Consider the following 70,702-nt stretch of genomic DNA (forward strand, 5'->3'; position numbering starts at 1 on the left):
GCTACCCCTCCAGGACCACTGGATGTGGTGACCGGGAGCCCATCTCAGGTTCCTCTGTGTCATTCTCCTGCTCCTAGCATGCCCAGGAATCACAAGCGGGTCTTCCCAAACTGCTCACCAAGACAAGGGCTGCTCTGCAGAAGGGCCTGCCTAGCTGGGATGCTCTAGATGGACGCTGGCTTTGCAATGGACAGAGTTGAAAGGCTGGGGTACAAGGGGACATGCGCTGAGCTAGAGTCAAAAGGCCCAATTCTGTTTTCCTCTTATTGATAATGGGGGTGGAGCACAGCGGGTCCTGGCAGCACTGATGGTTCTATTAGTCACACGGAACAGCAGCTGTACAAAGACAACACCCCAGTGGGTGATGCGAGCTTGTAAAGGCTGGAGATAGCTCTCAGTCTCATTCTGAGATTCCTGGATCACCATTTCAGACTGAGGTAGAGGTAAGAGCCAGTAGCTGGCTCTTTTGCTTTTCTGACCTTCAGGTTAAACCCCAATTTCTGTCTCTGGATTTTTATTAACCATGCTACAGCAGATCTTAAACACTTTTCTCTAAGCACATACATTCTCAATCCCAAACTGGGGATCATGGCACATGCTGTAAATCCATCACTAGGGCGTGGTGGCAGGAGGACAAAAGGTTCACGATCTTCTTTACTACGTGGCCAGTTCAAGGCCAGTCCGGCCCCTGTGAGCCTGTTATCAAATGATAATATAGTCAGTTAATCAATTTAGAATCCCAAAGGGTGATTTACAGAATTTAAAGCTTAAGATAAGAAAAAAATAAGTTCATTAATTCAGTAAATAAATCATTGTGGGCTGGAGAGATGATGCTCAGGAGTTAAGACTATTCTTCCAGAGGTCCTGAGTTCAATTCCCAGCAAACACATGGTGGCTCACAACCATCTATAGTGGGATTTATGCCCTCTTCAAATGCAGACATACATGCAGACAGAATACTGTATGCATAATAAATAAATAAATCTTTAAAAAATAAATAAATCATTGTATGCTAACATAAGCAAACTTCATGAAGATAATCATGTTTCTTCAAATGAGAGGAAAAACCCACAATGCCCTGGGAAGAGAGGCACCATTTTAGAGTTTGTAAATCCCTTAATGTACAGGCTAATAGAGGCCAGCTGGACTCTTCTGTCTGCTTCTGCATCCAATTTGTTGCCACATGTGTTTTGACTGAACTATATGATGAAAATTTGGCCTCACACAGAAATGTAGTTGGAAAAGGAAGCGGTATTTTAATGGCCTTTGCAGATAATTATGGATATCTTCTTTGATAGCACCCCAAAAATGACATATGGGCTATATGTTCATTATAATAATATGTAATCTGAAAGCTGTTAATAAACGTTTTATTCCATTGCCCTAAAATCTATTGCTTTATCTTGTACCATAAATTGACTTTTAAATTATGTACAATTTTGACTTTGTACACCCTTTGAAAAGGTTTGCAATTTTGAGATCTGTTGAAATAAACCATAAAAATGTAGAAAACTGTAGGAGTTTATTAAAAATATAACTAGAAGCATCTTGGGTGCAGGAGTTATCTACACGGGATTTTGCTCTTTTGAACAAGTGGTCCCCTCTACCAGCTGAAGAGCATGAACCTGGACAGGCTGCATACATCCCAGAATGGACAGGTGCCAAGTGTGCCAGGTGTTGGATCCAGCTGCCTAGGCCCTGGGCTCAATTCATCAAGGAGAAGTGCCACATCAGAAGGCAGCCTCGATTGCCCAGCCACAGCCAGGGGAAGGGCTGCCCACAGAAAGAGGCTGCCTTGAGCAGTCCAGGGCACTCCGGCTCCATCCCTTGAAAAGGTCTCCCCGCTTGCTCTCATCACACACCCATGGCAGGGAGCCTCGGGCCTCCCCACATCAGAGCCCCCAGGTAAAGTAGGCACATGCCCCTCTTCAAGGAGGCTCCCAACCCAGCTTCACTGCCCAGTGGAACCTGAGCTGCCAGGCCCAGACAGGCTTGCTTTCTGGCCATGGGTTGGCCTTACATAACCAGCCAGAGGAACAATGCCCACCTCTGTCCAGGTCATCCATAACAGCGCCAAAAACAGCCCAGCCAAACCAGGAGGTTCAGGAGCCAACACCTTACACACCACCTGGGAGGCCCAAGGCCGCTGTAAGTGTCCACAACCACACCTACCCTACAGCATACAAGACGACCACAAGATGGCCAGGCCAGAGATGAGGCAGAGAGTGGATCACAGAGGGAGCCGTGCTGTTCTCAGAGCTCACATCAAGTCCTGTCCAAGGCATCTCAGAGGATGCTCAGAACAAGTCAAAGGCTCGTTTCTGGGGGTATCTGACATTCCCAGTTGCTCTGTGCTTGTGGGCGCTGCACGCGGCCATCCGTTCACCGTCCTTGCCCATCACAATAACTCCAGTGGAGGTTTATCTACCTTATGAAGGAGCTGAAGGTCAGAATCCCTCTTATTTGCCCCAGGCCACACAGGTAGATGGGGAGGAGGGCCAGAATTCCAAGCTGGCTTTCTAATGCAGGCACATTACTGCCCTCCACGGCTTGGCTCCATGGTGCCCAGTCCTTCACCCTCCAAATGGTCGTCTACAGGGCCTCTCGGTGCTGCACATTCAAGGAGGAAGGGAAGGGAAGCTCCCAACTGGCTCAACTGCCTCAACCAGCACATCAGAGGCATCGTGTCCCACCGTGGGCTCGACTCCATCATTTCTCACTCCTCTGCTCTGCCTACTGTCTTGTTCTCGCAGCTGCATCAGCTACATCCAGGACAGAGTCCTTTGCACCTGATATCAGGCACATAGCGGGAGCTCTCTGTGTTGGGGGTACTAAGGCCTGGCCCCCACCTCTCTCCACGACCACTCCGTGGGCAGACGGATTGGAAGCCAGGAGCCCTGGAAATATTGAGGAGCAGCGAGAAAAGGTGAGGAGAATTGAGGAGAAGCACTCCTTCCGGTAGAATCAGGCCCCCTTCTCCCAATTCTGCTTCTCCCCACCCCGCTCCACCCCATCCCACTCCCGCTATCCAAGCCCTCTTAAGAGGCTCCTCCCCAGAGGGGAGGCCAGAGAGCAAGGGGGGACCCACAAAGTCTGCTCCCACAAGCCACCTCTCCAGTTCTTCTCACAGGAAAGTCGCAGAAGACAGGACCCAGACTGACAAAAGAAAGACACCAAGTGTGGGGTTCTGGATGTCACCCTTCTGATGTCTGCTTGTTTTTCTCCACCCGTAGTGTTTCCTACCCCAGGTTGGCCTCTATCTTCACAAATAACAGTGAAGTCCTCCCTCTTCTTTGGAGTCTAACACTTGAATTCAAAGGCTGCCTTCTTCGGCACATGAGCTGGTGTCCCTGGGACAATTATCTCCACTGCTCTGAACCCTCAGAATCCAGGCCTCTTGCTTGTTTCTGTGCTCTGACTCTGAAACCAGACTACCCAGATCCAATGGCCAGTTCTAATTCCTTGTCTGCCCTCAGCTTCAGTGTCTTTATCTGTAAAGTGGTGGTGATAATGGTACCTGCCCTCCTAACAGCGTTACCGTGGGAATTAAATGAGCTAGTTTATGAAATGTGCCTACAGCAGTCTCCAGGCACAGTTAGCACCCACTGGATGCGAACTTTCATTAGAAAGAGGCCTTGGTAAGGTTCTGCAGTGTGCCGCGGTGTCCATGGCACTTAGTAGGAGCCCATTAAATAGAAGCCAAAATTCCCGTCACCCCACCCCCTTGACTGCCATAACTGGGTCTGCTATCCCACTAGGCTGCAAGGTGCCTGGCTCTGGGCAGAAACTCAATGGATACTTGAAGACCTCAGGATAAAGCTCTGCCCGACTGGCCAGGAGGGTGTGGATGGTCAAGAGACTCCAATATCAGAGAAGAGCAATGGAGGTGTTGGAGAAGCGAAACCAGAGCCGAGCAGGGAAAGGCCCAGGCAGAGAGATAAGCGGGTGAAGTGAGTGAGAAAAGGAGCAGGAGAGACTGTGGCGGAGAGAGATAAGAAGGATGGAGAAGAGGCCAAGGGTGAGGAAAATGCCGAGCCCCAGGAAGAGGTACAAGGAAAGGGTCTGGGCTGCGGCAGGGGAATAGTTGACCGGCCAGGGTCGCACAGTGGGGCGGGGCGGGAACCGGACAGGAACACGGAGGGAAGGATTCCAGAGTTCCTTCCAGGTCCGCCAACCCGGGGCGAGAGTGGGGTGGGGGGGACCAACGACTGCAGATTGGCTAGGGCACAGCGAGGTCTGGGCTGGAGCCCCGAGGTGGGAGGTGCCTGGATCACTCCGGCAGCAGAGCGGAGCAGAGGCTGCCACCTACTTGGACGACCCGAACAGCGGGGACGGCTGCAGGGACCATCCCGGCCGGGGAGCACACGGGGCAACCGGGTGACGAGCACCGAGCCGTCGGGGCGGGCGGCGACATCCAGCCATGAGGGTGGTGGGGGGCGCGCGGACGGCCGCCCTGGCGCTGCTGCTCGGGGCACTGCATGGGGCTCCGGCGCGGGGCCAGGAGTACGACTACTATGGCTGGCAGGCGGAGCCGCTGCACGGCCGTTCCTACTCCAAGCCACCGCAATGCCTCGACATTCCGGCCGATCTGCCACTCTGCCACACGGTGGGTTACAAGCGCATGCGGCTGCCCAACCTGCTGGAGCACGAGAGCCTAGCCGAGGTAAAGCAGCAGGCGAGCAGCTGGCTGCCACTGCTGGCCAAGCGCTGCCACTCAGACACCCAGGTCTTCCTCTGCTCGCTCTTCGCGCCCGTCTGCCTAGACCGGCCCATCTACCCGTGCCGCTCGCTATGCGAGGCCGTGCGCGCCGGCTGCGCACCGCTCATGGAGGCCTACGGCTTCCCCTGGCCCGAGATGCTGCACTGCCACAAGTTCCCCCTGGACAACGACCTCTGCATCGCGGTACAATTCGGACACCTGCCTGCCACCGCGCCTCCAGGTATAGCGCCGCCACCGCCGCCCCGCGCACCCCGATGGTCCGGCGGGCAGCAACCTGGGAACCGACAGATGCCGCTCCCCAAACCCTTATTTGCACGCCCGGATAGGTGCCAAGCCCTTACACACACAGCACGCGCACGCACACACCACATATGTCCCGTGCTCAGTGATTGTCTCAATTCTCCTTCCCACCTGAATGAACTTGAGACTCTGGATATATCCTGGCTCGTTATCTCCCCACTCTGACCAGTGCCTAGTGCAGCTCACAGCACGCCCGCTTCCCCAAGCTGCTGAATCCCTGGGTGTCTTGGGGGCGACCCCATAAATGCTTTATTGCCTTCCTCGTCTATACAATGCTTGTGGTCGCTCGCTAGACGGTGTCTTTGACCTGAATTGCAGGCGCGCCCAGACAAGCACTTCTCCCCGACGATGTGGGAACTGGGAAGAGGCCGGTGTGGTTAGGGAAGAGCTGAGGACCCTTCGTTTCTATGCCTGGAACCCCAACTTCTCCAGTTCCTAGTCTGGGTATCTTTGGGGTACTTAACTTTTCTGAGCCTCTTCTCCCTGACAGTAAAGCCCCAGCCCCTTGAGCTCCGAAGTCCTGCTTCCCGCCGGCACCTTGATGCCATTGCTGCCATCGTGACTGATTTCTGCTTGATCTCAGCTGCGCTTTTACTGTGCTGTTCTCAAAACTGCCCCAAGGTTGGAGGCCACACCTCCTCCTCCTCCTCCTTTCTCCGAGAATGCAGGTCCCCTTCCAAACTGGCCTAGGCCCCTAACACTCTACCCTGGGTGACACCCAGCAGGCAATCTTTGCCTGGGCAGCTAGCATGGCAGAGCAAGAGCTCCCATGAGACCCCATGGCTGGAACAAGCAAAGCTCCATTCCCCTTTTCCTTCTCTCTCCACTCCCCAAAAAGCAGCTGGGCCCCTCCTCACACCCCTGCACCCCATCTCTCAAAACTTATGTTCACTGCTTAGTCTTAAAATGCTCTCTCTCCTCCTTCTCCCTCTCCATGGAGTTCTGGGAGGGGAAAGTCCCTGTGTTGGAGGCTGAAAGTCACAGGCAAGCAGGAATAAAGCCAGTCAAGCAAGAAATCCACAGTCCCCAGAAGTCCCCACAGGTTCCTTTTACGGTTTCTTTGGAGCCCAAACAAGAACAGCACGAGAAATCAGGAATCTTAGGCTCAGAACCCGTCCTGGCCCTGCCTTGCTACACCATGACCCTCTCTCCCTGAGAGGCTTGCTCACCTGGAGGAAGGCACAAAAGGGAACACAAACAGAGGTCAGATGGGGGCAAGGCTGGACAATAGACAGACTGTAGAAAGGTGTATGTGTGACCAACAGGTGACATTCAGATGCTTCACATAAAAATGAGTCGAGTGGGCTTTCTTTGAGAAATTCTAAATTAATGCTGTTTTGCTCTGCTGACCGCCCACGTGCCTGACCTCCGCAACACATCTGCCCTGGCCATAGAGCAGGACCACAGCCATGAGCCCTAAGCTTTGCTACCTTCATTACTCATATTACACCTTGTTCCTTCGCTGTGAGTAAGGCAGCATCCACTTCACAAGCGAAGTATTAGATGGGATAAAATTTAGAACATAGTGCATGGTCTGGCAGCCGCTGCCGTGGGGAAACAATACCCGCCTCGCCATAGTGTCCCTACACTCTACGATCTCTAGAATTGTCGCAGCCACTCAGTCATTGCCACCACCCCATGTCTGGGTAGGAATCACAGAGCAGCTTTTGTGAGGAGGGAGGTTGTTGGAGGAGACTGTGCCGTTACGGCTGTTTGGGATTCCACCCACTCTGCGCTCTCTCTTCAGTGATCAAGATCTGTGCCCAGTGTGAGATGGAGGACAGTGCTGACGGCCTCATGGAACAGATGTGCTCCAGCGACTTTGGTGAGTATGGGCTCTCAGGACCACCGCCCCGACACTGCCCCAGCAGCCTGGTTCAGAGCCAACCCCATGTTGAGAGAGCTGGGCTGGCCTTTTTAAGAGATGCAAGCTTAGCCAGAGATGGATGGGACCCTCACAGGACACAGGACCCCAGGATAGGAGAGTCCCCTGTCTGCTGGAATCTCTTCTGAGTACCCAGTGTTCCTCTGGCCAAGATGGGTTGTGACCGACTTTCCCCATTGCTTCATCTTGGACCCTTCCTATCCTGGGACAACTGAACTAAGCCAGTTGGGACCAAGCTCACTGTGGGGCACAGATTTCTACATGTGATCTTTGCGAAGTTCATTCTGTTTTGTGTCCTAGCCTCCTCATCTATAAAAATAGGAGAAAGAGCAATGATGAAATCCTGACTTAGAGGAGTCTTTATGTTGGTAGCCTCTTTGGAAAGAAAATGCTATTATAACTGCAGAGGGTAGGGAAGGAGGGGAAAAGGAGAAGAGGTTTTAGGCCAATTCCCTTTCTGAGTGGGCAGAGTTATTCTCTGGCTTCTTGAGAGATGGAGACTAGCTGCAGGAGCGTGAAGCTGGCTAGAGGGCCTCAGCCAGGACTCCTGACCTTAGCTGTATTGGGTCACTTGTGAGTGACCTGGATGATGACTCAAGCCACAGGCCTGGACTTTACCTCCCTACCCTAAACATTCACTCACACTCCTACACATACCACAACATACTTCCACACAGACACACAACATACATTCTGTGCCCACACTCCTCTCTCTCTCTCTCTCTCTCTCTCTCTCTCTCTCTCTCTCTCTCACACACACACACACACACACACAGAAATCCTATCAGAACACCCCCAAGGGATAGCAGAAACCAGTAACCCTGTATCACAAAGACGTCCTCCAGATGGGCAGCTGCCACCGAGTGGGGATCCCATCTCTGAAGACTCACCCCCCCCCCCCGCATGAGTGTTATGAGCACTCTGGTTCTGAAGCTGGGTGGTCTTAATGGGATTTGGGCTCCAGAACTCAGGCAGGACACACCCTTCTCATCCCTATGTCGCCCTACTGTCCTTTGAAGTGAAAAACCTGGCCACAATGTCCATAGAAGGCCAGCCCACAGGAGCTTCAAACACATGGATGTAACCTCATGAGTCCTGCCATCCAAGCCCCACACCTCAACAGGCTCCCCAAGAGTGTCCTGGTATCAACTTAGGGCTCCTGCTGTTCCCAGCAAAGGCGACACTTTCCAGACCACCCCTTGCCCTCCTTTCCACAGTGGTCAAGATGCGCATTAAGGAGATCAAGATAGACAATGGGGACCGGAAGTTGATTGGAGCCCAGAAGAAGAAGAAACTGCTCAAGGCAGGCCCCTTAAAGCGCAAGGACACCAAGAAGCTGGTCCTGCACATGAAGAACGGCGCGGGCTGCCCCTGCCCACAGCTGGACAGCCTCACAGGCAGCTTCCTGGTCATGGGCCGCAAAGTAGAGGGGCAGCTGCTGCTGGTGGCCGTCTACCGCTGGGACAAGAAGAACAAGGAAATGAAGTTTGCGGTCAAGTTCATGTTCTCCTACCCCTGTTCGCTCTACTACCCTTTTTTCTATGGGGCAGCTGAACCCCACTGAAGGACCGTCCTCCTTGCCCTAGCCAGCCAGCTGTGCCTTGCCCTCTGTCCCTGCCCACCTGGCCCCACCCCAACTCCCAGGCTAACCCAGCCCCTGGCAAAGGTAGCTTCGTGCAGCTACTACTTGCTCAGGCTCCCTCTTTGACTTGAGGGTCCTGGAATCCTGGGGTCTATTGGGGGCTCCCACTCTCAAGGGAGGGACTTTCTCTTCTGGGGGAAGCCCAGAAAGCAGGCAGAGGAGAATAACGTGAAGGAAGGATGCAGGGCCTCCCGCAGCCTGGGGAGGGAGTTTCCAGGAAGAACAGCGGGACCTGAGGGGACAGCTTCCCCCCCACAGGCCTCCATGTCCTCCAGCCACACCCACTCCTCCTCTAGAGCCCTGCTGGACAGGAGTGCGGCTCAGCAGCTTCAGGCGTTGCCCCATGAGCTTGCCTCCGGTTCTTGCCTCAGCGCCCCACACCCTCTGTCCCAAACCTGACAATAAATTATTGCTACTGCTGTGAGACCACTGGTTTTAGACTACAGGTTTGGTTCTTAATATTTTTTTTAAGTTTTTAATTAAATAAAAGAAACTTGTTGCTTTGTATCAGGTAATTTCTTTATCCAGTAGCTCTGAAGAGGCCGGGGCTAGGGAGGTTCAGATGACATTGAGTGAGTGACCTCCTTGGAAAGTCTAAGAAAGGCAATGTTCCCCAAGGACACAAGGGCAGGGTCACCCTCACCTCCCAACCACTAAGTAAGGAACAGAGATGACCACCCTTTTGTCCCTAAGGAGGGACAGAAGTGGCAAGCTTCCCAACCTGATCCCACAGTCAGAAGACAGTCCTACTCGGCAGTTCCTGATCAGAAGGGTCTAAGAAGGCCACAGGTAACAATATCGCTTCTCCCCTGGGGTGCCCAGATACTCCTGGACACTGGTCCTGACACACAGGTGACAGATACTTTAGATTGACACTACTCTAAATATGCCCGGGGCCAGCAACACCTGTTACCCAGGAACTAGCTAAAAACACAGAATCTCAGAGGGCTGAGGAATGCCTGCCACTCAGAAAGAGTACTTGCCTGGGAATTTTGACACTTGGGCTCCACTCAAACTTGCTGTAATGGAAACTGCTTTGTTATTTTTAGAATACTACTGGGGATCAAACCCAAGAATCTGCATTTTGACACATAAACCTTAGCCCATCTACAGAGCATTTAACAAATACTGGGCCCCATTCCCATGCAATGTAAACAGGACCTCTGCCAAGCACCAAAAAAAAAAAAAAAAAAACAGGGTTTTGCCACCTAGTGGCATGCAGGATCTGGGAGCTATTGCCAGGACAAAGAAACCTAAGCGGGGAGAGGGAGGCCTGGGGTCCACACAGCAACTTTAAGGTCCAGGAGCAAGAATGCGAGAACGCTTAGAGGTGAGAGGTCACTGTCATGCAAACGACCAGCATCTGGAAGGAGCCCACTGTGGGGACCAGGTGGGGTCCCTCAGCAGATGTGAAAAGACCAGACAGATGTCCACAGAGCAGGGAGCAGGCACCCTGAGAGCCTTTCCCACCAGAAGTAGTCGAGGCCTGCTGCTCCTCTTGATGCAGTGGCTACCCGGGGAAGGAGGACTCTGCCAGCTCTGGAAGTGTACTCCCTAGGGAAGATGTCACCTGGGAAAACAGAGGTGGTAGCATGGCCAGAAAGGCCACTGGCAGGAACTAAGGTGGGCCAGATGAAATGCCCTCCACAGGGGCATCACTAGCAGGTGGCCTGACCGCTTGTCCATAAATCACCTCTGGGCAGTCAGGTGGCCTGTGCCCAGGCAGCAGAGGCCTAATTGTGCCTCCTCAGTGAGAGAAGACTGCTGCCACCCACCCTGCCCAAACCCTGCCCAGCATGCCCAGATCCCTGAATCTGCCCCTTGTCTCCCAGCCTCCTGCTCTAACCAAATATTTACAGGCACTTCTTTCGTCCACCAGGCGAGATTATTTTTCCACCAAGCACACAGGACTCTGGCCACCTCTGGCTGAAGTACAATGCTGAGCTCTGTGGTCGGAGAGGGCTCCCTCAGCCCATTCCAGTGAGCCCAGGAAGGCTCTCCCCACCACTCCAAAAAAGGGACCTGGCCCTGTGCCCCACCTATTCTGTTCTTTCCCTGCCTAGACTCTCTTCTGGAATGGAGAGAAATTCTCCCCAAGACCAGGGAGCTTCTGCAAGGCCTGGGCCAGTTTTCTTTACCCAGTCCTGCTGGTTGCAATGATTTTCCTCCCAGTGGGCAGGATCCCACACCTGGACTCAAGGACCAGCGAAGACAAGCCTCTGATGCATGGCTAGAACTGAATCCCCCGGCACATGGGACCTCTCCACACAAAAGGTCTAGAGGTATAGTATGGATGTCACTAGTTAGTTCCCGGCCACTTAGCCCCGAAATAATCACACAGAAACTGTATTATTTAAATCACTGCTTGGCCCATTAGCTCTAGCTTCTTATTAGCTAACCTTACATATTAATTTAACCCAACTCCATTAATCTGTGAATTACCACGTGGCTGTGGCTTACCAGGAAAAGTTCCAGCGTCTGTTTCCAGCGAGGCTACGGCTTCTCTCTGACTCCACCCTTCTTTCTGCCAGCATTCAGCTTAGTTTTCCCCGCCTAACTCTGTTCCCCTATAGCTCTGCTATAGGCCCAAAGCAGTTTCTTTATTTATCAATGGTAATCACAGCATACAGAAGGAAATCCCACATCATAGAGGCAGACAGGTGTACGTTGGGGCTGTCTAAGGCTCCAGGCATCTACGTTTATACCATCACAACACAGTTCTCTTCCCGATCCCCATCCTCTTTCAGACAGCAAGACATAGCGCTAAGTCAGGAGCCTCCACCCCTCCGGAGCAGGAGAGTAGCAGGCAAGCAGTCCCAGCTGGTAGACTTCCATTCCCACGCCAGGCCAGAAGTCATGTGACCTACTTGCAGGAGTGCAGAGGAAGTCAAGTTTTCACCTGAATACACGAAGTTCTCCTACAAAACAGGAGCCCACACACTCAGGGTGGGGGAGGGAAAGGCAGTCCAGTTCTGGCCAGGTGACAGTGAGTGCATGGCCTCCTCCCTAGGGTGGCAGAGTGCTGTCAGGTACATGACAGATGCCTGGATGTAACGCACAGATATTGATGGTCGTTAGTGAGTATTCATATTTTTATTAACCCAACAATGCCTGCACATAATAGATGCTCAGTAAAATTCCTAATTCTTTTTAATATTTATTTTTATTTCATTTTCAAGGGTGCTTTGCCTGCACGCATGTTTGTATGAGAGGTTTGGTTCCCCTAGAACTAGGGTTACAGGTAGTTGTGAGCTACCATGTGGGTGCTGGGAGTTGAACCTGGGTCCTCTGGCAGGGCAGTCAGCACTCCTAACCACTGAGTCATCTCTCCAGCCCCCTGATTCTTTATTCAACTAAGATACATGACTGACAAGAAGGCAGAGAAAAGCGTAATTCTTACCTAGAAGCCAGAATTATGGAAACTACATTTGGAGGTTTGTTTACTATAAAAAATATACCCCCTAGGTGGCACATAAGCCAATATTGAGGAAAGATACCTACTGTCACCAAGCTCATGGTGAGTAGCAGGCACTACTCAAAGCAGTTTTGAATTTTTAAGATTTTTTTATGTATATGGTGCTCTATCTGCACATACACCTGCACACCAGAAAAGGGCATCAGATCCCATTATAGATGACTGTGAGCCACCATGTGGTTGCTGGAATTGAACTCTGGACCTCTGAAAGAGCTGCCAACACTCTAAACCCCACACTTCTGCATTCTAATGAAAACCCTCCAGCAGCAATTTTGAGATCAGATCTCACAGAATAGCCCCAACTAGCCCAGAACTCCACTATGTAGACTAACCTGGCCACAAACTCACAGAGATCCACCTGCCTCTGCCCTCAGGTGCTGTGTCACCACCACCCAGAAAGAGGTAGCATATTTTAGTAACAGTTACTACAGTTACTGAAGGTCCATGTTTCAGTGGCACAACATACATGGTGGTGCTAGATTGGACCCCAAAATCCTAACTACTACCCAGGACTTTATTTTTTCAAGACAAGCTTTCTCTGTGTATCCCTGACTGTCCTGGAGACTAGGCCGGCCTCAAACTCACAGAGATCCTCCTGCCTCTGCCTTCCAAGTGCTGAGACTAAAGGAATGGAACACCACCACTTGGTTTACCTAGGACTTCTTAAACACTAAAGAAATGTGTGCTTGCTTCCAGGCAGATATGTAAAATGGGTATATAAATCAAACATTTACTTATAAGCCATAAATCTATTTCAAAATAATCCTTTGGCATACATAAACCGCTTACTAAGGATGAAAGCAAATTTTCACACTAATGGAACAAATGTGCTTGCATTTACATAAGGAATTAAACCTTGGCTGTTTGTAGGATGAATAGCACTTTCTGAGATGGTCAGTTTTGATTTTATAACCAATGCTGAGAATGCTGTTCTGCGTACACACACACAGCACAAAATGGCAGAAGTTATGTTTAAAGACATTTCATAAATTGTTTGAAATTCTGATTTATGATCCAAACCAAAATCCACTAAACAATTTTTAAGAAACTGATGTTAGTGATTTTCTTCTTTTTAAATTGTTACTTGTGCTACGGTACATGTGGAGGCCAGAGAATTGGTTCTCTCTTCCCACCTTGTTGAGGTAGGGTCTCTGGTTCATGCCAGGCTGTTGTGTGCTCCAGGGCAATTCCTCTCTCCTCCTACCTCCTAGAAGTGCTAAGATTACAGATGCACATCTGACTTTTTAACATTGGTTCCAGGGATCAAATTCAGGTGCCCAACTCTTGGGAATATACCCAAGAGATGCCCTATCATACAACAAAAGTACATGCTCAACTATGTTCATAGCAGCATTGTTTATAATAGCCAAAACCTGGAAACAACCTAGATGCCCTTCAATGGAAGAATGGATGAAGAAAGTATGGAATATATACATATTAGAGTACTACTCAGCAGTAAAAAACAATGACTTCTTGAATTTTGCATGCAAATGGACGGAAATAGAAAACACTATCCTGAGTGAGGTAAGCCAGACCCAAAAAGAGGAACATGGGATGTACTCACTCATATTTGGTTTCTAGCCATAAATAAAGGACATTGAGCCTATAGTTCGTGATCCTAGAGAAGCTAAATAAGAAGGTGAACCCAAAGAAAAACATATAAGCATCCTCCTGAATATTAACCTTCATCAGGCGATGAAAGGAGACAGAGACAGAGACCCACATTGCAGCACCGGACTGAAATTTCAAGGTCCAAACCAGGAGCAGAAGGAGAGAGAGCACGAGCAAGGAACTCAGGACCGCGAGGGGGGCACCCACACGCTGAGACAATGGGGATGTTCTATCGGGAACTCACCAAGGCCAGCTGGCCTGGGTCTGAAAAAGCATGGGATAAAACCGGACTCACTGAACATAGCGGACAATGAGAACTACTGAGAACTCAAGAACAATGGCAATGGGTTTTTGATCCTATTGCACGTACTGGCTTTGTGGGAGCCTAGGCAGTTTGGATGCTCACCTTACTAGACCTGGATGGAGGTGGGGGGTCCTTGGACTTCCCATAGGGCAGGGAACCCTGATTGCTCTTAGGGCTGATGAGGGAGGGGGACTTGATTGGGGAAGGGGGAAGGAAATGGGAGGCGGTGGTGGGGAGGAGGCAGAAATCTTTAATTAATAAATAAATAAATAAATTTTTAAAAAATAAATACATGCATAGGGAAAAAACAAAACAAAACAAAAAAACAAATTCAGATGCCCAGCCTACGTGGCTTTGACCTGGTGAACCATCTCACCAGCCCCCAAACACTAATTTCTAAAATCAAATATTCCAACCTAATGCAATCCAAAGACATATTAATTTGATAGTCACACACTGAAGGATCAAATATTAAGTCCTTGTTTTCTGTAAACCATTATGCTCCTGTAAGAGCAGGAACTGGATGGACAGTAAAAACGCTGCCGTTCACAGCATGCAATGGTCTCACATGGGGTGTGGCACGAGGAGCTGCACAGTTCACAGGCTGCATGCTGTGTAGTGCAGTGCACAGGGAGCATGTCGTGTAGTGCAGTACGCAGGGCGCATGCTGTGTAGTGCAGTACACAGGGCGCATGTCGTGTAGTGCAGCGCGCAGGGCGCATGCTGTGTAGTGCAGCGCGCAGGGCGCATGCTGTGTAGTGCAGCGCGCAGGGCGCATGCTGTGTAGTGCAGCGCGCAGGGCGCATGCTGTGTAGTGCAGCGCGCAGGGCGCATGCTGTGTAGTGCAGGGCAGGACAGGGCTCTAGAGCCACCTCCATCTTCATTTACAAGTTTGATTTTGAGTTAATTTTTGGTTGCTCAGCGTCAAAAACCTTTTGCTGTTACCAAACTTTCCACAACCCCACATGCAGTTGCAGGGCGCCACATGGAGCCACAGCCTATAGTTTACAAGTCTGAGGACTAAGTCAAGTGGTGGTGGTGCACATCTTTAATCCCAGCACTCAGAAGGCTGAGGCAGGGGGATCTCTGTGAGTTCAAGGCCAGCCTGGTCTACAGAGCAAGTTTCAGGACAGCCAGGGCTGTTACACAGAGAGACCTTGTCTCAAAAACAAAAACAAACCAAACAAACAAAACAAAAAAACCCACTATTTACTACCTTCTACCTTCTATAGAGGTGGGTCTGAGATCGGTTATGAGCACAAACAACTGTGACAATTGTGCAGACCAGAAGTTGCTCTGATGACACTGCCAAGGGCCTGGACAGAGGCAGAGGAGCCAGCAGGTCCCACCCATCCCGGGTCCCACCCACCCTTACTGTAATCCAGCCTCAGGTCTCCACAAAGCAAGCTCACATCCCACAACTATACAGCCTGCTGGAATCCTGGCTAAAGTTCACTCCTTGGGTAATCTCATGTGGGGGGTGTTTGCTGCTGGAATGTGTGTGGCGGGAGCCCAGTGTCCCAGCCCAGACAGCAGGCTGTGCTGGAGCCCCAAGAAGGCTTGCAGCCAAATGAACCCAGAATCCCAGCCACCAGCAGTGCCAGGGAATGGAATGTGCTGCTGGGGTGTTGCTGGCAGGAGACGGGGTCACTGGGTGCTGGGGAAGGTAGGGGCTCCCATAACAAGGTCACCTCTGTTCTGCTAGGGACTACAGGGCACCCGCAGTGCTTGGTGGGCAGACCCTTCCTGTTAGCGCAGTGGTTAGCTCTTTAGAGAGTGGGGACCAGAATGTGAGGGAGCCGCCCAGAATGTGACCTTTACCCACGCTTCTTGGCCAAAGCTGCTAAGAACACCTGCAGCACAATGCCCATTCCATTTTGGGTGGGTCACTTAACCTCCCGGTGCCTCTATTTACCCATTTAAAACACCCACCAATTAGATGAACCCATGGAGCCGTGGGACACTAAAATGAGCTACTAGCTGAGCTACTGACGAGGCATGCTGCCTGGCAAAGTGGTCTATGAACAGGGCCAACTGTGGAGACACAGACCTCTGAAACGGGAATGAAAATAGGGCTTCATTTGGCTTCAGCCCCAAAGGCTACAGAAGACCCCAAAGTCATCGCCTGTCTGTTCCAGGTCTGCCAAGATTTCCCAAGGGCATCAACACACCAGACCACAGAAGCCTCAACTGGAGCTGAGCTGGAGCCAGGCCTGCAGACCTGCCCTGCCAGGTGCCGGGACTGTCCCTGCTATCTGTCCCCTGCTATCTGTCCCCTGCCCCTGGAAGCCCAAGATCAAACTGGCATGTGGCCAATTCCACAAAGAGCAAGCTGTCATCCGACTTTGAATTCTCCGTACCACGGCTCAATGGTGACATTGCCACCAATCCTGCCGAACCCTGGTGGCTCTGCTCTCTAAGTGGAACTGCATTTAAAGACTGCTTCCCTCGCCTGTTCTCATTCGCACCTCCAGGAAACAGAAAGGGCAAAACCCATTTTCTCACATCTGTGACTACACCTGATAGCCAGCCTTCCTGAGCAGTGACAGTCACCTGTCAACAAGAAGGCATCAATTGTTTCAAACTACACTGGCTCTCCTTGACACTCTGCTCTAAAAAATGATTTAAAATTATCCTCTGGCTTAAAAGAGAAAGCAAAAAGATGATGACCATAAGGACACAAGACAGAGGTACGTGCTTTGTCTGAAGTTTCTAGGTGACAGCATGCAGGAGGCCCATGGGAGGTGGGGCTGGCTTACCCCACTGTTGCTGGGCACTACCATCTTACTGTGAGGAAAACAGTGCCTACTTGGGCTTGTCACCAGCACTAACACAATGTGCGCAGTGCCCAGCACCCAGCCTAGCTCGGATCACAGGGGCAACCTGCACCTCACACCTACCTCCAAGCAACCTCTCCTGCCAGCTCTCAGCCTCCCGCAGAGCTGGCCCTTTCTTTCTCAGGGGGAATTGGCTAAAACCTTTTAATTGTTTAATATTTAAACAATGAAATATTAAAAATATTGTTTAATATTTAAATTCTGGACCCAACCTCAACCCAAAACCCTCAGCTGCTCGCAGGACAAAGCTTGGCCTTTCTCTTTACAAGGTACAGCTTTCCACTGTGCCTGGCTCCCTCGCACATGCACTACCAGACAGTGTGCAAAGACACACCCCACAGCCCACCCTTGGCAAGTGAAGACCGTGAACAGCATAGGAAACCTGGGTCTCCACTCTGATGGTGACAGTCAGCACAAAGACAGGACAAAAGCAAAAGCTTGGGGCCTTTTATTGACAATTCCCCATACAGACCTCCTCTCCACTGCTCTCCAGCATAAATAAGTACAGAGGTGACGTTCCCTCCAGGAAAGGGGTACACTTCACCAGCTTGGTCCCCACTGACAACCCCTCACTGTTCTGTGTATGGCTCATCAGCGAAGAGGGCTTCAGCCGGGAGTCACTCACCCCACACCCAGCTTCCACCAAGCCCATGCTTGGGCCACACAAACAGTTCTCCTGCGATAGTGCAAGGCCCTGCAGAGCAGCCCCAAGGGAGAGCCGTGACTCTACAGACGGGTCTCAGGCAGAAGCCCTCATCTTCACCCCACCCCTGGGCTGCATGCTCCCAAAAACCGTGAAATAAATAAATAAATACTTTAAAAAGACAGGGCAGCTCCAGTGGAGGGGGCCTGAGCCAGCTCATGGCTTAAAAAGAGGCACAGGGCCCCTTGGCAGATCAGAGAGAACATAAAACTGTCCATGTGACCTTATCCCACAATGGACACTGTACTCTAAGAACCAGCCCATCAAGGTCCAATACCTTCCTGGACCTCAAAGGCCAAGGGCTTTCACAATCTCTGCTCCACTCCCCGGCCTCACGCCCTATGGGACAGGGCTAGGGAGAGGTGGCAGTGAGAGAGGAGGGACGCCCAGACGCGGAGCAGAAGGAGTGGTGTGAGGGTCCTGCAGCCATCCCAGCAGGGCTGAGACACCAGAAAATCATGGCAGACACTATCTGTAGGCAGAGCTTCCCCATGCTGCCAATAATTTGACACTGTGGGGCTTGGCCAGAACCCTCATGTACACGCTCGTCGGGGCACTTGGGAACTCCAATCCTGTCTCTAGAAAACAAGAGATCCTGAGGCTGTTCAAAGGGCAGAGTCAGGCCATGGTGCCCCAAGTCCTCCTCCAGGTTCTCTGGGGCTAGAGGCCCAGTACTCAACAGGAAGGAACCTCTTTTCCCCACCTCAGAGTCCAGATGAGAGCAGGCTATGCTCAGTTCTGCCCTCTGGTGGACATTCCCTGGCCAGTCTTGAGTCATCAGCACGGGAGAGCAGGGCAAACAGCTCCAGGGGTTCCTCTCCCTGTGGGCCTCAGAGTATCACCAGCCCAGCTGAAGGCAACAGGGGAAGGGCAGGGAGGACCTAGCTGTCGGGCTGCATTTGCCCAGCACACGCCTCAGAGGACCAGGGTTGGGAGTGTAGTGTCTACTGCTGGCCCCAGGAGAGTGGGAGCCCAGCCTCTCTTCTCACTTGCTCAAGGTCTGATTACAGGAGGCACACACAAACACAGTCTCTCTCTGGGCTTCAGGAGCTGAAAAGAAAGAAGAATGCGGTGAGACGGTTCTTTGTACCCTTTGGGTTCAAGGCGCCAAGTACTGAATTAGCCTCCCCAGTCCTTAGACAGACCACCCACGGCCCAGCCTGCACCCTCCCTGACCCAGCTCACTCCCTGCCCTCAGACACGCTAGAGCACTGGGGCTCTGATGCCAACAGCAGCCTCTCCAGGTGTTCCGTGCATTGGAAATTCTTCTGGCATCCACAAAACACTTTTGTAAAGCTTTTTCTTTTTTTCTAAATAAAATACCAGAGGAAATTTTCCCTAAACATTTTAATGGTGGTTAAAAATTTCTGGGTGGTAAGATTACAGGATCACTTTTCTCTTCCTTTTTTCTTTATAATAATTTCCAAATTTTATAGTTAACCAGCATGTGCTACTTGTAAGATTGGAAAGAAAAAAGCTTGCCCAACACTGCAAAACACCACAGGGCAGGATGTGAAATATAACCCATTTTCAAGAACACGAATGCACATTCATGCCACCTGCATGCCAGTGGCAGACAGGCCTGCCCCACCATCCTGCCCAGGACACATGAGCGTTTTTCTTCCTTCTGCGCTTCCACAGCATTATTTACCACAAACATATACAGCTTTTAGGAAAGGAAGAGAAATCATTCTGATTTTTGTTAAAAATGTTCCCAGGTGGTCTCCTCTGGAAGGAAACAAGGCCCCAGGGGAGCTACCCTCACTCCTTTCCCAAGGCAGCCTCCCTAACCCACTCCTGCAGCCCTCACCTGTGGCCCCCATGGAGGACTTGGGCACCTTGAAGGAGCAGCACCGAGAGCAGAAGCTGTTCCCACAGTTGCTGCAGCTCCGCTGTGGACAAGAAATGTTAACATGAGATGGAGCCCACCCTCAGGCACCTGACACCCCAATATCTGCTCCCTCCTATCGTCCCATCCTGTACGACTCAAGAGGGGCCTCAGTGGAGTGGGAACGAGACAGGACCAAACAACCAACAGAGGCTGGTAAGGGTGTGGGCCTGAAGCGGGAAGATGCACTGACCCCCTGTGAGCTGAGACTTAGGCTTCACTGCCGGCTCTCCTGAGTCTGGAGAAGGACAGCCACAGCACACAGCAGCAGACTTACCCTCTTCTTCAGCACCGAGAAAGTGGCGGCACAGCCTGCACAGTTCCCTGAGAAACAAAGGGAACAGCTATGACCCAGCCCAGAACACTCTACCCAAACAGCTCTCAACTCTTCTGAGACACTTAGGACCCCAGCCTGGCACAGCCCAGCATCTCAGCTGGGTGCAGAGAGCAAGGTCTGGATTCAGAATAAGAGAAAGTGTCCATCTCTAGGAGTAGCTTCCTTCAGGCTACCCACCTCCACTCCCAGGCTTGGCAGATTATCAGGGAGCACCTAGATCACCCAGAGACTCTCCTCTCTGCAGTCTAGCCAAGCCAGCAGGGACCTGACTCAGGTGTCCTCAGTGAAGCCCACCAGACATGACCCTTCCAAATATTCCCTTACAAACAGCTGCACACAGCTGAGGGGCAGACAGGCCTCCAGAAATGCCCACTCCTGCTTTTTGTCATCAGAAGATTACAAGAGGAGCTTGAAACCAGGGACCTTCCATGATGATATGGAGGGCAGAATTCTCATGCAGGAACACACACTTTCCTAAGTCACCAAGTGTAACAAAACAGCAGCTTCAGACAGTGGCAGAATAGCCAACAGTAGCTCAGATGGTAACTGGCAGTCAAGGGGTGGATGTAAGGAGAGATGAGAGATGGGAGAGAAGGGTTTTGGGGTCTGTTACCATCTGGCAGGGCAGCCATCAGTAGCAGAGGGCACGGCTGTGACTTGTGGGTAACATGTCTGACCATGACAGTTCCAAAGCTCCTTCCCAGTCCAGCCAGGATGACCCATAGCTCTTGCTAAAAGAGACTCTCTGGGATCAAGGAAGGAAGACTATGGAACCAGGGAGACCATGGCAGAGAGAGTCCCATATCTGAGGCAAACATCCCTTTGTAACTTCTGGGCCCAGAGGATCTGCCTGCCCCCTCCCATCCACCTGAGAATGAGTGTGTTTATGGCCCTGGGCCTGGAGTGTCTACCAGGGTCAGAAGTTAACACAGACAAAAGGGATCCTGAGTGCCTAGGGTATTGACACACAGAAGCAAAGAGCAGGTCCAGAAGACCTAATCCTGAAAAGACAATCACTAGTCAGGGGCAGGAAGGCAGACCCTAGACGTCCCTCAAATTCCCGAAGATAAATCCAGGAATTTCCCCTCCCTCAAACTCACTAAACTGGAACTCACAATTCAAAGGCCATATTGGCTCTCAACCACCAGCTACTCCAGACTCTCACCAGGACTTCATCCGGCTCTCAGGGCTCCAGATCAGACCCTGGTCCCCAAGCTGTGCTCAAAGACCCACCCACAACCCCAAGAAAATACAGACTAACCAAACTACAACGTTGGCTACAAGTGACCTCAGAAAACCCCCATACCCAGAAGAAGGCACTCTTTACTGCAGACAGCCAGGTCACAATGAGGGACACAGGCCTAATCAGCACCACACACGAACGACACCCAGTTACTAAGAATCAGCCTGGCCCTGTGCTAACTCTTGCATGCATTGCCATGCCATCCACAACAACCCAACAAGAACTATCTCTTTTACAGAAGGGGAAACTGAGGCATGATTTGCCGAAGGACACTGGCTGAGCTAGTATTTGCTGTCAAGTTCTGCCGCCTTGGTAATCACAGCTCTCCGCAGCCTGGGCCCACAAGTACCTTGTCTTCCTGTCAGCTAATACTCACTAAGAGAGGTGGACACAAATAGACCACACTCACACATCCTTGAGACATTTGCGCATTTCCCAAGGTTCAATGGACAACTTTACAAGTGCCCACAATTCTTGGACTCTGTTCCTGTGGCCCAGGTGTTTTCCAACTCCCTAAGTCCTACCAGCCCTAGCCACACACCCCCACCTTGAACCCACTCTCGGGCCATACCAAAGCTGTTGGTGGGGTATCGCTTGCGGAGCCGTTCTGTGAGTCTAGACACCTTGCTGCGCAGCACCTCATTCTTGCTGAGGAACCCGTTGTCCTGCAGGGCCAGCTCATCCTCCGCTGGGCACGGGGTGCCCTCGTCATCCTCCTGTGGAAATAGCTTATTCCAGTCCTGCGCATCACTTACAACAGCCCAGGGCCTGCGTGCGGAGGCACCTAGGCAAGATGGCCCATGAAGTGCAGCACAGCTAACTCAGCAACCCCATCCAGCCCAGTCCTGCCCCTTTCACCCTGCTCCTACTTACCAGCACCACCAGGTGGGTCTCCTGCCTCCCAGGGTGCGGGGAAGAAGAAAAAACAGAGAGAGATGGCAAGAAGGGAGGAACAGGAGAGGGCAAGGGAAACTGTTGTGCCACCCCGAGCTCTGAGCACCGCAGTGTAAGGTGAACAGGCGGGCTCTCTGGAAGCAGGCCAGACCCAAGGAAGCTTAGAGAAGCTTGGTGTGACTCTTTTCCCGCTGGTCATATACAGTTCAACAGAAAACGTGTTCTCAAAAATGTGTTCCTTACTTGGGTCATGAACAAAAATGCTTGGAACCCCTGCCTTAGCTATCTCCACCCTCCCCAGACTCGAGCCTACAACCGTTGCCACCCTGAGGAAACCTGCAGCATCACAGCTGCAGGGCCCAGGTAAACTTCACAAGACTTGCTCTTCCGACAACAGAGACAAAAACAGGGGAGTTTCTACTCTGAGACAAACAGTAACGTAACAACAGCCAGAAGGCCTCAGTAACCGGAGAGGACAGGAGCGCAGGACAACACGGAGCTGCAGCATGTGACTGGCATGCCTGTGCTCACCTATTGTGTGTGCCACAGCAGACATTAAGAAAGTCAGAGGACCGCTATCCTGTGCCAGTTCCCCTCTACCATGTGGGTTCTAGGGACCAAACGTAGGCCATACAGCTTGGCAACCAGCACCTCTACCAGCTGAGGATTTTGCTAGCCCATGTGACTTGTCCAACAAGAGACAATGGCCCCTCAGCTACACTGACTGCCGCAGACTCCGAGATACTAGCAAAGCTGCAAGTCTACAGTTCTAATTGAAATCCGCCCTGTTTTTAAACACTGGCTCAAAGAATTACTTTAAAGGTTCACAAGCCAAATAAAACACATCTTCAAACTAGCAATCTAAATCACTGTCTAAATCAAGGTTGCTGAACTTCCCCTGAACTAGCACTTGGCCATGAATCCTCTTTCTCCACCCTCCCAAAGGGACATCTGTGGAACTCAGTCTACAGAAAGGCAGAGGCACAGTGCAGGCACCTCCTCCAAACAGGCTCCCTGACCTCATAACCTCAAGCCCATCTCCAGCCCAGGTGACAAACACCAACCCCCAACAGTGGTTTGGATAGGCTCACAGAGCCAGCCCTGCCCTGGGCTCCTGAGACAGATGACAGGAAAAGGAAGGGCTAGTGACTCTCTTTCAACCAGGAAATTTCTAGCTCAGAGCAAGTTCTGGCTTCCATGTGGATGTTAGGGGAAAAAAAAGAAAAAACACAGCTCTCAGCCCACCCAACATCTGGCCTGGTCAAGAGAGGGGACTGGGAGAAGGCCACCCACCTCAATTGCATCTTTGAACTCTTCGTCTGGCTCGGCCTCCTCAGCCTCTTCCACACTGCCTGGCGTGAGGTCCTAGGAAGAAAGATTCTATGGCCAAAGGGAAGGTTGGCAACACTGGTCCCTACAGAAGAGAGCCACCTGCGAAGAGCCAAAGGCTAGGATCCAAAGGCCCTGGTCCCTACAGGAGAGAGCCACCTGCGGAGAGCCAAAGGCTAGGATTCAAAGGCCCTGGTCCCAGCCCAAGGAAGCTGCACAGCTGCAGAAAAGGACATCCTGTAACTCCATGGGGCAGGGTCGTAGAATAGGACCCCACTGAACCCATAGTGGCCAGTGGTCGCAGAGCCTGCCTGAGACCCAGCTCTGTTTACTAGCCAAAGCCCTTGGCAGCCACTCTGTGCCTCAGCCTTCCCTTGTGCCATTGGAAACGCTCTCATAGCCATGCTCAAGACACACCCCATGGGGCTTTAGAGCAGCACCGGACACAGACCAAGTGTTCAGAAAAGCCCAGGCAACTATTTCATTGTACTTTTTATTACTAGGCAGGAAGAAGCTCCATAGCTCCAGCCCAGAAGCCAGGCCTTACAAACAAGAGGGGGGGGGAAAGACAAACAAGGGGAAGACCCTCTTGCCAATGGCCAGACACTCACCTCTGTGGGTGTCGGGGCAGGAGTGCTGTCCAGCAGAGTGCTCCGTCCCCCGGCGTCCTGCAGGGCTGAGTTCTCACAGGCGTACTCTTCCTGCTTGGGGTTCATCCGCCGCTGCAGACAAGCCCTATACTCAGACACCACTGCAGAGGGAATGAGACTAGGTCAGAGGTGACATAAGACACAGTAAGTGGGCTGTGGTGGTGCATACCACACCTTTAATCTCAGCACTGGGGGAGGCAGAGGCAGGGGGATCTCTGTGCAATCAAGACCAGCCTGGTCTACACAGAGAGATTCCAAATCAGCTAGGACTACAAAGTGAGATCCTGTCTCAAAGAAAAAAAAAAAATTCAGAAAGAACTTTAGAGGGAATTTCCCAGAAACACAGTAAGTGGTACTCCAGGAGTGTCCTCTATCTACACCCGTCCCCCTGCTACAAAGAGAACTGGCCAGAGAGTCACTACAACAAGTGATCATAAACTAAGGACGGGTGCAGGACGGGACGACAGCAATCACCCAAGCACAGGGCCTCTCCAGGCTGCCCAGCATCCAGAAGCCAGACAGTGGACTTAGGGGGTCACACAGAAATATGGCAGCTACTCCAGGTGACCACAGTGCAGGAGTGGGTAGCAATTTAGGAAAAAGATCTCTCCACACCGTATCAGTAAGTAGTGATGCATTTGCTTTAAAAAGGGAGAGGGAGGGCTTGAGATCTCTATCTAGCTCAGTGGTTAAGAGCACTGTCTGTTCTTCCAGAGGTCCTAAGTTCAAATCTCAGCAACCACATGGTGTCTCACAACTCATCTGTAAAGAGATCTGGTGCCCTCTTCTGTCACGCAGGCATACATGCAGACAGAACACTGTATATACAATAAATACCAGGAAGAAAGAAAAGAAAGAGAGAGAGAAAGAGAAAAGGGAGAAGGACCTCTAATGGCAGCCACCTTAGGGAACAGTCAGCCACCCAACTCCAGCACACTCCCAGAGATACCCAGCGGGAAGCTGCCCCCTTGTGGCAAGCACACAGAAGCAGGAAGCCTAAATAGGTCCTTAGCGTGGGCCTCGGCCCAGATCTCTGGGGCTTACCTCGGAAGAATTCCACGTTTCCCAGAAAGAGGGTGCTGTTTAGAAGGGCAAGGACCCAGCAGAGGGGCAGCAGGTAGAGCATACACACCATGCCCAGAAGAGCGCCATAGAACCTGAAGGGACAGAAAGTCCAAGATCAGAAGGGAAGGGTGGGGCGCATCCAGGTAAGAAACAGTTCGGGGCACAAACTGACAAGACCTGCCCATCAAACCAGTGTAGAACTGCTGAGGAAGCACGCAGAAGTACCAAGCTGTTGGCTTCTGTCAAGTGACACCGGTGAGACCACACTGTGTCTCAAGCGGGGAGCTCACACACTTGCTCGCAGGGTCTGGGCTAGTCTAGACACAGACTTGGGCCTGAACATTCTCCCTTGGTTCTTGAGCATGACTTCATTCACCTACAGGGTGAATGCAGGTTAAACAACATCCACCTCACTGAGCCACTAGAAAAAGACAATAAGCAGACCTCTAAACACAGGCCTGGCACAAAGTGAAACCTAGACAGACATTAGTTATAATCATTACTGATACAGGAAAACCTCAAAAACATGCATTCCATTTATACACTAATTCATCTTTTAAGTTCATCTTTAAGACGTTTTTCAAAAAATTAAAAATGCTCACTGTAGGGCTAATAATGAAAAGTAGAACTTACCTAAATATCTAAAAGAACACTCCCATAAATTACAATCATTCAGTTCACATTACAAAATAATTCCAAAGACTTTGTTGCAACCACTTATGACATAATTAATGAAGAGAGAGAAATCTCATATGTAGTCTAGAGAGTAGCTCACTGGCCTAGGGCACTTTGGACTCTTGAAGAGGATCATGGTTTGGTTACCAGCACCCTTAAGATATACATGCATATACATGTAGGCAAAACATTTATATATAATACACATATATATTTTATATATATGATTAAATAAACAAATCTAAAAATAAAAAATAAATTCTTGGTTTTTCAAGACAAGGTTTCTCTGTGTCCTGTCCTGTGGCTTTAGAGCCTGTCCTGGAACTCACTCTATAGACCAGGCTGGCCTCGAACTCACAGAGATCCACCTGTCTCTGCCTCCTGAATGCTGAGATTAAAGGCGTTTACCACCACCACCCAGCTGAGAAAAGAAATTTCTCATTCAATAGGAAGCTAATAGGCATGAGCAGCTCCAGAAGGCAGCTACTAAACACGAGCTCAGCTGCTACGGCAGGGTGGTGGTAGATCACACCGTGAGCTACTTGCCTATTATTCAAGTACTGTTACTGTGTGCCTTTTCAACAGCACCTGAACAAAAGCATATGTGTAGACCCACACCCTAGGACCATGGTGTGCTCTTCTCCTGAAGTGGGTGGGACAGAAGCCTTTACAAGGTAGCTGGCTTCATGGAGCGGGAGTAGGGGGTGGAAAAGAAAGAGCCCACTCACTGTGAGGACACCATGGGGTTCTCCCAATGTAGTACACGGTAGGCTGACTCACAGGTACAGCACAGGCGGGTCAGGAAGGCTTCCAGCTGGATCAAGCTGCAGACACAGGAGCTTCTATGAGTAGACAGGCCCTGCCTGCTCCCAAGCCAGCCCACCCACCCATCCAGGAGCACAGAGGCTATGAGGATGCAGAGGCGGGCTTCACGGTGGCCAGTCTGTAAACATTCGTGCTAGAAGATGATCTGGCAAAGTGTTCCAACCCATTCCAAACCCCTAGGGAGCCCCTTGCTGAGGTGACACAGTTAAGGCACCTGCTTTTGTTTTGTTTTAATCTTATTTATGACAATTGGGGGAGCACTTTGTAAAGCCCATGCTCTCCTTCCACCCAAGGGCTCATTAGAGATGTGGCTGCTTCTCGGGCTGGAGCAGGGACAGTAGAAGACGGATGTGAATATCCTGGTGTGCCACGCCCTAAGGAGGCACTGAAAAATGATGAGGATATAATGAAAGAACACAAAAACCAGCTCAAAGTGGCCCCACTGGCCACACCCAAGACACTCCAAGATGGAAGGAAGGGAGGTAGAGATCAGATCCCGCTGAGAGACGTAAGAATCTGTGCATCCACACTGACAATAAAGGAGAAGCACATTCCCCACTGCAGAAGCCAGGAGATAAATGCAAACGAGGAGTGAGCAGAGACCCACTTCAACTACCATGGCACAAGCTAGTGAAGGTGGGACCTACCAGCGGCTTTCAGAGCAGCTGAGTCAAAGCTGACGAGGACCAAGATATTTCAGTCTCAACGTACCTCTCCACAGGTTACTAACAACAAGGTAAACAGTAAGCTAGAGAAGCCTTAAACAGGGGACCAAAGTTATTTCCTGGCATCACGTGGCTCTCATATGGACCATGACACTCCACTTGTCAGTCTTGCTCAAAATGTATACCCTGACTCTAACAAGGAGCCAGAGGACATAAACCGAGGCACTTCAACACCACAGTAAGGTTGTTCTGTTACTGTGCCGACTATGTCAAGGTCACACAGAACTGCCCATCTCAGGTCACCAGAACACAGACACTAAGGGTGAGGGCTGGGGGCTTGGCAGGCAAAGTCTTGGATCTAGTCTTAGCACTACAGGAAAGAAAAAACCTTCAATGTAATGTATGATTCTAAATTGGACCCTGGACCAGGGGAAACCAATATTTAAAAACTTTATCAATACAATTGGCAAAATGTGATTATGAACTATGTATACTAATATATCAATATAAATATCCCAATTCCAACTGTTCTACTGAGAATATATAAGACAATGTCCTTGATCCCAGGAAATAAATGCTGAAGTGTTTGGAATAAACAGAGTAGAAGTTTGTAATTTCCGAATGGTTTGAGGAAAAAGCAGAGACCTAAAGCCAGTGTGACAAGCGTTAGTAACTGCTCTGTATAAATGGGATATGAACTGTTTCCATTCTTCTCGAGCCTCTTGTCAGATATTGTTTCAGTGTCAGGCATACTGGTGCACACCTTTAATCCCAGCACTTGGGAGACAGAAGCATGCAGATCTGTGAGTCAGAAGCCAGCCTGGTCTACAGCTTGAGTTCCATGAGACCATCTCAGGAAAAAGAAAAGAAGAAAAAAATGCATAAAATGACTTCACTTTAAAAAAGTTTCATTCGTTGATTGTTTTCCCATGCACCTGGACCTCACTCCTAATGACTCGGTTTCTGGACATGTTAGTTCTGTTATAACCCCTATGGATGTCAAAAGCATACATGGAGCCTGATCCAAGGAAGGAAAGGCTCAGGAAAAGCCAGCTGTCACTGAAGACAACATGGTTAGTGTTCATCAGCAGTCTTAAAGCCACTTCCTCAAAGCACCAGCCACGTCATGTTAGGATGGTAATGATGACTAACACCAAACACTTCCTGGGTACCCAACAAACAAGCAATCTTCACAACCATCCTCTTTGTAAGCCCAATTCCACAGTCCACGGATGAGGGACCAAAGTGCAGAGAAGCGAGTTGTCACATGCTGCACAGAAGTGAAGCAGGCTCCGAGCCCAGCTTTTGTGTGATATTTTGATAGCATTCTGATGCTCCCAAGACTGCCAATAAAATTTGCTTTGAGTCAGAGCCAGAGCTAGCTACTAGCTGATCAAAATTAATCATACAGGTTTTGGAAGACTAAGGACAGACAGACACAGGAAATAGTAGGGTGGGGCTTAGAGAGTGTCTCAGTCCTTTGGGATTGAGGAACAAGGAGCAGCATGTCACTGGTTGCTTCTCTGTCGTTTCTCTGATCATTCAGGTTTTCATTGATGAAGAATAGTTAGACACTTCACCCAGCAGTGGTTTGCCCAGGTGGCACCTAAGCAAGAACCCTAGTGGTCCCTCTTGGGGGAAGAACACAGCTGTGAAGGCAGCTGAATCTGGAGTCTCAGTCACTAGCTAGCTAAGCCTCTGCCTTCCTCTGTAAGTGGAGGATAAAAATAGTTCTCAGCTCAGAACCGGGAGAAAGATTAAGCAGAATGAAGTCTGTGGCACATACAGCATGCAGGGTGGCGGCAGCTGGCTCGCTCCCCCACATTCCTGGCCTCCTTTCAATACTCACAAGCTCTTCACCTCAGCCACAGCCTCGGGGCGGGAAAGGCGAACTCTCTGTAGGTCTTCCTGCCTTATGGTGTGGTACTTCCTCCGCATCAGCTCAGACTCTGGCAGCTGTGCCCGGCACACCTCCTGAAGGTAGCCCAGTAGGGCGGGCACCGAAATCATCAAGGCACCCATGGAGTACCAGGCACCTAAGAGATCAAAAACACTGCAGGTAACACAGTGAACAAGGCCCTAGAGCCTGCCTGAGGTGCCCACATGCTTGCTTCCTCGCCTCCTCCAGGCCCTGCCTGAGAGGCCTGGCCAGATCACACTGTGGGTGGAACAGCAGATCTCCCCACTCTACGGCCTGCTCAGCCCAGCTTCATTTTCCCTCATAGATCTTATCGCTACACCACGTACTATGGATATGCTAGCTCTTCAGCGAAAGTTGGTTCGAAACTATGAGCTCCAGGTATGTGGTCACGGATAAGTTCCAGCCTTGTTTAAATTTTAAAAAATGCTTTGTGGGTTGAAGTGATGGTTTAGTGGCTAAAAATACGGGCTGCTCTGTTAGATGACCTGGGTTTGACTTCCAGCACCCACACTGGCTCACAACCATCGGTAACTCTAGTTCCAGGAGATCCAATGCCTTCTTCTGGCCTCCACAGACACTGCACACACATACATATATAAAGGCAAACACCCAGACACCAAAATAAAATTTATAAAATGCCACAGTACACACTAGATGGTTCACATCTGCAGTCTGGATGCTGTAAGGAATTTTCCAAGAATGAAATTTAGCCCTCTCTACCACTAAGGAAGACTGGAACTTTCCTTTGGCTTTTAGGATAAGGAAGGGGTCTTGAATATTGAGGGATAGGGAATGAGGCAGAGACAAAATTCAAAGTAGAAATTTCTCCCTTGTAACACAATATCGCAACAGCAAACAAAAATAGCAGTGGACTATCGTAAATGTTAGTTACACAATTTGTCATTGAAACTGACTGAATTTAGAACTGTGTTTAGTCACATACTAACATCCTAGAAGAGTTAATCAAAGGAAAATCCAACTAAGAAAAAGAAAGCTGGGGGGGCTGGAGAGATGGCTCAGTGGTTAAGAGCATTGCCTGCTCTTCCAAAGGTCCTGAGTTCAATTCCTGCAACCACATGGTGGCTCACAACCATCTGTCATGATGTCTGGCGCCCTCTTCTGGCCTGCAGACATACACACAGACAGAATATTGTATACATAATAAATAAATAAATTTAAAAAAAAAAAAAAGAAAGAAAAAGAAAGCTGGGTATGATGGTGCTTACATTTGTAACCCCAGAATCTAAGAGGCTGGGGCAGGAGAATGGGTAGTTTCAGGCAAACCTGGACTACATGGTGAGTTTAAGGCAAGCCTGAGCTACACAGAGAGGGCCTGCCTCAAAAAAAGAAAAAAAAGCAGTCCAAAAATAGATGATCCTGTGAACTGGGGTAACTGTCTACCCACTGACTCATATGTCCACAGGAAACAGGAAATACTGAGAGTCATGCATGTGATGTAAGAGCACACACATAAGGGACCAGCCCCTCCAAACATTCTGCCCTGGACTCACTTCCTGAGGAGGCTGCTTGTCCTACAACTATCTGACAGTTCCAACCCTGAAGGGCCTGGGTCACAACATACACGACAGAGTCCTCAGGAGACACTGCCACCCAGGCCTTCTGCAGTCACCGCCTAGCCACGCCTTCCTCGTACCTGTCTGTGTACCTCTCTCCGTGCTAGTGGTCGCCAGCATGTCAAGGCTTGTGTGCTGGACCAGAGAAAATGACTGCGGTGGGGAAAGTCTCTCCTCAGACCCTCCTCCTGATAACCTTACCACACATCGTGTTGGCAAACGACCCCTAACAAGGTAGGAAAGCAACATGGGAAAAAGTGGATGCATCCACAGCAGTCAAGAAGAAAGCAATACAGAAGCAGTGGTGGCTGTCGTCTGCTAGCTGCTGATCTGAGTGGCTCGCAGAGGCTCTCACTCCTCATGATGTTCAGAGATGAGGGAAATGGAGGCCCAACAGATGGGCTACATCATGTACCCAAAGTCACACAGAGGCCCAGCCCTGAGGGTCTCTCCAGAACTAGGAGAAACGAGACTGGCAAAGACGTGGTCCCTCCCACATCGCTCCAACTCAGGATTCTTCCCCCACATTCGTTCACAAAGACCCCCTAGCCTCTAGGAGTAGCTCTTACCCTCGTTCAGAGTGAGGAACAAGATGTTGAGGCCCAGGCAAGTCATCAAGGAACACAAAGGCATCTGCCACCTACAACACAGAGAGTTCTGATCACAAGATGGCCTGAAAGACGCCTGGCAGTACAGTCAGTCAGCCAAATCCGGACATGAGGAAAGGAGGGGCACCAAGGATCAAGGAGAAATACACATGGGCCTATCTGTAGGAGGCTAGCAGAGGAACGGAGAGGGCACACATTAACCCTAGGGTGACAAAACTAAGACCCACAGAACCTTCTTCCGAGAAGAGCTTTTCTACTGACTCTTGAGAAGCCTGGCTCCACGGCTGCACCATGGTTTGTGGGGCTCTGTCCTTCACAAGAGACACTGACAAGGTTCTTCTTTCACCATGTCCTTTATCCTTTTTCACAATTTCCTAAGACCATTATCAGAACATCTTCCAGGCCACTTGCTGGACCACGGAAAAGAACAGAAAAATGAAAACCTCCTCAGCTCACCAGTTCACCGACAGGGGCAGAGAGTGGTAGTGCCACCTTTAAACCCAGCACTCAGGAGGCAGACACAGAAAATCCCTGCGAGCTCAAGGCCAGCGGTCTACACAGTGAGTTCCAGGTCAGCCAGAGCTACACAGTGAGACCTTGTCTTTAAAAAAAAAAAAAAAATACAGTACTCATCAACACAGAAATTGAGAAAAAACGAATACGGACATCTTTGCCCACATTACTTTATCTCTTTACTTCTACAATTTTGAGCATTTATCTGACTTTGTTTCAAATATATGTTAATTCAGGAGAAAAAGACTAGCTACTTTACTTTACTAAAACTGGTGGGTTGGGAATTTAGCTCAGTGTAGTTATCACCCAGGAAACACAATTGGGTGAACTGAAAAAGATACAGCTCCCACCACATACCACCACCAAATGACAATACAGAAGTCCCCAAAGAAAGGAGAGAGAAGTGCTTCAGATCTAGGACAAGACAGTGCTGCTGACTTAGCTGTGGAAAAGGACATGGAGAACCCAGCATGGGGGAGCACAACTATAATCCCAGCACTGGGAAGGGGAGGCGTGAGAATCAGGGGTTCGAGGTCAGCCTCAGCCATAGTTAGTTGGAGGTCAGTATGGGCTATATAAGACCCTATCTCAAAAACAAATAAGTTAAAGTAAAATAAAAAGCAGCAAACTAACAACAAAGAGAACAGATAACAATGCAGCCACTGGGAGCCGGAGAGATGGCTCAGAGGTTAAGAGCATTCCCTGCTCTTCCAAAGATCCTGAGTTCAATTCCCGGCAACCACATGATGGCTCACAACCATCTGTAATGAGGTCTGGTGCCCTCTTCTGGCCTGCAGACATACGCACAGACAGAATATTGTATAAATAATAAAAAATAAATATTAAAAAAAAAACAATGCAGCCACTGACACCCCGGTGAACCACCAGAGGAGGGAAAGAGTATCAGAACAAGAGCACATCTGCTGAGGGCAAACAACGCGCTCTCACCCTGTCATCTGCACCCTCTGTTCTGCCCGTTTCAGGCAGAGCACGAGCTACATATATCCTGTCCTGCTTTCCTTTGCTGGTGGCGCGGTGCCTCTAGGCACACTAACTTGTTAGATCTGCAGGTCTGAGGATACGGGGAGACCAGCTCGGAGCTGGATGGAGGGGCTGGAGTCCCAGCTGTAGTCTCCTTAGCTGGCAGAGGGATCACTGGGCTGTGAAAGTGGCTGTCAGATTCACTTAACTTTTTGATTGTTCTTTTCTTAGTAAAGAGAATTTGACTGACAAGGGACCCAATCTTGGAGTTTGGCTATTGGGTCCAAAGCTACAGTAAAATTTGTAGGATCGGCTGCTCTGCTTTGTGGGTCTCCCAGGACCAAACTGTCAGCAAAGACGTCAGACCGAGGAGAGTGGCTCTGGAAGGAAAGGGTTGTCTCTACAGTGCGATGTCCTCCTCTTCAGACAGGGCTGAGTTTCCAGATCTCTTTTTATTTTAGGCTTATTTTTTATTTTACTCTTACCATAATAGCAGCCCCCAGTGGCTCTGAGATCTGTTTAGGGTGATATGTGTTTGCCTGTATGAGAAAAGAGAAGAATAGCATTCTTTCCTCATAATCTTTATTAGAAACTAAGAGCCCCAGGCTGCGGAGCTATTTTCAATTATGTTAGGTATGACATTATTTTGATAAAATCAAATGCTTTAAAGATATAAAATAGCCAGGTGGTGGTAACAGACACCTTTAATCCCAGCACTCAGAAGGCAGAGGCAGGAGGATCTCTGTGAGTCTGAGGTCAACCTGGTCTACAGAGCAAGTTTCAGGACAGCCAGAACTGCACATAGAAACCCTGTCTCGAAAAACCAAGAAAAAGAAAAACGAAAAAAAAAAAAAAAACTGAAGGATTCAGAAGTACAGTACAAAGTCATTTATCTGCAATTTAGGATATCTTTTGGAAGTTTGCATATTTATTTATTTATTTTGGGGGTATGGTTTTTGAGACAAGGTTTCCTGTAGCCCAGGCTGGCCCCAAACTTGCTATGGAGCAAAGGATGATTATTGTGGAATATTCCTTTATACTGTGTGAAGTTCTGTCACTGTTATTGGTTTAGAAAAAAGCTGAACAGTCAATAGCTAGGCATGAGGTATAAGCGGGACTTTCTGGGCAGAGAGAAGAGATGAATTGGGGGAACAAGGAACAGGATGACACACCTACGCCAACACCAGAAGACACGAGAGGAAAACCAGGGGTACAAGATGGAAGACAGCCGGGCGGTGGTGGCGCACGCCTTTAATCCTAGCACTCAGGAATCAGAGGCAGGCGGATCTCTGAGGGTTTGAGGTCAGCCTGGTCTACAAGAGCTAGTTCCAGGACAGGCTCTAGAGCTACAGAGAAACCCTGTCTCAAAGAAGGAAAAAAAAAGAAGATGGAAGAGAGGTTAAAAAAAGAGAGAGAGAGACAAAATGACAAAACGACAAAACGTAGATTAATATAAATGGGTTAATAAGTTATAAGAGCTAATGGGACAAGCCTAAGCTATCAGCTGGATTTTCATAATTAATATAATTAATAATAAGTCTCTGTGTCATTTTTTGGGTGTGTGTGTCTGTGAGCTGACAGCCCAAAGAAAAAAGATGATTTTGAACTTCTCATCCTCCTGTCTCTACCTCCTAAGTGATGGGAGTATAGGCATAGGTTCAAATAAAATACTTGTAACATAAATAAACCCAGGAGTTGGAGAGCTATCACTGGTTAAGATCCAGGCTCAGTTCCTAGCACCCACATGGCAGCTCACAACCATCTATAACTCCAATTTCAGGGGCTCTGGCAGTCTCTCCCAGCCTCTGAGGGAAGCAGGCAAACACGTGGTGCACTTAAATATATACAGATAATACTTCATACGCATAAAATCTAAAAAGTAAACAAATCACTTAAGGGGGAAATAAAAGGAGAGGCTAGGCATGGCAGTGCACGCCTTTAGTCCCAGCACTCCAAAGAGTGTGGCAGACAGACCTCTGTGAGTTCCAGGCCTTCCAGAGATACACAATGAGACCGTGTCCAAAAAAAATCATTTTTAAAAGCAAGTTGGCAAATACCTGTAATCCCAGTACTTGTGAGTCTGAAACAGAAAGCCTGTATGTCTCAGAGCAGTCTAAACCACATGAGTTTCAGGCCAGCCTGGGCTATGTACTAAGACACTATCTCAGATAACTAAAGGAAAAGGAAGGACAGCTAAAAGAGAAGGACAGAGGATGAAAAATGAAGCAAATTAGGAAAAAAATGAGAACCATAATATAAATAATAAATGAATATGGTGTCCAGTTTTTTCAAGCTATTTGCATTTGAGGTTTGTTTAAAATTGTAACTTGCTGGTGAGAAAGCTTAGCCGTTTGCTGCTAAGACGAGTCTAATTTCGAGGGGGAGAACCAGCTCCCAAAGGCTGTCCTCTGACCTGCACACAAATGCCAGACACATACAAAAGTAACAACATAAAATCAAAATATTAATATTATGTTAATACTGGGAGAGAAGGGGCGAAAAAAACCTAAGCCTGCTCGACGCTATAATGGACCAATGTCCAGGGCTTTTCTAGCAGTCCCCGAGAGGGGCTTATCCAGCCACAAAAAATGTTGATGCAGGCCAGGCAGTCCCAGTTCCTACTTTCCCCGCATAGGGCCAGAACATGGGTAGAGATCAAACAAAGCCTCAGAACCAGTCATCAAGAGCAGAAAAGGCAGCCCAACTACTGCCTTACTGGCCAGAGAGGCAGCAGGGACCAAAGGAAGAGCAACTCGTAAAGTCTGTACCTTAGCAAGTATCGAACACCATCACCTGCGTCCTTCAGGGGTTCCAGGTAGATCTCCAGCCTCTTATAGGACAGAACCAGGTTGAAAAGATCAAACGCTGTCGACTTGGTGGGGGCAGGTGAACACTCAGAGAGAACCTCAGGCATCACGCCGGGGCTCACCTCTGGCCCACTCGGGTCCCGATCTGCTGTCTGCATCCTGTAATAGTAATTGCCCACACTTACAATGCACTTCGGTTTTCAACACACTTCCCCTTGCATTACGTCATGTGGTACTTGGAATTAAACCTCTGAGGCAAGAGGGACTACCCATTTCACAGAGGAGGAAACTTAGTTCCTGCTGAAGATCAGCAGAGTGAAGTGGACAATTTGGATATAAAGCCTGTTCTTCACGAGCTCCTTCAACGCTCTTCCCCCCCCCCATAGACCTTTCAAGAGCATAAACCATAATAACCACGTTGTTGAAGGAAGACAACTGGTACTCCGAAAAGATGTCCCAAGATACCCTTCTCTCATCTTTAGCTGGTAATTCTACTCCTCCTTCAGGTGTCCGCTTCAAGAGGACTGTGCCTCTTGCTCTGGGAAGTCTCTGTCAACAACCCCAGTGTAGACTGGGAGAACCTTGGGCAGCGCTTCCAAAGGTTCGTGAACTCTTCCTAGCAAAACACTTATCACACTCTTAACCCTGGTTCCTCCATTCATCACTTGGAAAGGGGCCAATTGGACTCCAAACTCCCGATAGGACGAGCCAGGAAAAAAAAAGAACCCGGGGCACGCGCACCATAGGCGCCTAGGAAGGCGATCAGCATCAGCGCCTACAGAGGCCTCGACCACCAGCACCTTCGAAGCCGCGCAAGGCAGGCCATGCCAAGATCGCTGGGCCAGCAGGTGGAGGCCCCCAACGGGTGGGAGCGCCAGACCCAGTAAACACACGGGGGCGGGGTGTCATGGCCATCACCTACCCTGACGGCGGCCCAGGGGAGAGAGGGGCAGGGACGGCCTTGGGGACGGAAGGGCAGCAAAGCCCTGGAGCGTTCCCTCAGGCCCGCCCCACCCCACGCCGCGCCACCTCCCACCGACGTTCCGAAGTCACAGGCTCCAGGGCGTCTGCCCCTTCCACCGCCGTCGCTTCCGGGACGCGTCTGCGGTGGCGCGCCAGTGACGTCATCGCGCCTTGGGTCTGGGCTCCGGGTTTAGCCCCTCCCACCCAAGCGCAGGTGAGCGAGCTCATCAATACTGCGCCTGCGCTCGTTTCCCTTCTCTGATAATTTCTGGCCTACTCAACTGCCACAGAAGAGATGACTGACTTAATTAATCCTCCGGAACCCTAGGACCTAAAGCCTGGGGACCGGCCTAGCTCCGGAACAGTTAGAGAGACTTGCGTGGTGAAACAAGTCTGTAATCACAGTCCTCGGGGCTCTGAGGCAGGAGTATTTCTAGTGCAAGGGCAGTTTTGGCTAGGGGAGCTCCTGGCTCAAAAAAGAAGGGAAAAGAGAAGGATTAAGAAAGAAAAAAAACTTGGGTAGGAGCTCCGTGAGCCTAGGAAAGGCAGAAAACACATCTTGTATGTCAGATGCCTAGCGGAGACAGAATGGCTGTGGGCAGCTGCTGTCTTCAAGATCCGGGGCAGGCCTTTCCTACCTCAGTCCTCTTCACATCTTGTGAGCCAGTTGGTATCCCTTAAAACACACATCCCACGGGTTTGTATTAACCAGCATCCAGACAGTACACTAAGCTTTTTGTGCACATTCTTATCTGGCCCTCCTTCAATAGCCCTTTTGGGGTTATCACCATTTCACAGATGAGGAATTGGAGTCATGGTAAGTAACTTCTTTAATGTCACCGCACATAAACCTCTTGGACCTGGGACTGGAGCCAGATACATCCCTGGATCCCAGTAACCCCAGCGAAAGCACCGCCCACACAGTCTGCATCTACTGGCCTCATCTCCCTGCTGCTCTCTTCCAAGATGTCAATCTCAGCCAGCTGAACCCTCTCCTGACACCTGCAAGGGCCCTGGACTCCTGCCAGCTCCTCAGATTGCCTGTCACCCCGCCTGCCCCTGCTTCGTCTTTCCATCTGACTCCAAACAACTCATCTTTGCAGAGGTCAGATGTCTGCAGCCTTCCCTGGCTGCCCAGCTGCCAATAACCACTCTCTCCAAACAGCCCAAAGATGTTGCATTTCCTCCAATATCTCTTCTTCACATAGAGAGGCACACTTGGTCCTCCAGCCAGGCCTCAGCTGTACTGGGAATCCCAACTCTTCTCACTTCCTTAAGGCCTGTGTCTGTGCCATGGGCTCTGAAATCCCTCACTAACACCCCCATCCTAGATTCAAGATCCACAGGACATTTCTCCTTTACCACCTCTTTTCTTTCCTCATCCGATTTGCGCACTCACTGTACACTCCTCAGCAACTGTCATCCTGTCTTCCCGGGTCACCTGTGGTGTTCAGTTGTTAAACCCGATGGGCACTTCTGGTCTTCCTTGCAGGAGCTCTTGAACCTCTACGCTGCTCTTCCTTCACCCAGCCTAGCATCCAGGATACCACCCCATTTGGCCTCCGACCTTCAAGGTCTCCTAGGGACTTTTCTTCCCTCAAATGTTGTCTGTCTGCTACCTTTGCTTCTTGCCCTGCAGACCACGTTCACTCTCACCATTAGCGGTTAGCTAATGTTTCCCGAATCCGTGTCTTCAGGAGCAACGTCACAGGGTGGAAATAAAATGAGCTAAAGCATAGAATTCCCATCATGTTCTAAGTGCACAAAACCTATGGACGGCAAGATGGCTTGGTGAGTAAGAGCACTTGCCTACAAACCTGAGGACAGAATTCAGTCCCCCAGTCCCATGGTGGAGGAAGAGAATCAACTCCCATATGGACCATGACACATGCACACATGCACACACACACAAAAAAAAAAATATACACATAAACAACACACACACACACACATATATATACAATGTTTTTTAAATGTTGGTTGGGGACAGGCACTGAGAGGTAGCTCATCAGCTAGCAACACTTGCTGCTCTTTCAGAGGACCTGGGGTTGGTTCCCAGCATTTTTATGGCAGCTCATAACCTTCTGTAATTTCAGTTCCAGGGGATCCAACACCTTCTTCTGACTTCACAGGCACTGAATACATGTGGTGTACATATGTACATACATACATACATACAGGCAAAACAAACATAAAACAAAAGTAAATAAATCATTTTAAATGTTAGTAGGGTCTAGAGAGGTGGTGTGGCAGTGAAGACCAGACTTCAGATTTTAGTACCCACGTATGAGCTGAGGGTCTCAAACATGCCTACATCTCCAGGTATACACACACACACAACACAATAGTCATTACCCGTTCGTTTTTACTCTAAATTCTACCAATTCTATCCCCAGTCTAGAAATCAGACAAGAATCCTTGGAAATCCAAAGTATGTAACTCAGGTGACAGAGTATTTGCCTAGCCCTGGATTTGTGCACCAACCCCAGGCATGGTGGTACAGGCCTATAATCTCAGCACTTGGGAGATGAAGGCATGAGTATCAAGAAATGGGGATCATCCTGTTACACAGCAAATTCAACACCAGCCTGGGATATATGAGACCTTGTCTACAAGAAGAGAAAGAGGAAAATGGAATAGAGAAAGGAAGAGTATCGCCATTGTCTTTGGAAGTCTAGCATGCTGGAAGATCCCAATTCCACACATAGTATTAAGCTGTCTGCTGGACTCTACCTCCTCCTTTGGATGACTCTGTGCCCAGGGGCCTCCTTAGTCTCTCGTGCATGCAGCCTCTGGAGCCCCCACTTCTCCCTCTCCTGACCCAGCCCATCTCTGAGTCCCAGAGAGGCCACAGCCACTCCTGCCCTCTCTTCCCTCCTGCACACACCTTTGCCCATTCTGCTCAGACTTGGGACATTTTCAGTGGCATGAATGACCTCCCTGAAGCCCTGGCACATTCAACTCTTGGGTAACATCCCCCAGTGTGTCACAGGTGTCTCGTCTCCCATTGCTGTGTCTTTTCATCTATACAGTTCTTATTTGGCCAGCTCTACTCTTCCCACAGCTTGGCTCATATCACACCTCGCCCCTTCGGGAAGTCTTCCTTCACACAACCCCATCAGAGGCTTGGTTCCGTGGGCCTGGCCATCCAAGCACTAGGCACACGCAAAGTTGCTGCCTGTTAGCTTGATGGATCTTCTACCTAGAAGGAGGCTACGGGGGAACTGGCTGGAGTAACTTCTGTGCATCTAGCTTCTAGCACAAATGTCCCCCAAGTGATTCATGCCTGTCCGTGCCTCCCCATGGTCTGGCCAGTTCTGGATGTTCACATTTCTTCTGATCTAAGACCCAGTGATTTTGAAACTCTCAGGAATAAGCAAGTCTCACATTCCACCCTCCATGGGCTCTCGGTTCCATAAGAGACACTAACCTGAGTCAATCATAATACAAAGCAGTACCTCCTCCAGGATTAAAGTATTGGGCATAGAGAAAGGGCAGATGTACCTGACTCTGTCCCCAGCCAGGTATGGGAAGTAGACCTGTAATCCTAGCACCACTGGTTCTGGGTCAGCCAAGCTAAATAGCAAAATTTTGTTTCAAAAAAAATTTTTAAGTACTCCCTTCTTAGCGAAAAAATTGTTTATTTCAATGATCTGGCTACCTGGAACTCTACCATCAGTAACTCAGCCCAGAAACAAAACTCAGTTTCTTGGCAGCTTTTCCTCCTGCTCTGATCTGAGGCTGGCAGTGTTGATTATTTTTTTATTTATCTTCTCTAGCTGCTATAAGATTGGGGAAATACATCTCCCAAACTCCTAGACATTATTTAGTACAGATTATTAGGGGATGTGAAAAGATGCTAAAGACCAAATGGGACAACAGGCATGGCCAAGAACAATGAGCAAAGTCTTGCCCCGGGGCGAGTGGTTTTATTTATTTAGTTTCAGTATTGGTAATGGAACCGAGGTCCTGGCACGTGCTAGGCAAGTGTTATACATTTGCATACACCCCCAGGCCTAAATGACAGTTTATAATTTAATTCTACTTATTTGTCCCCTCCAGAGCATCATGAACCCTCAGGCTTTGACTCAAACCTCGGCACCTTGCAGATATAAACAAGAGGCTAAGAGAGAACAGAAAATAATCAAAGAGGGCACTTAATACCTTAACTTGACATTTTCAGAGGGTAGTCTTTGCATTGCTACAAAAGTATCTTTATGGCCCACATAACTGAATAATAAAACTCACTATGGCCTTCGGAGGAATTCCAGGCTGACATGCCGAGCACAAACTGGAAAAGGGGAATGGCTAAGCATGCCTTCGGCCACCAGGGGGCTCCCTCGCCCACTCTTCCTGAGAGCGGGACGTTCAGAAGCATCCCTGCTCTTCAAATTCAAGTTCCTGGCCAGATCTCCCACGCCAGCCAGCCGCCATAATTATCTCTAAATATGCCTTATCTTTTTCATGTCTCTCAGTAAAATTGTTCAAATTGTTTCAAAACTTAATGACTAAGGGCTGGCAGAGTGCTTGCCTGGCATATGCAAAGCTCTGGGTTCAGTCCCCAGCACCATGGGAACTAGGGGGGTTGCTGCACACCTGTGATCTCAGCAAGAAGAGGCAGTAGGATAGAGAGGTGGAGGTAGTAGCAGGAGGACCAGAAGTTCAAGGTCATTCTCAGCTACAGAGTGACTGTGAGGCCAGCCTGTGACACATGAGACCATGCCCCCTCCAGAAAAAGAAACATAATTCCTTAACCAGCAATTAACATGCATCGTCTCTCATTGTCCTAGGCTTCTAGGGTTTGGAGGGGTTTATGTGGGTAGTTTGTGGGTTTTCATGACACTTCACCCACATCTGAGGCTCCATGGAACCCTGGTCCGAGTGAGCACTGCCCATGTGGCTGCTGACTTGGTGCTGGCCCTATCACACGATCAAGTTGGCAAAAAGTTCATGTTCCTCATCACTTGGGGCTCTCCAGAGGGTTTCTCGAGAGCCTCAGTGATGCGGTGACCAACAACTCCAGAGGAAGAGATCCAACGTGGAACAAGGCAAGAAACCACCCCCCTGTCACCAGCAGGCACTCCTGGTCATTTTTACAATGCTGTACTGGGTTTATGGGTAGTCCCTTTTGTATGCAGAAGGGAGGTGGTGAGATGACTCAGTGGCTGACGAAGCTTGCTGCACAAGCGCTAGCCTGAGCTTGACCCCCAAAACCAACATAAAGGTGAATGAGGATAACTAACCCCACTAAGTCACCCTTGGCATCCCCCACATGTATCATACACAAAAACAAATGTAACAATACAGTAATGAATAACATTTTTAAAGCAAAATTTTTCAAGTATGGAAGGATGAGTGTACAAAATTGAGATTGGCTGAGAACAGCGGAGTGCCTCCTGGAGGGTGTGCTGCTGGCCACCTGCCATTACCTTTCACATCCTGCTAAATAGCTCCGCCCTTGGTGACATCCCCTCTCATGTGACCCCCTCACCTCCTTTTCCACGTTTCCTCGAGCTGACTCCCATCGCCCAGCTTTCCCCCATGCTGCCCTGAACTTCTGAGAGCCTGGACACTTGCCATCTGGGCATCTCTAGTTTGTACCAAGTATAGAGACCTCACATACTTGTGGTCAGTGGCTGCTTAGAAGTGGATGTCTGCCTGAACTTGGTGACGCTTGCCTGCCGTCTGAGTACTGGTGAGGCTGAGAGGGGAGGACTGTGAGTTGGGCCAGCCTGGGATCCATAGACAGACTCTATTAAAAAATGCATAAAACAGAAAATACTAAGTGCCGGCAGGGCAGTAGAGAAATTGGTACCCTTGTGTATTGTCACTAGGAATGTGACTGATGGAAAACAGCACAGCAATTTCTCAAAGATTTAAAACTAGAGCTATCATGTAATCTAATAGCTCCACTTTGGGTTATATACCATACCTAAAGGGATAGAAAACAGGGCCTAAAAGGGTATTTGTGTGCCCCTGTCCATTTTTTCACACTAGCATTAAGTGTAAGAACCCAGGTGCCCACCAATAGGTGAGTGTATACACAAAACCAGAATTCACACACTGGGATAGTGTCCAGCCTTAAATGAGACCCTGTCTCAAGGAGGTTGTGGGGAGGGGATTCTGACACAAACCACAACATGGATGGACCTGAGCAGCTGCCGCAGACACTGTGTGGATTCCATTCATGTGAGGTTCTGGTTTAATTCACAGGAACAGGAAGCAGAGGGGCATGAGGGGAAATGAGTGAGCATTTCCATCCTGTGAGACGGGAAGAGTTCTGGAAATGGATGGTGCTGACGGCTGCACGGCCTTGTGCACAGACTTCACACAGAAGTGGGCGCAGACAACGCCTGAGAGGGCAAACTTCGTGTTGCATGCCCCGGCATAACTTTGTAATCATTTGAAGGTCTTCAGCCAAGGCTGGCCTTCAACTTGCTCTGTAGCTGAGGATGATCCTCCTGCCTCACTTCCCAGGAGCTAAGTGCTAAGACTACAAATGAGTGCCACCGTGTCTGGTTTGTGTGGCGCTGGGGATCTAGACAGATCCCCATGCTCGGCAAGCACTCTACCAAATGTGATGCACTCAGAACCCCGACGTTAAAACAGCTTAAATGGAGCCAGACAGTGCTGGTGCATGCCTTTAATCCCTAGCACTTAGGAGGCAGACAGAGGCAGGTAGATCTCTGTGAGTTTGAAGTCAGCCTGGTCTACAGAGTAGTTCCAGAACAAGTTCCAAAGCTGCACAGAGAAATCCTGTCTCTAAAAACCAAAAATTATATATATGTGTGTGTGTGTGTGTGTGTGTACATATATGTATACACACACACATATATGTATATATATAGTTTAAGTGAATACATAATGGGTAAACAAAACAAACCCTGTCCATCCACAGAAATATTATTCATTATAAAAATAAGTGAACTACCAATACTGCCTTCATCATAAACAAACCTCAGAACAAAAACCTTAAACCGAGTGGGGCGGTTGACCTTGATGTAAACTGGAGGGGATTGAGAATCACTATGGAAAATCATGTCTGGGTGTGTCTATAAGGAAGTTTCCAGAAAGGTTTAACCAAGGAAAGAATCATCCTGACAGTGAACGATGTCATCCCATGGGCTGGTGTCCCAGACTGAATAAAAGGCAGACGGTGAGCTGAGTGCCAGCATGCATCTATCTCTCTCTGCTTCCTATGGGATGTGAGCAGCCAGCTGCCATGTCTTCTCCCCCGTGCTGGACTACACCCTCAGTGTGGAAACTCAAATAAATCCTCAGCCCTAACTTGCTTCTTGCCAGGGATTTGGTGATAGAATAAGGGAAGTAAATAATACACTTAGTAGAGGAGGCAGAGTCTTACAAGACTATTGTATGCTCACACGTACCTGAAAACACCCAGAAGACATGAAGCCACAGAGACAAAGTCGATGGGTGGGGAGCTGGGACCAGAGGGAAGACAGAATTATTGACAGGACACCGTTTCTTTTGAAGGTGAAATTGACTGCACAGCTCTGTGAATATCAAAAGCTCACGAATCACACATCTTGACATGAAAATTGTTATGTGAAATTCTATGTTTTATGAATTGTGCATCCACTCCCTTTTTGTTGTTTTGTTACTGCTGTTTTGTCTGGTTGGGGTTTTGTTGGTTGGTTGGTTGTGGTTTGTTTATTTGTCTATTTTTTAAGACAGCGTTTCTCTGTGTAACAGCCCTGGCTGTCCTGAAACGCACTCTATAAACCAGATTGGCCTCGAACCCACAGAGATCTGCCTACCTCTGCCTCCCGAGTGCTGGGATTAAAAGCATGCACCACCAATGCCCAGCCATCCACTCTTTTTTAATGAATGGAAAGAATAAATGTTCAGCATGTGTCTTTCTCTTTAATATTTTCATGTTTTTCTTCTGTCTTTAAAATTCTGTTTGATTAGTGTATGTTTTGGATCAACAGCTTGCTGCTGTTGCCCTTGCACAAACAGTGTTCCATAAATACATCTCTATGTTCTTGTACCTGGGAAAGAGGAGCTCAAGAGTAATGAGCTTTCCAGCTGGGAGACACTGAGTTGTTGGACAAACAGCAAGGAAACGAATGTCTGAAGTTACATTCTTCCTCGGCAGTCCTTGGCAGCCATGCAAACAATCATTCATCAAACGCTGGCACAAAAATCTCACAGTGGAGGGCATTAAAAACCTCACAAATAAACCCCACAGCTCCCCTGAAAGAGGCAGTGAACCATCCCCCAAAACCATCCCCCAGGGTGACGGTCAGGAGTCACTCCCTCAAGGACACTCCCTTCCAGGGAACCTCAGGGTTGTCGGGCAGAACCCGCCCATCCTGGGACTAGGAACTCATGGTTCTCAGCCCCTTTGCTAGGCTGGGACGTGTAACTTCCAAGGAATTGGGTGGGAATGTTGAGAGTTGTTTGCAGACCAAGACATTTAAAAGTCAAAAACTCACTGCTACCTTCTTCCCGGAGTGGGCAGCTTAATGCGCAGGGAAAGTATTGCAACAAGGTGACAGAAACCTACGTCCAAGGGCCATCTCAGAGTGGACCTTCTCCCCATTCTGGAGGCAGCACACAGTGGACAGTTATGTAAGAAAAATCTCTATCAACATTCCAGCATGGACTGGGAAGGTGTTCATGAGCCTACCCGTAACTGAGAAGCTGTGTACAGTTGGTGGAGGCAGAGTTAAGGTTTTTGTTTTATTTTAGATTTATTTCATTTTATGCGTATGAACGTGTTTTCTGTGTGTATGTATATGTCCCATATGTGTGCCTGGTGCCCACAGAGGTCTGAAGAGGGCGTCAGATCCCCTGGAACTGGAGTTACAGATAGTAGTAAGCCACTATGTGGGTAGTGAGAATTGAACCCAGGTCCTTTGCAAGAACAACAAGTACTCCAAACTGCTGAGCCACGGCTCTAACCCAGAGACTTCAGTTTTCAATGGATGGCCCTTCATCCAGAAATGTATGGAGCACAAATCGGAGGTTTTAAATAAACAATCAAAGACGACAGAAAGTTGGAGTAGGTCTGGGAGGAGTTAGGTATTAATGTGGTCAAAATACATTCTGCAGAATTCTCAACGAACTAATACAAATAATGAACTTTTAAAAATAAATAAGGAGTAAATTAATAAACAAGGAGGGGCAGGAAAGATGGCTTAGTGATAAGAGCACTGTGGTTACTCTTGCAAAGGACTCAGGTTCAATTCTTAATACTTACACGGCAGTTCACAGCCATCTGTCCTCCAGTTCTGACCTCTGCAGGCACCAGGAACAAAGATGGTGTACAGACCTACATGCAGGTAGAACAGTCAAACATATAAAATACCAAAAAAAGTTAAAGCATATATGAATATAAATAAAATTTTGTCAAGTTCCTGAAATGTCTTTGTTATGACGGTTGGACAACGACATCCATTAATTTTCCCGAGGACTCATAGTATATTTTTCCCACAAATGTAGAGGTAAATATCTCAGGATTCTTCCAAGACAAGTCCTTACTATATATAGCCCAGGCTGGTCCCTAATTCTCAAACTCTCAATCTCTTGATTCCCTGCCTCAACCTCCCAAGCTCCCAAGTACACTGGCCTGCATGCCTGCCTTAATATCCTATACCTGTTTCTGGGGGAAAAGGTCACATTCTGGGCTCAGTATAGTAAAGTGCTTGCCTAGTATACACAAAGCCCCGAGTTCAGTCTCTAGCACAGGTGTGGTTGTGTATGCCTTTAATCTTAAGAAGGGAAAGCAGAAACTAGGCATGATCGCACACACCTTTAATCCCAGCACTTGGGAGGCAGAAGCAGGCAGATCTCTGTGGGTTTGAGGCCAGTCTGACCTACATAGGGAGTTCCAGGATAGCCAGGGCTCCATAATAGAGACCTTGTCTCAAAAAAGCAAAACAAAATAGGTATCTTTTGTAGTTGCTTATTTTCTGTGTGTTTGTATATGACTGCAGAGAGTTTAAGACCAAACTGAGCTACATTTTAAAAAAATTATTTAAATTAAAAAAGGAAGCAGAGCTGGAAAGATGGCTTGGTGAGTTGGCCTGATTGAAGGAGAGTCAGTTAACTGCCCGGGGAACCACAGAAGGAGTAGGCAGGAGCATGTGAGAGGCTACGGTCAGGTTATGCCACAGGCACAGGACCTGAAGGATGCTCTGGGCAGTCTCTATTCATCTCTCAGGAAGACAGGACCTGGCTCCATGCAGCAGGAGAGCTGGGTTCAGCACAGTGAACTGCTTAAACCTGAAGGGAACTCTGTCAACCGAGAAAAATTGATGTAATCCGGATTTGTAATAGCACCTTTCTTTACTGTCTTTCCTTCCTGTCATGCTCAAGACAGAAATAAACTCAGATGGCCTCGATTTAGATGAAGTTTTTGTGTCATAGAACAGGCTAGAAATTACAGAGAGACACAAAAATCAACTCATGCAGGAACCATGTGTACCTGGAAGTACTCATCTTTCCTTAGCTGGCTTTGATAGGACAGGTAAGCAAAGCCCTGGCAACCCCAACTGCTTCCCCTTTCCAGAACAGTCAGTCTATCCTTTCCTCAGACTGCACCAAGTGCCGGGTGAGCCCTACAGGTTTGCCTACAGCCCCATCTTGTGGAGGCATTTTCTCGCCTGAGGCTTCCTCCTCTGATGACTTGATGATATAAAACTAGCCCTAAGGGTGTAGCTCAGGTGGCAGAGTGCAGGCACACCCTTCTTTCACAAAGCGCTGGGTTCAGTCTCCAGCAACACATAGCTGCTCATGTTTGATGGGTGCCCGTAATCCCTGGCTCAGCAGGTAAAACTTCTTTCCTCTGAAGTCTGACAACCTGACCTCAATCCCAGGAACCTACATAAAGACGGAAGGCGAACCAGCTGCACAAAATTGTCTTCTGACCTCACACTTGAACCGTGATGTCTGCACCCATATACATACTGAATGAAAAAAAAGAAGAATTAAAAAGGAAAGAACGCAACTGCTCCTGGGTATGGTGGAGCGGAGAGTTTACAGAGAGAGCAAAGTCAGAGGCAGGGACATGGGGAGAGTCCAGCGTAGACATGACCAGACTGAGCTGGGCCGCTGAGGAGAAAAGGGGAGGAAGAGCAAGAAAGAAGCCACTGCCCAAGAGGGGTGATCTGGACCAAGAAATTGGCATAGCCAAAACGGCTGAGTTATATAAGGACCAGCAGAGCTCCGGGTTGGGGAACCCAGACCAATACCAACTGAACACATCCTCAGTCCCTGTGTTGGCTAATTTCATGTCAAGCTAGAGTTATCTATCAGAGGAGGGAGCCTCAGTTGAGAAACAACTCCATAAGATTGGGCTATAGGCAAGCCTGTCGGGTATTCTCTTAATTAGTGATTAATGTGGGATTGCCTTGCCCATTGTGGGTGGTGTCACCCCTAGGCTGGTGATTCTGAGTGCTATTAGAAGCCAGACTGAGCAAACCATGAGGGAGCCAGTCAGGAGCCAGTTCTCCTTCCAGTCTCTGCCTCAATTCCTGCCTCCTGTCTTGAGTGCCCATCCTGACCTCCCTCAGGGATGTTCACAAAATAAATCTTTTCTTCCCCAGCTGACTTCAGTCATGGTGTTTCATTGGGGCAATAGTTACCCTAATTAATACATAAATATAATAAAATACTGTATTATAAAAAACAACAAATCCGTATATAAACCATGTTAAGAAGACTTTTCTCTTTCATATCCTTGTGTCTCCCCTTTATGCCTGAAAATGGCAGCTTACTAAATCTCTCTTACACCAGCTACCCTTCCCCAGCTAGAAAAATGGGAAAAATGACAGACAAAAAAAGTTAAAAAAAAAAAAAAAAAAAAAAAAAAAAAAAGGAAATCCCTGGGATTTCTCAGTCTCAAAAAGCGGTCTTATTTCAAAGAACCCCTCATTCAACATGTTTGGTTTAATCTTAAGAAAAGCTGCCCCACCGATGCAAATAACTCCAATTAGACCAGATTAGACCAAATTAAAATGCCTGTGTTTAATAAATGCAGCACTCTCGGGTGGGCTGAGACAGCCTGGCGGGGAGAGGACTGCCAGCAAACCCCGAGACCACCTGTTCCTCTTCCCAGCGCGAGCCTAAACAGCCTGTGGGAATGGTCCTGCCCCTCCGTGGGGGTGGGGTCAGCGCTTGGCAGGCTGGGAGTTGGAGTCCGGACCAACGCAACTCTCAGGCCAGAGGCTGGGGTGACACTTCCACCTTAATAATACACAACACACACATACACACACATTCACAATTTTAAAATAACAATAACGGGGAAGTGCCAGATCACAGCAGGTCTGAGCACCCACTTTCAATGACTGAGCACCTAACTTCACTTAGTTTCAAAGCCTACCAAGGACACCAAGGGGTTAAGGGGAGCTCTGCTTCTAGCCCCCTTCTTCTCAGCAGCTGGCTACGTGACCTTGTACTTGGACAAGGGTCTTCCTCCTCCAGGGCTCCATTCTCTCTATAGGGCAGAGGCATCACTGCTGACCCTCAGTGAGCATTAAGTAACTCAGGTTAAAGCACCTACTTAGCCCCAGCAAGCTCATCATGCCAAGCAGGTTTCTCAGGCCCTTATGAGAATCGGTGCAACTTTTAATTGTCTAGGAAATTTAGGGGGCTGGAAAGATGGTTCAGTTCATAAAGAGCCTGGTGTGCAAGCATGAGGACCTGAATTCAGGTACCCAGCACCCATGCTAAAACCTGAGTGTGATAGCATACCTGTAACCCCAGCCATGAGGAGATGGGGACACAGGACCCCCAGAGCTTGCTGGCCAGTTGAACTAGCCAATCAATGGATTTCAGGTTCAGTGAGAGACTCAGCCTCAAAATGACAAGGTGGGGGGATGGAGAGATGACTCAGAAGTAAGAGCATTTGTTATTCTTGCAAAGGGTCGTGCACGCGCCCACGTGCGCGCACACACACACACAAACACACGTTTGATTTCCAACACCTGCATAGCAGTTCACAAGCATGTACAATTCTAATTCCAAGATGAACAAGATACACAGTCATACATGGAACAAAACATTCATACACAGAAAATAAATATATCTAAAGAAAATAAGGTGGAAGTCATGTGTGGTAGCACTCAGAAGGCAGAGGCAGATGGATCACTGTGAGTGTGGGTCTACATTGCCAGTTCCAGGCCAGCCAGGGCTAACTAGTGAGATTATATGTTTTGTTTTGTTTCTGTTTTAAGTGGAGAAGCAATTACGGAAGATGAGGAGGACATCTGAAGTCAACTCTGGCCTCCACGCGCATGCTTACCCATACATGTGTACACACAGACACACAGAGACACAGAAAGACAGAAAGGGGTGGGTGGGCTCTGCAGCAGGTGACACTTCCCTTCACTCCGGAAACGCCAAACCAAGACAAAAGGAGAAGGGAGGCGGGAACGTGCATGCCTTTCACACCAGAGGGGGGTCTGGGCAAGAGCAGGCAGGCTTGGAGAACACACGGCATCGGCATCGGATCCCAACTGGGATCGTAGGCTCTGACAGTGGGATCCTGTTCCCCAACAGCGGGAGGAACCCAAGAATTTGCTCCCTTCTGCTCCAAGACCCAATATTCTGGGACATCTCCTCAGCAGGGAACAGCTGGCCAATAACCTCTGGGGGTCAGAGCCACAGGCCAGGCACAGCAGGAACAAACCATGGCCGGGGCTCCAGGCGCCTCTGTGCCCTGATTCATCCTCTGTATGATGGGGTTGGACTGGAACAGGACCCTACTGGCTCAACAACAGTCATTTCCAGGCTGACAGGGAGTGGCACCCATAAACAGGAGCCAGCAGAGAGCAGACAGGAGGGAGGAAACCTCCTCAGTTCCCTTCAGCACTGACATAAAAATAGAGAGTCCCTCTCTGGAGCTTGCCCTCGGGGCCTACTTAACCACAATGGAAACCTGTGAGCTCATTTTCCCTTCCCCTTAGAAGGCCAGGGTGGGTTGCTAGGGGAACCCAGCTGAAGTTACCACTGAGGACTAGGATATAAGATGAAAACAGAAGATCACACAAACCAAACTTTATTCCAGAAAGCATCCTGGGGTAACCATGACTACACTAATGCATAAGGCACATGGCCCCTCCCTCCAGTCACCCTCCCTATACAAAAACCCACCCCTTCCTGGCCTTTGTGCATACTATTGAAATTGTCCCCTGGACCCACAAGAGCCCCCAGACTTGTAGTTGGGAGCTGTCTGCGTGGTCTTGGCCTGGCCCGGGTCCTGGTGTCAGAGAGGTATGCCCAGGAGACTACTGCCAGTATCCAAATGCTCCAGGCCACATCAGCTGGTCATTCTGTGGCATTTGAGGAAAGGCAGGTGGCCCAACAGTCCCATCCATCCTTCTCACGCGTGGCAGACTGAGGGACCACCAAGCTGCTGGAGGTCAAGCTGAAGGCACATCAGGAAGAGCTTCTGAGCTCTGGAGTGCTCCAGGCACATCTGGGAGGATGAGGCACCGCTGGCAAGGCCAAGATGTGTGCCCCTGATTAGGTCACCTGCCACAGACCCGGAGCCCTGGGGCTGAGCTCCTCAGGGAACTGGACCTGAGCTAGGTGATCTACAAAAGACAAACAGGTAAAGGATGCGAGCTGGGATTGAGACACATCGTTTTGGGAATGGGCAGAGATCAGTCCCAAGTTCTAGAATCTTGGGCCCAAAATTATAATGTAGGAAATCGGGAGTCCTCTCTCATCAGAGAAGAAGTCAGCCTTCCCCACCACGGCTCTTCCACCACACAGTGTAAAGGAGAGACTTCTTGTTCTAAACCTGTCCCACAGCAGTGGAGACTCCCAAACCTTCTGATGGCCCCGGGTAAACAAGTGTAGCCAAGTAGGCAGGGCTGTGGCAGCTTAACCACAGTGGAGTCGTTGAGGCCTCAGCAACACGAAAACCTGCAACATAAGAACAAAAGTCACTGGTTAGCAAGGTGTCCCAGATGACCCAACAAAGCCCACCTCAGGCACAGACTGCTACTGTCTCTGGTTGGAGGGAAAGTCACCCTCTGTGGAATGTGGCAGTTGAGCTAGCCTAAGACAATAAAGAGCATCGGAGAGGATTTTTCAGACAGGAAAAAAAAAAAACAGCAAAATCCCCCCCCCATTTTTATTTTGTTGTTTTGTTTCTTTAGAGGATGGGGTCTTGCTATGTAACCGGGGTTGGCCTGGAAATCATTATGTAGCCCAGGCTGCCCTTGAATTCATAATTCGCCCTCCAAAACCTCCAACATGCTAGAATTTCATGCCTGTGTGGGCATACCCAACCAAACTCCCATAATTCTAGTGGATACAGACTTTTGCAAGATGAAACTGTTCTGGAGACACACGGTGGTGATGGTTGTATAGTTGTGTAACTATCTTTACTGCCACCAAACTGCCCTGAAAGCTGGTTACAAGGGTAAATTTTAGGTCATGCATATTTTACCAATTTAGGAAAAAATATTTCTTATACTCAGTCATGAACCAAGGGCCTCACACATACTGTTCATTATTCCACCATCACACCACAGCTTTAGCCCCAGAAAAAACATTAGCCACATCAAATATGTATTGAGCCTTACTATTCATAGTGTGGAAGAAGCTGGGCCGTCAGCTTCAGAGCCACCCTTCTTTACTCGTTATACCAAGGACTTTGGGCTTTGATCTCACGGTACCACACAAAGAACGCATGCATTCAAGCAGCATATCCACACTGTAGGGCTACAGAAAGCACAACATAAAACTGAAACTCCACTCCAACCACTGCCTTCACGCCAACAGCAGACAAACCCAACACCTCCACACAGAGCTTGAAATGCACCGGCGAGGGCCGAGTGCGGCTCCCTGATTCATGCATCCTCCACACAACAGGAACACCGGGCTGTCTCTAACAGGCGGTGCCCTAGCTCCTTTGTAGGGTTAGTAAAACCAATGAATTTTCACAACATCTATGGTTACCACTGTGCTTATCACCGTCACTCTTCCTACCTTTGAGTAAAATCGCTTTCATTTTTGGAAACGGAGTTGGCACCATGCTTTCTGTTCACAGGCTGATGACAATTCCCAGTTATCCAAAAATGTCTTACCTTAGAGGTGGCACCAGCTGTCCACCCCAGGTCCAGAGAGTTCTCAATGTGGTGGCAGAGCTCACCCCACCAGCTGCTCAGAGTCAGTGCTGGAATCTCTTACGAATGATGGCCATTTTGACCGGGAAACCACCTGGACAACCTTCGCTTCATTTTTCCCAGCGATGTGAAAGAATATTCAACAGTCCTCAGGTCTCTGACTAGTGAAGGACATCCAGCTCTTTTGTCATTGGGTGGACCCCCAGTTAGAGAAACTCCCAGCGAAAGAGGCGTTTCCTAATTTCAGTGGGTCAAATTGTGGCAATGACCCACACAGCACGGGACAATCTTGGGGTGGGAATGGCTCAAGCCCAGTAGTAGTAACTTAGTAAACTAAATGACCACGTGTGGGCATGGACCTTCGGGATTTCTGAGACCTCCTGCTGGCCTTGTGAATCTTCACGGGCAGACAGCACCATTGACAGACCCATTTGCCTTCTATTGGAGGTAGTACCTGACTGGCTCCCTAGAGAACATACTGCTTTAGAGGAAAGGGTGTGGTTCTTATCTTAAAATAGCTGTTCCCAAGCGCGAGATCTGGGTCCCCAAAGGGATGGGCATCACCTTAACAATCGTTGTTGGTCACATAGGAACACTAATACAAACATATTTAAGGGTGGGGTGCAGCGGAAGCTGGTGAGTGACATCTGAGAGACGAGAGAAGTTAGTACTTTTGGCCTGATCTGAATGAACCCCAAGGAAAAAATGCAGGGATACTCGCAATGTTTACTAAGGTACAGCCAGCGGGCTTCCGCTATCCACCACTCCTGTAGCTCGCCCCTCCCAAAGACTTCGATGATGTAGGGCTGCGCAGGGAGAGATCCAAAATGTAACTAAAGACGTCGTTCATTCCAGCACCAGCTAAGGCCTGTTCCCAGCTCCGCTGGCAGCTGCCTGACTGTATTCTACAGCACCCTAGGCTGGGAGAGGGGGCAGGGAAGGGATGCTCTTCCGACTGCAGGGCAGGAGGGAGGGGGCAGTGGCGCAGCCCAAAGACTGGTTCCAATTTGGGAGCCTCCCCCGGATCTACGCAGCGGCGCCTGTCCACGTCTAGCTCTAGACAAGGAATGGGGAGAGGGACTTCAAGGCTTCGCCTGAGGCAGCCCATCTGAGTGTGTGCGTCAGGGTCTCGGATAGCTGCGCCGGTCCCTGAAAGCTGATGGCTGGACTGAGCTGCTGTGCAGCAGTCAGACTGGAATTGAACGTCGGGGATCCAGGGCGCGGGTAGTGGAATCACAGACAGGGAGAGGGTGCAGGGGCGCACCGGCACGGGGCAGCGGCAGGAAGGTCTCGGGAGGGATCCCCGCACCGATCTGGGCCGCAGTGGGGAGCGGGCGGCCTCACACCACCTCATCCTTGCCCTGGTAGCGACGGCAACAGCCATAGAGCGCCGAGAGCAGGTAGAGGCCGAGGCAGAGACCGCCGCAGACGGAGGCCGCCAGGAAGGCATGGTAGGCGCAAGGCAGTCGGTAGTTCTTGAGGTTGCAGTAGCTGTGGCGCTGCGTCTGGTCGATCATGATGCCCGTCGCGGCCCCATAGAGAGCGGCGGCCAGCAGGTCGTGTGCCACGTTGACCACGAGCCAGCGCGAGCCCAGCACGGGCACCAGCTCCTGCTTGCCCAGCAGCGTGATGAAGTAGAGCCCCAGGGTGAGCAGCCAGAAAAGCACGGACACGAAGAGCGCGAAGTGCACCGGGCCCTGGTACTTGCTGGTGGCGATGGTGATCCAGAAGGCGGCTCCCGCCAGCAGCTGCAGCAAACGCAGCACACCCCACGGGCCGCGCAGGAAGGCCCGCTGCAGGCGCAGGGATCCGCGGGCCGAGCGCGCCTGGGGCGGTGGCTGGCGCGGGGGTGGCGGGAGCATGGCCCCCGGGCGCGGTGGCGGCGGTGGCGGCGCCCCGAGAAGTGGAATGGCTGCGCCTTGCTCGCTGGGGCGGCCCGGCCCCGAGCCCGCTGTCACCGCTGCTCCCGCTGCGGCCTGCGCGCCTTCCTCCGCTCCGGGTCCTCAGCGCTGCTTCTCCTCGCCACCCTTCTTCCTTCCCTCTCTCCTCCTCTTTCTTCTCGCTCTCTCCAGCCCTCCTACCCGCTCTTTGACCGTCCCCTCGTCGGTCTCCACCCCTGCTTGTGCCTCTCGGCTTCCTGCCGTCGCCCTTCACCCTGGCTCCCCCCCTTTCTCCTCCGCTCCCATTCCTTCAGCCTCCAGCCAGGGCCGAAGGCCCGCACCCCCTAGCCCTTGGCAGGCCTTCCTCCCTCCCCCTCCCCGGGCTGCCCGCGCTGCTGGGCCAAGTTTGCCACATCTGGAGCCACCCCAGCTCGCCCTGCCTCGCAGGCCTTGGCTAGTCTTCGAGAAGAAAACTGTCTACAAACAGCGTCCTCATAGCCTGTGTCCGAACCCCCTTGATTAACACATCTCATAGGAGGTGGGAGACATAACTCTCTCCCATGGAGGCCTCCCGGCACGCCTGGGTGCCACAAGTGAGCAGGAGGCCTGGACTGACAGCTGCTCCCTCTCTGGGACACCCTCAGTACCCCGCACTTGCCCACCACAAACTCGTCCTGTCCAAAGCTGAGCTCAGACTGTCTAGCTATGAAATTCTCTTGTTCAGAGTAAGGAACCGTCACTTACTGGAGGCCCGGCTGCCTCACCCACAGCTCACAGAACATAGCAACGCCAAGCACTTTCGGCCGTTCCTTCCTAGCCATCTTTGTGTCTTGCTTAGATTAGAAATATGCCACCTAACATGGCCAGGACATAGGCCCAGGTCTAAGAGACAGCATATCCTGTGTGTTTGACTATTCACCCCGACGGCAGAGAGCCCTCTGCTGCCAAGGTGTATTGGCATCACACAGCCCGTTCCTACATGTATTCTCGTGTAAGCCGCCAACAACACAAGCGGTTAGAACAGTCATTTTCTTCATTTTCCTGAAGTCTAGGGAGGTTCAGACCAGGAAAGCAGTGAGGGCTTCTTCTCACTCCCCTCTCCCGACAGGCACCAACTTTAGTGCTGAAACAGACCTGTTCTTAGCAGCGCTTTTCCTCACTGAGCACAGGATGGCGCTGTGCCAAGTCAATGTGGCATAGATTGCATAATCTGTCCCCAACCAAGTTCCAATTTCTTGTTTTTTCCACTTCCTTCCCCCACCCTTGCCCAAACTCCGTCTCTTCTTGCAGGTTTCCCACATGAATTCAGAAGGCCCTTTATTTTCCAGACCTTCCTTAGCTGGCAGACTGATGATTATTTGCTTGTCTAGGCCTCCATTTGAACCATTCCCCTGCAGTGTTTCTTGGGTCTGCTATGTCAAAAACCATGGTCTAGCTGATCATACCCATCTTTGTCTGAGCCTGCCATATAGAGCCCCTTAGTGCATATAAATGGAGTTGACAGTCGAGTGGTTGTAGGAACAGTATTGGACCTAAGCAAGCCACATTCGTCTAAGGGACAATGCCTGCATCACACCTTCTGCTGATTCTACACTGTAGAGCTCCCCCTTCATATCCTGTTTCTTAACTCAGTGTCCCCAGGCCTGGCATAGCAGATCCCTTTCCAGCAGCCTGGCTCTACTTTGAAGAAAAGAGGTTTGGCCTGTCACTGCCACCCTAGCCTGTATACACTACCAGGAACGCTCCAAATGCAAATGCTTACATCATGGTGAGTAACAACCACACAAACCATATGACAGCAGAGCCCAGGAGTGAGCCCGCCACTGCTCCTCTACCCCGTAGCTGCGTATGGAGGAGGGGCTGCCTAGCCCGCTGCATCTGATCACCTGTTCAGTGCAGCAGGCAGACAATGAGTGCTTAGTAAATACCAAGTGCCATTTTAGAGGCCAGGAACACAGAATATACATGGTCCTGGCAACAGAATGTTTACTGTGGCAAGAAGTTGTATTTACAGATCCAGTTATTGGTTGCCAACACTGTGAGATACTTGTTCTTAGCCCTGATCCACCGACAGGGACAGGCAGGCTCCAAAGGTTGAAGCAGCAGACCTTGTCCTAGCAGCTGCTGAACACTCAGGAAGACCTGGGTGAAGCTGACTCCTCCTCTACAATACAAGTATTTTTACACTTTACCCACGTTTTGTTTTCTACTCTTGCAGGGACCCAGAAAAGGGATTCACCCAAAGAAGCAAAGTCTGTGTCACACTGGAATCCAAACCTGCACGTGCGATCCTAACTCAGCACCTGGAGGGATGCACTCGGTGCCCTTGACTAGGGCTGAGACTCTGACTCGCTCCTAGCAGCTGAATCTGGCTGCTGGACTGCAGAGGGCATTTCTGTGAGCAGAGAGCCTATAGGACAATAGGAGGAAGAGAAGAGAATTCTTCCATCTTCTTAAAAAGGCATCTGGAGACGTGTGGGTTAGGGCGCCACCTGGTGGACATAAACTTTCAACTTCGGGAGTCTCAACTCGGCTCCTTACATGGTAGAGTCCTTCAACAGCTTTGGAACGATATTTTTAGCCTCAGGAATCTTGAAAATATTCCAAGAGGCAGTGGAGCAGACTTTCTGGAAAAGTGCAACCATGCGTTAAAGAAAAGCTTTGATTCTGTCCAATTCAATGAATCTAGTCTAAGCACCTGGCAGATGCAAGCATGTGGTTGTGAAAGCAGGAACAAAGAGGACCCGTTCCTGTTCTCAAGTGTTGGCACTCTGCTGGTTGCTAAGGGGCAGCTGTGAACACAAAAGACAAGGAAAAGGGTCATAAGTAAACTACAGAAGAGGAGGGGAGAGTATCGTGGGGGGAAGTCTGGGAATTTCCAGTCGCAGGTGTCATGGAGGGTGAGTAGTGTTCATCCCAGAAGGAAGGAAAGACAGACCTTGGGAGTGGCTATCCCCAGGGTCCTGAGCTTGTTGGTTACCCCACCACACACACACTGGGTATACCTAGAATACAAGACCACGATGCTCTTTCCCTAATAATCTCTCATGATGTGTGTTCAGCCTGCAGCTTCAAGGGATAAGGCAAAATGTTTCTCCAAAGTGGAGAGTTTGTTAATCTAGGCACTCAAGGGGTCCCCGGGCCCTTTCTGAAGCCAAGCAGTCTGATGGAGGCAGGGGCTAGGGACAACATTCCAGGCCTGGACACGTGCTGAAGGAATTTGAATGGCAATCTCAGCCTAGCCCCTGATCACCCCATGGGATATCAGCTAGTCAGATAGGAACCACAAGGCCCCCAGAGACTCACTGTTGCCCCTTAGATCATTCCTTAAAAAGAGGCCCGCGGGTGTTAATGGAGTCTCCCCCTGGGTCTCTGATGGGGACATGCAGGCCCCAGCTGACCGCAGCTGAGAATTGCCTGGCCAAGGGGCTCAGGGAGGAGTGGGAATAGCCCCAGAGGAAGATCTGATACCACAGGGCACCAGGCAGTGCCGACTGCTTTCCACCCTTGCCTGGTTCACCTCCCACAACAGTTCTGTGAGATAGGCACTTTAAAAACTGCACTCACACATCTGGGGGAACTGAAGCACAGGAGGGTTTCGCAGATCATCCAATCACCTAGTGTGCTACGGTGCAAGAGAAAGAAACCTAACTTGCACATCTGGTCCCCAGATGTAGGCTTTCATCACCGTGTGTATCTGGGACTTCAGCGTTAGTCTGGGAGAAGATGAAACTCTTTCCCTGTGTGGTGGGAAAGAGAAAGGTCCAAATGCCTGGAGATGGGTCAATGGAGCCAGGCAGAACTCTGAGAGGAGGGGTGGGTATACAGGCCCGTCTTGAGATCCACACTTGGGGGGCCTGATTCTGCCTGCTGTGTGTTTCTCCTGCTATGGGACCTCAGGATGGGGATGTCCCTGGATCCCACCTCACCCTTTAATGCAGGAAGATGGACTGGGAGAGCAACGCCAGAGTTCAACGGTGCTCTGCCCGGAGTGCTACCTGCATCCCCTAAAACACGTGTGACTGGTTGAGCGAGTCATAGCAGAGCAAGGAATTCAATCTTCATCTGTGGACACTAGGAACCATTACAGCTGCCCTCAGTCTCCAGATCCACTTTAACCAGAAACTTCCCAGGAACGCCAGCCCCACAGGAAACTTGTCACAAGACACATACACTCTGAGCACTCAGCAAAAGCCAAATGTGGCCTCCTTTCTATGACCACTTGGCTCTCCAGCCTCAGGTCACCACTGAACTCTCAAGAGAAGTGGAAAAGTGCCGGGTGGTGGTGGTGCACACCTTTAACCCAGCACTCCGGGGGCAGAGGCAGGCCGATTTCTGTGAGTTCGAGGCCAGCCTGGTATACAAAGCAAGTTCCAGGACTGACTCCATAGTTACTAGGAAGCCCTGTCTAAAGACACCACCCTGACTCTATTCTGTCCCCAAGGAACCTCCCTAGCCTACTCAAGTGGAATAAAACTTGCTGCCATGCCCCAAAGACATCAAAGTCACGCAAGCTACCAGAGAGACATAGCATGACCCACCTAGCTGACTAGGTCATGGACCAAGTAAGGCTACAGGGTTTGGGGAGTTGAGTCCTCCACTCTTACCTGCCTCAGCCCTTGCTGATATAGAGCTCCTAACGTAGGAGGCTCTATAAGACTCGATGCTGACTTCTCCTTCCCCATTTCTGACCCACGGTGGTGCCCCCCAGAATCATTTTCCTGTGATTTGGGTTAGTAGCTGCTCCCATTGGGACTCATGCTCAGGTGGCCAAGGAACATGTGACACAAATATGTGGGGTGTGGAAATTCCAGGAAATCAGAGAAAGCTGCAATAGAGAGAGGAACCTTGTGTCAGGCGGGGTTCTCCAGAGAAACACTCAAGACAATGGGGAGAAAGGAGAGAGGGGGGCGGAGAGGAGAGAGAAGAGAGAGTGGGGGGGAGGAGAAAGGAGGGGGGAAAGAAAGAGAGAGGGAGAGGAGGGAAGGGAGGGAGGGAGAAGCTCACAAGATTCCAGAGGCTGACAAGCATTGCCTGGCTGGAGGCCAGAGACTGACAAGCAGTTGACTGGCTGGAGACCCGCTGAAAGGGCACCAGCATCCATTACTCCAGGAGAATCAGGCTTTTTGTGCTGGACAGACTTGGGCCTGATTGGGAGTCCACCCACACTGGGTTGGGGAGGGATGGGGGGAGCATCTGCTTCACTCAGCCTCCCAGTTCTCATCCTCACCCTGTCTGCATCTTCACAGACACATCCAGTGTCTTAGTCCATCTCGCACTGTACACTTCGAAGGGGACAGTTGGTAAGGAAAAGCTTATGCCAGCTCTTGGTTCTGAAAGCTAGGAAGTCCCTGTTTGAACACCCACATCTGCTGAGGGCGACAGCTGCCTCAACCCATAGCGGACAAACAGAAAGGTGAATGAATGCGTGAAGCGGGCAGTCTACTTTATAACTGTTTATAACTCTCACGGGGACTAATTCAGTTCTGTGGGAGACCCCAACTGGATGAGAATGGCAATATGTCCATTTCATAACCTAGTCATATGGTAGGATCCCACTTCTCAACATAGCCCCCGTAGGATAAATGTTCTCATGACAGGGGCTCCTGAGAGCTCCTGAGAGGGCATATAGCGATATTTTGTTTGTGTCTTAACAAATAAAGCTTTGCCTGAAGATCAGAGTGCACAGCTAAGCCACTAGAGGCCAGGCAGTGGTGGCACACATCTTTAATCCCAGGACTCGGGAGGCAGAAGGATGTCTGTGAGTTCAAGGCCACCCTGGGCAACAGTAAATTGATCAGCCTCAAAGAGAAACAGAGCCAGGTAGGGGTGGCTCACACCTTTAATTCCAGGACCAGAGAAGTAGAGACCGGAAGTGATATGGCTGGGCAGAGAGAGGAATATAAAGTGGGAGAAGACAGGAGCTCCAGACGCAATCTGAGACAGCAGTCTGAAGCAGTCAGTCTGAAGAGGCAGGGTCTGAGGACAGGATCGCCACTTTGGTCTGAGTATGCGTAGAGGTAAAAAGTCTCTCTAGTGTCTGGCTGCTCTGCTTTTCTGATCTTTCAGCTTTCACCTCCTGATAGCTGACCCAGGGTTTTTATTATTAAGAACAATTAGAATTCATACCATAAGGACACAGCAGGATTTGGTGCCATCTATGAAGCAGGAAACAAGTCCTCCCAGATGAGAAACTGGCTGGCACCATCTTACTTAGAAGCTAGTCTGTGATGTCTTATTGTAACAACCCAGGTAGACCAAGCCACTCAGCATGTATAAAACACCACACATATATAACAGAAAACCCTCTGAACTGCTACAGCCTGGTGCCGGCTGTGGGTCCCAGGCTATGATGGGCACCTGGGCTTTCTTCTTTGAATGCCCATCCATGCCTTACCTAACCTTGACTAGAATCTTGGCTTCCTGGAATTCTTCCCTTGCTGGCATAGCCCAGGGATTCATTTCTGGGAGGACTCACGCATCCTGTCTCCTTTGAGCTGCTGTAGTTTCTCATCAACCCTCACTATGCACCCTGGCAGTACTGCTGGGTACCTCGGGGGATGCCCTGGTTTTGAAAAATAATTCTCTTTGCTTGAATGTGACAGACAGACAGGAAGTAGAATCAGCCAACACCTCAAATGGGATTGGAAGAGCCTGGATTGTCAAGTCTGCAGTCTCCAAATACTCATGCTTTTGTGGCACCTCTTCTCTTGGAGTAGGGATGGGACCCATAATTGACAACGGTAAATGGCACACATGGTGATAGTTTGTCCTGCAGGACTCTGGTTGGTGAGTAGACACACTCTAGGGACACTCCTTATCAACAGTTTGGGGAAGCTGGGGTGGCCAGGAATCATGGAACTTTCCAGAAGCCTCTGGTTGCTGGGAGTAGCCATCAGCTGGCAAGAAATCAGTTAGGGCTTAGTCTGTCCCACAGTTACAGGAAGTAGAATCAGCCAACACCTCAAATGGGATTGGAAGAGCCTACATGTCAAGTCTGCAGTCTCCAAGAAACAATGCCACCTCCCCACCAGGGGCAGATGTGTCAGTTCCTGAGCAACGACCTCCTGGCCCAAAGAAACAGAACATAACTTTGCTTTTTCCCCAGTTATTATTATTGTGCGTGTACAATGGGCGTGGGCACATGTGCCACAGGTGTGCGTGCGGTCAGAGAACAACTGTATGACTGCGCTGTCTCTCCACCTTTAGATACATAGGTACCAGGGACCAAATTCAGCTTGTATAGCAAACCTTTTACCCACCGAACCACTTCACCAGTGGCCTGGAGTTTTTTTTTGAAATTGCCACATAGTATAGACGTCTATACTATGTGATACAATTACACTTTTTTGGTTTGTTTGTTTGTTTGTTTTTGAGACAGGGTCTCTACATAGCCCTGGCTGTCTGAGACCTCACTGTGTACACCCGGCTGGCATCCAATACACAGAGATCTGCCTACCTCTACCTCCCAAATGCTTGAATTAAAGGCATGTGCTACCACAGCCCAGATAATAACACATTTTTATTTACTTATTTAATGTGTATGGGTGTTTAGCCTGCATTTATGTCTGTGCAGAATGTGCATGCTGTGTCTGCAGAATCCAGAAGAGGGCATCAGATTCCCTGGAACTGAAATTACAGATAGTTGTGAGCTATAATATAGGTACTGGGAATCAAACCAGGGTCCCACGGAAGAACAACCAGTGCTCCTAGCCACTGAGTATCTCTTCAGGCCCATAATTGCACATTTTAAAAAAGCAGCCAGAGTTAATCTAGGTAAAACCTAACTCCAAATCGTCTATGTCTAGAGTCCATGGCTGCATATGCAAGAGACTGCTGGCCTCTCTGACAGTGACAAAAGAAACTGAGACCTGCCTATGGTCGCCTCATGTTCCTACAGCCCCAGCACTTAGCAGACGGAGGCAGGAGGAACAAGAGTTCAAGGTCATTCTAGGTAACATATCAAGTTATAGGATAGCCTGGGCTACATGACACTTCCTCAAAACCACACACAGACACACACACACACACACGGTAAATGAGAAAATGGTAAGCCTGTTTTTGTGTGTGTAGACGTTTAGATGTTTGTGTATATGTACATACATGTGTACGGAAGCCATGGGTTGACTCTGGGTATCTTCCTCTGTCTCTCTACCTTATTTTTAAAATCATGTTTGTGGTGATTTGAATAATGACCTCCACAGGCTCATAGATTTGAATGTTTGATCAACAGAGAGGGGCACTATTTGAAAGGTATGAGGGATGGCCTTGTTGGAGTAGGTGTGATCTTGTTGGAGGAAGTGTGTCACTGAGGGTGGGCTTTGAGGTGTCTTTCTCTCCTCCTGTTGCCTACAGCTCCAGGTGTGAACTCCCAGCTGCCTCTCCAGCACTATGTCTGCCTGCATGCCACCATGCTCCCCCTCGTGGTATTGGACTAAAACTCTGAAATTGTAAGCAAGCACCAATTAAATGTTTTCTTTTATAAGAGTTGCTGTGTTCATGGTGTCTCCTCACAGCAGTAGAACAGTGACTAAGACAGGATCTTTTAAAAATCATTTATTTATATGTGTAATCATTTATTTATATGTGTAATCGTTTATTTATATGATGTGTATGTATCTGTGGGTCTGTGCACACATGCGTGTTTGCAAGTGTGAGCCTATGTATGCATACAGAGGCCAGAAAGGGGCATCAGGTGTTCCGTGCTACTCTCAACTGTTTTAAAGAAGCAGGCAGGGTCTTTCCCTGAACTGCCCTGGAACTCATTCACTATGTAGACCAGGCTAGTTTTTAACTCACAGATATCCTCCTGCCTCAATTCCTGCTGGGGTTGAAGGCACATGCCACCATGCCTAGCAGGGTACTGGATCTGAACTCTGATCATCATGATTTTGTAGTAAGTATTCTTAACCATGCAACCTTATTATTTTCTTTTTATTATTTGACTTTTTTTTTCCCCGAGCAAGTAGGTCTGTGTATCCACGCAAGCTTGGCACACTCAGATGTCAGAAGGTGTTAGATCCCTGTGGAAATGAAGTTAAAGATGTTTGTGAGCCATATGTGGGTGCTAAGAATCGAACCCAGGTCCTCTTGAAGAGAATCTAGTACTCTTAACCATGCAGCAAATCTCTAGCCCTCACTTATTGTTGAGACAAGGTGTCTCACTGAACCTGGAGCTCACCGGTTTGGCTAGACCGGCTGTTCAGCAACCCCAGGGATCCTCCTTCCTCTGCCTCTCGGCACCAAGACTGCAGGTGCACAGTACCACATTTGGCTGTTTTCAAATGAACTCTGAAGATTCGAACTCAGGTCCTTATGCCTATGTGGAAGCCACTTTCCTTGTCCCTAAAGTGAAAGTGAAACCATAATGTATCAAATGTATGCATGTTGTCTTATATCATAGAATAAAATCATCACTGTTCATTAGAGTATTAAGTATTGCTAAGCGAAGTCTCCTTGTGTCAGTGTGAGTGACAGTCTCAAGCATTTGAACACTTGGTCACCAGTTGGTGGAGTGTTTTGGGAGGTGAAGGGGGTGTGTCCTTGTTGGAAGAAGCCTGTCACTGGAGACAGACTTTGAGAGTGGTCTCTACTTCTTGCCTTTGGCTCAAGATGTGAGTTCTCAGCTCCAGCCACCAGGCCTGCTGCCTGCTGCCACTGCTATGGACTATTTTTCCCTCTAGAACCATAAGCCCAAACAAACCCTTGCTTCTGTAAGTTGCCTTGGTGTTTCATCACGCCAACAGAAAATGACTAACACACCCATGATAGTGGGAAAGGCCCCCTCTGAGTCTGTGGATGACAGTCCCAGCCAGAAACACCGCGGGCAAGGAAGGCATTCTCAGATCTGGAGCTGTGATGACTTCACTGTCCACTTGGCTAGACTTGGAACGACCTCCCAGGTACATGTTGTTATTTTAGAGTGTGCTACTTTTGTTTATGCTCTGGAACATTTGTTTAATGATGCAGAGATGTGTTTGATTAAATAAAATTCACCTGTGGTCAGGAGGTTGCGTCAGCAGCTAGCTGACAGGAAGTGGCAGGAGGAGCCAGGTGGAGAAGGGATTTTTAAGGAGGGGCGAAGAGAGAGAGAAGTGAGTAGGAGAGGAGGTGAGCTACTTGCTATTCAGCCTCTCTGAAGAGCAGAATTCCACCTCAAACCTTGGATCTTGAGTTCTTTAGAGGAACAGAGATTTAGTTAAGTTCCCTTCGTAGCTTTGAAAGTCGGTGCCCGAGGAAACAATTTCTTCAGGCTGCAGCTGGGGATTGAGAGGCAGCAACAGTTTAAAAAGGAGGACGTCGGGTACACCTACACATGTCTGCAAGGGTATTTCCAGAGAAGGTAAGCTGAAGAAGGAATGTTCCTGAATGTAGGGAACACCCCATGGGCTGTATCCCACACTGAATAGAAAAGGGAATGAGAGTTAAGCACTGTCTTATAGTCAAGGTTACTCTTGCTGTGCTAAAACACCATGACCAAAGCAACTTGGGGAGGAAAGTTTATTTGACTTACTCTTCCGCAACACTGTTCATCACGGAGGAAGCCAGGACAGGAACTCAAACAGAGCAGGACCCTGGAGGCAGGAACTGCCGCAGAGATCACACAGGGCTGCTGCTTACTGACTTGCTCCCTATGGCTTGCTCAGTCTTCTTTCTTATAGAACCTAGTTCTTTAATAACCCAGTTCTTCCTGGGCTGTGGTGGCGCATGCCTTTAACCAATCACTCTGGAGGCAGAGACAAGTGGATCTTTGTGAGTTCGAGGCCAGCCTGGTCTACAGAGTGAGTTCCAGGACAGGCTCCAAAGCTACAAAGAAACCCTGTCTCAAAAAAAAAAAAAAAGCTGGGCGGTGGTGGCGCGCGCACGCCTTTAATCCCAGCACTTGGGAGGCGGAGGCAGGCGGATCTCTGTGAGTTCGAGACCAGCCTGGTCTACAAGAGCTAGTTCCAGGACAGGCTCCAAAACCACAGAGAAACCCTGTCTCGAAAAACACCAAAAAAAAAAAAACAAAAAACAAAAAACAAAAAAAAAAAACCAGAACACAGTTCTTACAGAACCACCAGCTCAGGAATGACCCCACCTACAATGCTCTACAGGTTTGCATACAACTCGACCCTATAGAGGCATTTTTAAAAATTGAGGTTCCCTCCTCTCTGATGACTTTAGCTTGTGTCGAGACGACATAAAACCACCCAGCACAAGCAGCGATGGTCATCTCTGTTTCCCGACTGCTGATGCAATGGGACCATCTGCCTTATGCTCCTCCCACTGTCTTCCCTGCCGTGGTGGGCTGTATCCTCAAACTGGCAGGCGAAGTAAGCCCTTACTCCTAGCTTAAGCTGCTTTTTGTTAATATGTGGTCATCGATATAAAACTACCTTTTCGTGATCCAACAATCACAACAAATTTGCCCTAAGTGGCCTGCTGGTCCCGTTGGAGAATGGTGATTTGGGGGAGTACAGTAGAGGTATTTAGTCAGCTTTGGTGGGAGGAGTCCATACTTGTAAACAGTGGACAGCCTCATCTCTGGCACCACAGTTCATGACTTCAGAGCATGTCTGTCATGCTGCCCGTTCTTCTTTCCTCTGTCATGAATGGATGCCGATGGCCTTGCCAGTGCACCAACCATCACAGCTGCCTATCTGATGACAGTATTACCTGGAGTTGATCTGATTACCAGGGAGCCACAAGTGCTTTTGATACGTTAGTTAAACTTGCATGATCTGAAGGGTGGCAGATGAACTCCACCAGCATTCAGTGACTGGATGCTTCTGAGGGGACTCAGTGCCCCGCACCACGTCACACATCAGGCTTTCTGTGGTGACAGACTTCCACACTTCACACCACCTATCTCAAAAAAAGAGGCACAGTGCTTGGCAAGTTCACTCTGTAATGTTAAAAACAACATTTACCATACTAAAGCACGCTACTCCAAGCCATTGTGGAGTCTCCACCAAGGCTACTGGTTTTGAATTTGGTCCAGAAAGAGAGAAGGCTGTCTAAGAAGTTCAGGCTGTAGAAAGAAAAAGCCTCTCTCTCTCACACTAGACCTCGTGGGTTCCCAGATCCATCACCCTCAGTATCTGTGGTAAACAGGAATGGCTTGCCTGCCAGCCACTCCCTCTGGTTCCTGTTAGCGATGCATTTGGTGAGATATCAGATGGCAATGTGTGCAGAGGTAAACATGGGGATGGATGGGTTCAGGATCATCGTGGCAATCTGCATCTCTGTTGGGACTAATTTAAGACTAAATATATGATCCGGGTTCAGCTGAGGAAATGTGAGGGTAAATTTGATGGATAGAGTTGAGGAAAAATGGTCCTCATTATTTAAAATCGATGCATGAATTCTGTCAAGGGGACAAGAAGACAAGACGTGAACTAAGATGAAAGATTTGCAGAAGACATACATTACAGCTGAAATAAAGAACTTTCAAAATCCAACGATGAAAAATAAATGCTCTGTTTAAAAAGAGCAAAAAGACTGAAACTTCACCAAGAAGATTTAAGATGGCAAAAAAGCCTATAAAAAGATGTTTAACATTCTGTGTAATTAGGGAATTGTGAATTAAAACAATGCAATGCCACGAGAACCTATTAAAGTGAGCAAGATCCACAACTGGGTACAGCGGGGCTTTGGGGAGGCAGAGGCAGGAGGATGGCAGCCAGTGTGAGGTCAGCAGATCTACAAAGCAAGACCCTATCAAAATGGAAATGATAAAAGTAGTAATAAATCCAAAACAATGGCCACACCAAATGCTGGCAAGGATGCGATGCAGCAGAGGCTCATGGGACGCAAAATGGAGCAGCCGCTTTGAAAGAGTTTGATAGTGTCTTATAAAACTCAGCATCACCTTATTATAGTAATTGTGTTCAAATGAGTTTAACATTCACACAAAAACCTGCCCAGTGGTGCATAAAGACATTTGATTCATTATTTCCTGAACTTGCAAGCAACCAAGATGTCCTTCAGTGAGTAAACGGACAGGTGAGCTGTGGTAACCACACAGTGAAATATTATTCAGTGCTGAGACAAAACAGGCTGCCATGCCACAGGATATAGGAAGGAATAAATACATAGAAGCAGAAGAAGCCAAACTGAAAGGTAAAGGCTGGGGCTGAAGAGATGGCTCAGCAGCAGTTAAGAGCACTGGCTGTTCTTCCAGAGGTCCTGAGTTCAATTCCCAGCAACTACATGGTGGCTCACAAGCATCTGTAATGAGATTTGGTGCCCTCTTCTGGCCTGCAGACATACATGCAGATAGAATACTGTATACATAAATACATTTTTTAAAATATTTATTATGTATACAATATTCTGTCTGTGTCTATGCCTGCAGGCCAAAAGAGGGCACCAAACCTCATTACAGATGGTTGTGAGCCACCATGTGGTTGCTGGGAATTGAACTCAGGACCCTTGGAAGAGCAGGCAATGCTCTTAACCTCTGAGCCATCTCTCCAGCCCCAATAAATACATTTTTTTAAAATATTTATTTATTTATTTATTATGTATACAATATTCTGTCTGTGTGTATGCCTGCATGCCAGAAGAGGGCGCCAGACCTCTTTACAGATGGTTGTGAGCCACCATGTGGTTGCTGGGAATTGAACTCAGAACCTTTGGAAGAGCAGGCAATGCTCTTAACCTCTGAGCCATCTCTCCAGCCCAATAAATACATTTTTAAAAAAAGAAAAAGAGCCGGGCAGTGGTGGCGCACGCCTTTAATCCCAGCACTCGGGAGGCAGAGGCAGGCGGATCTCTGTGAGTTCGAGACCAGCCTGGTCTACAAGAGCTAGTTCCAGGACAGGCTCCAAAACCACAGAGAAACCTTGTCTCGAAAAACCAAAAAAAAAAAAAGAAAGAAAGAAAGAAAAAGAAAGGTAAAGGCTATATTCTGAACTGGGTGTAGCTCAGTGGTATTCTCAAGTACAAGGCTCTATGTACAATCTCAAGTGTGGAAATGAAGTAAGGAACCCCGGAAGCTATGTTTTATATGATTTTATGTATATGATGCTCAAGAAAAGAAAAGTGATGGACAGTTGCCGGAGCATAAGAAGGGATGAGCAAGCAAAACAGAGGATGTTGGGAGAATGAAACTACTCTGTGTGGAGTTACCATGATGGGTACAGGTCGTTATACTATACAGGTGCCAAAGCCCACTAGAGCAAACTCTGAAGTAGGTCACCCCCTTTGGATTTCAGTGTAGCCTTGGTGATGACAGGAAATGTACCCTACTGACACGGGGCTGAGGGTGGGGGAGGTGATACAGGCATGAGTTGTGAATTAGGAATTCACTAGATTCTGAGCTTAATTTGATTGTGAACTCAATATCAAACTGGGTGTGGTGACACACGTCTTTAATCCCAGCACTCGGAAAGCGAATCTGTGAGTTTTAGACCAGCCTTGTCTACAGACTGAGTTCCAGGACAGCCAGGGCTATGTTTAAGAGAGAGAGAGAGAGAGAGAGAGAGAGAGAGAGAGAGAGAGAGAGAGAGAGAGAGAGAGAACATGAAAAAATGTGTAGGCCAGGCCTGGGAGTATACCCTGTAATTCCAATGCTGGGGAGGTTGAGGCAGGGGAATCTCAAGTTCCAGACAGCTACATAGCAGTATCTTGTCTTAAAATAATAATTTAAAAAAAAAATAAAAAGAAAACAATACAACAAAGAAATAAAAACCATGCTGCTTAGGAAGAAATGGAGTCCTGGTGAATCTTGCCCATAAAACTTTTTGGGTTTATGGGAGTCAATATTGCCAGTGTGCAGAGATGGTACAGCAGGATGGTGAGCAAACTCCACTGCACCATTGACCAGGTCATCCGTGAAGCCTCTCTGCCTCAGGACCTCTGGCAGTGAGAGAGAACAAGTTTCTATTTGCTTATATCATTCTCTGGTTATTAGTTATCCCCCTAGTTGTGACACAGTACCTGGCAAAAGCAACTTAAAGGAGAAAGGGTTTATTCTGGCTCCCAGTCTGATGTCCCAGTCCAGCACCGCAGGGAGTCCTGGTGATCAGAGACTGAGGCAGGCGGCCATGTAGGTCTGCAAGCAGGAAGCAGAGAGCAACGAAGTCTGGTACTCAGGTCACTTCCTCCTGTGTATGCTGTTCAAGACCCCCAGCCATGAAATAATATCATCCATATTTAGGGTGTGTCTTTTTTTAAATTTATTTATTTATTATGTATACAATGTTCTGTCTGCATGTATGCCTGAAGGCCAGAAGAGGGCACCAGATCTCATAGATGGTTGTGAGCCACCTTGTGGTTGCTGGAAATTGAACTCAGGACCTCTGGAAGAGCAGCCAGTGCTCTTAACCTCTGAGCCATTTCTCCAGCCCCAAGGGTGGGTCTTTCAACCTCAATTAAAGCACTGTTGTAGAATATTAGTTTAACATGTGTTACATTTGTTTATGCTGTGGAACATTTGTTTAATGAAGCAAAGATATATGCTCTATGTCAGACATATAGACATACACATACAGACACAGACATACACACACATGTCTATACATTTTTGTCTTCATACCTTTTCTCTCTCAAAATAAAAGTATTTTTATTTATTGAAATCCCAGGACTTAGTTGAACATAAGACCTTGTATATACAAGGTAAGCAAGCACCCTACTACTTATCTGTAGCCCATTTATTTTTCAAATATTTTCAGTCTAGGGGCTAGGTATTTATTTCTGGGCTCCATCCTCAGTACCACATAAGCTAGTGCTGCAAGAGAATCAGAAGTTCAGGGACACCCAGAATGGTGGTGCACCTCTGTAAGCCCAGCACTGGGAAGGCAGAGGCAGGTGGATCTCTGTGAGTTTGAGGCCAGTCTGGTCTACAGAGCAAGTTTCAGGACAGCTAAGGCTGTTACACAAGGAAAACCCTGTTTTTCAAAAAACAACAAAGAACCAAACCAAAACAACAACAACAAAAACTGAACAACAGCCAGAAACTTCAGTCTGTAGCTGTTTGAAGCTCTCAGCCTGTAGTGATTCCTTTCATTGGTACAGTCACACCCATAATAAATTTCTTATCAAACATGTAATTACTTTGCAGCACTGAGGACCAAACCCCTGATGTCTTTCCTGCTAAGTCACACTTTACAACCAAACTGTATCTCCAGCCTCAATCGTTCCCATTTTAAAGACAAGAAAGCAGAGGGACCGAAAGGTCCAATCACTTGTTTAAGGAAGAATAAGTAGAAACCTTTTCCTAGACTTTCCTCGGGGTAAAAACAGCACAAGGTTGAAGCAATTGGAGCATGAAACAAAAGGGCAAATATGTGCCCCGTACTTTCTTATGCAAA

The 70,702-nt window shown here is 49.1% G+C and overlaps 3 protein-coding genes across 4 annotated transcripts; 1 reads left to right on the forward strand and 2 right to left on the reverse strand.

The window, feature by feature from the left end:
* Positions 1–4,258: 4,258 nt before the first annotated feature.
* On the forward strand, positions 4,259–8,995 carry Sfrp5 (secreted frizzled related protein 5). The gene is made up of 3 exons (XM_057778662.1): positions 4,259–4,940; positions 6,768–6,845; positions 8,123–8,995. Exons 1-3 carry the CDS (start codon positions 4,421–4,423, stop codon positions 8,467–8,469), a joined length of 945 nt encoding a protein of 314 aa, XP_057634645.1. The 5' UTR covers positions 4,259–4,420; the 3' UTR covers positions 8,470–8,995.
* An 8,206-nt stretch (positions 8,996–17,201) lies between these two features.
* Zfyve27 (zinc finger FYVE-type containing 27) lies at positions 17,202–36,540 on the reverse strand. 2 transcript variants are annotated; one of them, XM_057778385.1, is made up of 13 exons: positions 36,375–36,540; positions 35,414–35,611; positions 31,113–31,183; positions 28,898–29,084; positions 26,287–26,382; positions 24,863–24,975; positions 23,780–23,919; positions 23,133–23,204; positions 21,819–21,839; positions 21,517–21,661; positions 19,643–19,689; positions 19,288–19,369; positions 17,202–18,527 (listed from the first exon to the last, which is right to left on the reverse strand). In XM_057778385.1, exons 2-13 carry the CDS (start codon positions 35,608–35,610, stop codon positions 18,463–18,465), a joined length of 1,236 nt encoding a protein of 411 aa, XP_057634368.1. In that variant the 5' UTR covers position 35,611; positions 36,375–36,540; the 3' UTR covers positions 17,202–18,462. The 2 variants fall into 2 exon arrangements, with proteins under 2 accessions (XP_057634368.1, XP_057634369.1); XM_057778386.1 differs by lacking the exon at positions 21,819–21,839.
* Positions 36,541–50,509: 13,969 nt separating this feature from the next.
* On the reverse strand, positions 50,510–54,642 carry Marveld1 (MARVEL domain containing 1). The gene is made up of 2 exons (XM_057779993.1): positions 52,486–54,642; positions 50,510–51,316 (listed from the first exon to the last, which is right to left on the reverse strand). Exon 1 carries the CDS (start codon positions 54,384–54,386, stop codon positions 53,865–53,867), a length of 522 nt encoding a protein of 173 aa, XP_057635976.1. The 5' UTR covers positions 54,387–54,642; the 3' UTR covers positions 50,510–51,316; positions 52,486–53,864.
* Positions 54,643–70,702: the final 16,060 nt, after the last annotated feature.

The sequence above is a fragment of the Chionomys nivalis genome, chromosome 8 (assembly GCF_950005125.1).
Source record: "Chionomys nivalis chromosome 8, mChiNiv1.1, whole genome shotgun sequence".
NCBI classification, from domain to species: Eukaryota; Metazoa; Chordata; class Mammalia; order Rodentia; family Cricetidae; genus Chionomys; species Chionomys nivalis.

Bases quoted from the DNA above. Each gene is read 5' to 3' on its own strand.
- Zfyve27 (XM_057778385.1), bottom strand. From the start codon at position 35,610: ATGCAGACAGCAGATCGGGACCCGAGTGGGCCAGAGGTGAGCCCCGGC. The intron at 24,976-26,286 runs GTGAGTGGGCTC...CTGTCCCTTCAG, and splicing joins AACCCCATGGTGTCCTCACA to GTTCTATGGCGCTCTTCTGG. The intron at 23,920-24,862 runs GTAAGCCCCAGA...TTCCCTCTGCAG, and splicing joins AAACGTGGAATTCTTCCGAG to TGGTGTCTGAGTATAGGGCT.
- Marveld1 (XM_057779993.1), bottom strand. From the start codon at position 54,386: ATGCTCCCGCCACCCCCGCGCCAGCCACCGCCCCAGGCGCGCTCGGCC.
- Sfrp5 (XM_057778662.1), top strand. From the start codon at position 4,421: ATGAGGGTGGTGGGGGGCGCGCGGACGGCCGCCCTGGCGCTGCTGCTC. The intron at 4,941-6,767 runs GTATAGCGCCGC...CTCTCTCTTCAG, and splicing joins GCCTGCCACCGCGCCTCCAG to TGATCAAGATCTGTGCCCAG. The intron at 6,846-8,122 runs GTGAGTATGGGC...TCCTTTCCACAG, and splicing joins GATGTGCTCCAGCGACTTTG to TGGTCAAGATGCGCATTAAG.